The sequence below is a fragment of the Antedon mediterranea genome, chromosome 9 (genome assembly GCF_964355755.1).
Source record: "Antedon mediterranea chromosome 9, ecAntMedi1.1, whole genome shotgun sequence".
In the NCBI taxonomy this organism is placed as follows: Eukaryota; Metazoa; Echinodermata; class Crinoidea; order Comatulida; family Antedonidae; genus Antedon; species Antedon mediterranea.
In genome coordinates this window covers 20,432,235-20,493,182 of record NC_092678.1, presented here as the reverse complement: position 1 = coordinate 20,493,182, position 60,948 = coordinate 20,432,235, and the positions used below count along the sequence as shown (strand labels likewise).

The 60,948-nt window shown below is 33.7% G+C and overlaps 5 protein-coding genes and 2 long non-coding RNA genes across 9 annotated transcripts; 4 read left to right on the top strand and 3 right to left on the bottom strand.

The window, feature by feature from the left end:
• Positions 1-6,263: 6,263 nt before the first annotated feature.
• On the bottom strand, positions 6,264-13,706 carry LOC140058586 (protein transport protein Sec61 subunit alpha-like 1). Its single transcript, XM_072104268.1, has 13 exons — positions 13,574-13,706; positions 12,598-12,665; positions 12,223-12,288; positions 11,767-11,845; positions 11,521-11,652; positions 10,928-11,037; positions 10,508-10,661; positions 9,857-10,017; positions 9,256-9,396; positions 9,012-9,068; positions 8,362-8,553; positions 7,814-7,890; positions 6,264-7,449 (listed from the first exon to the last, which is right to left on the bottom strand). The coding sequence occupies exons 1-13, from the start codon at positions 13,575-13,577 to the stop codon at positions 7,263-7,265; spliced, it is 1,428 nt and encodes a 475-aa protein (XP_071960369.1). The 5' UTR covers positions 13,578-13,706; the 3' UTR covers positions 6,264-7,262.
• Positions 13,707-13,819: 113 nt separating this feature from the next.
• LOC140058585 (uncharacterized) lies at positions 13,820-23,097 on the top strand. Its single transcript, XM_072104267.1, has 11 exons — positions 13,820-13,952; positions 14,752-14,971; positions 15,207-15,412; positions 16,556-16,834; positions 17,004-17,708; positions 17,846-17,979; positions 18,488-18,640; positions 19,116-19,200; positions 19,690-19,818; positions 20,136-20,444; positions 21,139-23,097. The coding sequence occupies exons 2-11, from the start codon at positions 14,764-14,766 to the stop codon at positions 21,223-21,225; spliced, it is 2,295 nt and encodes a 764-aa protein (XP_071960368.1). The 5' UTR covers positions 13,820-13,952; positions 14,752-14,763; the 3' UTR covers positions 21,226-23,097.
• Positions 23,098-23,510: 413 nt separating this feature from the next.
• On the bottom strand, positions 23,511-26,667 carry LOC140058589 (mitochondrial inner membrane protease ATP23 homolog). The gene is made up of 6 exons (XM_072104270.1): positions 26,572-26,667; positions 26,057-26,194; positions 25,712-25,757; positions 24,954-25,176; positions 24,542-24,628; positions 23,511-24,166 (listed from the first exon to the last, which is right to left on the bottom strand). The coding sequence occupies exons 2-6, from the start codon at positions 26,154-26,156 to the stop codon at positions 23,978-23,980; spliced, it is 645 nt and encodes a 214-aa protein (XP_071960371.1). The 5' UTR covers positions 26,157-26,194; positions 26,572-26,667; the 3' UTR covers positions 23,511-23,977.
• A 745-nt stretch (positions 26,668-27,412) lies between these two features.
• On the top strand, positions 27,413-37,851 carry LOC140058588 (pleckstrin-like). The gene is made up of 9 exons (XM_072104269.1): positions 27,413-27,598; positions 29,927-30,082; positions 31,286-31,440; positions 32,765-32,856; positions 33,331-33,506; positions 33,996-34,166; positions 34,883-34,966; positions 35,676-35,751; positions 36,811-37,851. The coding sequence occupies exons 1-9, from the start codon at positions 27,554-27,556 to the stop codon at positions 36,951-36,953; spliced, it is 1,098 nt and encodes a 365-aa protein (XP_071960370.1). The 5' UTR covers positions 27,413-27,553; the 3' UTR covers positions 36,954-37,851.
• On the bottom strand, positions 32,778-39,341 carry LOC140058590 (uncharacterized). Its single transcript, XR_011847023.1, has 3 exons — positions 39,319-39,341; positions 35,024-35,098; positions 32,778-32,829 (listed from the first exon to the last, which is right to left on the bottom strand). It is a non-coding gene; the product is annotated as an uncharacterized lncRNA (long non-coding RNA).
• LOC140058584 (amidase-like) lies at positions 38,124-54,105 on the top strand. 2 transcript variants are annotated; one of them, XM_072104265.1, is made up of 18 exons: positions 38,125-38,347; positions 38,941-39,178; positions 40,094-40,266; positions 40,819-40,958; positions 41,304-41,579; positions 41,813-41,978; positions 42,399-42,461; positions 42,859-42,959; positions 43,043-43,229; positions 49,160-49,397; positions 49,623-49,795; positions 49,882-50,021; positions 50,351-50,626; positions 50,835-51,003; positions 51,392-51,454; positions 51,778-51,878; positions 53,094-53,280; positions 53,621-54,104. In XM_072104265.1, the coding sequence occupies exons 1-18, from the start codon at positions 38,341-38,343 to the stop codon at positions 53,821-53,823; spliced, it is 2,901 nt and encodes a 966-aa protein (XP_071960366.1). In that variant the 5' UTR covers positions 38,125-38,340; the 3' UTR covers positions 53,824-54,104. The 2 variants fall into 2 exon arrangements, with proteins under 2 accessions (XP_071960367.1, XP_071960366.1); XM_072104266.1 differs by lacking the exon at positions 42,399-42,461 and having other exon boundaries at positions 38,124-38,347; positions 53,621-54,105.
• Positions 46,264-47,274, top strand: LOC140059098 (uncharacterized). 2 transcript variants are annotated; one of them, XR_011847110.1, is made up of 3 exons: positions 46,264-46,497; positions 46,861-46,979; positions 47,138-47,227. It is a non-coding gene; the product is annotated as an uncharacterized lncRNA (long non-coding RNA). The 2 variants fall into 2 exon arrangements; XR_011847109.1 differs by having other exon boundaries at positions 46,267-46,497; positions 47,170-47,274.
• Positions 54,106-60,948: the final 6,843 nt, after the last annotated feature.

Here is a 60,948-nt window from a genome sequence, read left to right as displayed (position 1 = left end):
CTATATTAAAATTATTTATTTCCAAATTCATTAAAGATAATTAAATAACAACGTATATCATAAACACAATTATTAAAATAATTGTACACAATTATGATGAATATGCAAGTCGTCTCCTCTATAAGGGCATGGGGGAAAAACCCCATGTAACTATATAATAATAATGTTATACTATTAAAACACCATTATGAGAGACAACAATAGACAAAATCAATAATGCGTGTGACTTGTATAACTTGTGGATATAAATACGTTCTGGTGGTTTAACATACAATAAAACATAATTTATATTAGGCCTAGGCGTAGAAGAAAAACACTTCTAGTACTAAACTATGTTGTATAATGACCGCCCCACAGCAGTTTGTGCGGCTTCAAAAGGAGAAATGTCAAATAAATAAGATACCGTCAAAAGTAGGGTCTATAATATGCATGATTTACAACCAAAATATGGAAAGTATGGATCTTAACAGTAGTCCTCTAATAATGCACAATTTGAAATAGGCCTAATTTCCGGTATATGAGATGAATACTTATTTGGTATGAAGTGGGGAGAAGTGATAGAACTCACTTTTAGTTATGACACATATTGTATTACATTAAACAGGTAGGCCTAATACAGAACACATATTAAAGGGCATATCAATAAGCCAAACGTACTTTTCGAAAACAATAACTAAATATGACTGAAAGAGCATTACTGGTTGTCTTGTTTAAAATATAACTACAGTTGAACCTCCCGTAAGCGGCCACCCTCGGGACCGGGAAAAGTGGCATTAAAACACCATTATGAGACACAACAATAGACAAAATAAATAATGCGTGTGACATGTATAACGTGTGGATATAAATACGTTTTATTCATATAGGCCTAGGCCTAAGAATGGGTCGAAAGAATGTGCGTGACACAAGAACGAAAGAGGCGCTGCATTGCGGATAGCAGGCTTTTCGGTATACCAACGCATTATACACGTCAAGTGAGCCGTCATCGTGCACACTTTAGCTTCGCTCGCGTACCATCTAGGTCGTGCCCACAGATGGTTCTCGAATTTATTTCCAGCGAGAAAAAAATGGAGATTTCAAATGTACGTACCGCAGGACTATATTACATTGTCGTTTACAGAAACGAATAAATATACACAAGATTTATGTAGTCAACCAAAATTAGCACCCTGGGAATTACTTCCGAGAGAGAAACAAAATGAGTCAAATTTTTTTATTTGGACTCATTTAAACAAACCCAATTTGTGTTTTGTATGTAACATTAAGAGTTGAGGGATGGGGGAAGAAGATAGGTACAAAGAGGAAACATTTTAAAATATATTCTTATCCACTCAGTAACGAAATATTGTTTTTAATGTGTTATAGGCCTATAAATAATATACCACTAAATACAGTAAAACATTTACGATTTAATACGGTACTTTGTTAAAACTATCACTGTCATAGTCGATTGAAATAGTAAAGTACATGTAACGATACACCACTACGACGTTTATATATTTTTAAATTATTAATTAATACAAACGTTGAGAAGCAACTGTCAGTAATAACGTTTATTTATTTGTATATTATATGTTTATAATCTAACAGTAGGGCCTACCCACACTCACAGTAATAAAGTTTATTTGTATATATTTTTATATTACATCTAACAGTACCAACACTCACAGTAAGAAATTTGCGATTCAAATTGCGATCAAAAGTGGTTAATACCTTAACAGTATTGTACAGCATTGCAATACTATTTATGTTTATTCTCCAAGGGGGCCCATAAATCTAAATCTATACCTCTATGGTTAAACCAAATAATTTGGAATGTTTATTTGTATATTATATGTTTACAATATAACAGTAGGGCCTACCCACACTCACAGTAATAAAGTTTATTTGTATATATTTTTATATTACATCTAACAGTACCAACACTCACAGTAAGAAATTTGCGATTCAAATTGCGATCAAAAGTGGTTAATACCTTAACAGTATTGTACAGCATTGCAATACTATTTATGTTTAATCTCCAAGGGGGCCCATAAATCTAAACCTCTATGGTTAAACCAAATAATTTGGAATGTTCCATTCATCACAAATCAATACATTTGTAAAAACGTATATTAAATGTATCAAAATAGTATTTTTTAAAGAAAATCGGCCTGTCTTCAACATTATGATGCTGTACTCGAACTGTTCAACCGGTTTTCAGCTATTAAAAACAATTATCGTAGGAGGAGATAGGAAAATGCGAAGCCTCCTCGCATTTTTGTGGCGGGTATTTTTCAAGATGGACATCCATTAGACAGTGTATACCACGATCGGAAAACACCCCTATTTGGGGCAAATCGTTGAACCTAAATTCGTTTTAATCGTCAATAACTAATTATCTAACTTAATTTAATTAGTAAACAGGGTTACATCAGTTGGTTAAAATCAGTACCGAAAGTACGAACCAACTTTATATACCATCGAGTAAAAATTCTAGAAGTAAGGCGCGATTTACCGAATTTTGCCTTTACGTAAATTTATATATAGATGACTTGCGACATTTTATTTTGTGTGCATTGGCACGGAATAAAAAGTAGGCCTAAAAAAGGAATAACGTTGACGGATTCCTACAATCTTCAACTGAAAACGATCCATATTTTGATTATTAACGTAATAAGTGATTATTAGTGTAATAAATGACTCATTCCTTAATCACAGTAGGATAGTATCTATAGGAACATTCTACAATTTAAGGGAATGTTAAGAATTAAGAAACAATGTATAATTAATATAAGAACAATGAGTCATATTGCAAGTGAGCTGCACAAGTGCAGACAGAGCACTTCCAGAAGCCCAGACTTATATCACTTAAACAAATGATACAATTCCTAGCCATGGTGGAATACAGAATTTGAGTTAAAATAAATGTTATATACAGATCATTTTACCGCATACTATAAGTGTTAAACAAAATCCTACAGTTTCAGTCAAAAATCTCTTAAAAACAGAAACTCTATAATATAAAAAATTGTTTGGAAAACCAGTAAAGATAATTAAATAAAAACATACTACATAAACACAATTATTACAATTTAGTAAAACATTATGAATATGCAAAAAGTCTCCTATATATGGCATGGAAGAAAATACCGTGAGAACAATCAGAATATTCAGACATTAATTGTGCATGGGTATAGAGAACAATACGAAATAATAATCTGATATTTTTGCAAATAGGGTTGGTGAAATCTGTCCACAATTGGTTACTTTCTGTCCATAATAGGGACTAGAGGGCGCTGTTGTTTGTCCATAATTGGATAATTATATATGATTTAACACACACTGGTGTATTTCTTTGGTTTTACATGGATTGCTGTGTTTACATAAACAACCTTAAAACATCGCGTCTACCATATTGAATTCCATTACATTTATGTGGACAATTGATTATTCAAAACGATAAAAATAGAGCGACATTCAGAGATGCGGCCCTGCATAAGAAAATGTTCCGCGCTTAATAAAAAAAAAACTCTGTATTGTTTTGCAATTTTCAAATATGTTACTTATCTGGCAAACGTCATTTTACACGTTCTTTTAAATGTTTTGTGTAATAGTGTAAAATAGAGTACTACATTATGAAAAGGCTACAAGCGCATTCCCCTATAAAAGGGCATATGGAAAATCGTCTAGGCGTAGAAGAAAAACACTTCTAATACTAAACTGTTTTGTATAATTACCACCCCACAGCAGTTTGTGCGGGTTAACCACTGTGTTCCAAAAGGAGAAATGTCAAATAAATAAGGACACTGTCAAAGGTAGGCTCTATGCATGGTTTTCAAACCGAAACATGAGAACATGGAGTTTAATCCTCTAATAATGCACAATTTGAGGTAGGCCTTATTCTCGGTACATGCATGCGAACATAAGATGAAGACTTATGTGGTATGAAGTGGGGAGAAGTGATGGAACTCACTTTTAGTTATGACAAAAATTGTATTACAAAACAAGTAGGCCTAATACAAAGGGCAATAAAGAGGGTACATCAATAAGCCAAACGTGCTTTTCGAAAACAATAACTAAATATGACTGAAAGATTACATAGCATTGGTTGTCTTGTTTAACATTATAACTACAGTTGAACCTCTCGTAAAAATGTGTTTATTGCTGTGACGTTTCCATACCATTTTGGGAATAGCCAAAGTAGAATATAAAATGCTGAAATAGTATCAATAAAATCAAAGTCAATATGGAAGAAAGATTGTAACATGCTGTACCGGTTATTTTGTTTTATTCACAAAATCGTCCTGTCTAAATGGCGCGAATATATTAGCATGTTCTCATAGTAATACTCTAATAGGGCAGTGCTCTCGGAAATTTCTAATATTTGTTAATTTTCAAATCCATTTTAAAAAAAAATGGATTTTTAATTTACTAGGTATAGAAATCAAATTCTACAACCCAGTGAGGAGAAGCTCGTTGGGGAGCTCTTAGAGCTCGGCGGGGAGGACGTCCACGTCGTCGGTGACGTCGTCTGCATTGTGGACAACTACGCTTTTCGGTATACCATTTCAGTATACACTCCAAGTGAGCTGCACATGTGCAGTCAGAGCACTACCAGAAGCCTAGAATTATATCATTCATACAAATGATACAATTCCAAGGCATGATGGAATACAGAAATTGAGTTAAAATTAATTTTATATACAGATCATTTTGCCGCATACTATAAGTGTTGAATCTACTACAACGATGTCAGTCTAAGGTATCGTAAAAACAGAAACCCTATAATATAATTGTTTTTATCCAAAATCAATAAAGTTAATTGAATAATAACATTATAAAAACAAAAGAATTCAAATGTATTACAACATTATGAATATGTAAGTGTTCTTCCACAATGGGTATGGGGGAAATCCCGTGTTACTAGGGTAATAATGATTATTATAGACGAAATCAATCAATATTTGTGTATATTCATTGAAGAAGGATTGTAACATTCTGTTTAACCAGCGACTTTTTAGCATATTCTCATGAGAAATAGGCAGTGTTCTCAAACATTTCTAGTAAATATTAATTTTGAAATCATTTTTTTTTTAATGGATACGGATAAACATAACCCAGAATAGCCGTCTGGTACATTCAGAAATATAGGGTGAAGACACATGTCGTGTTGTAAGGAAGAGGAGTGGGGGGGGGGGGGGGGGGCGTAGGAATATTAATAGAAAAAGGTGAAACCGCACTAGCTAAGCATCGTCCAACTATCAAACAGGTTTTAGTTATTAAATACATACACAATTTTTTTTCACGCTGCTGCTCTAGTCCGCTACGTCACAAGAGATGACTCATTTATAAGCTGAAAGCAAGCAGCAGTTATAGTACTAGAGGCTGACGTTTTAGCTAATTTGTAAACTCAACTATAATTTATAGATCCCAGCTGCTGAACTATGGGAAAAGAGAGTTTATGGTTGAACGATTTTGGATTCTCTTTGATTGGTTGACAGACTGGAAAGAATTTTCTCACTTAAAGCAAAGAATATATATTACTCTTTGCTTGAAATCACAATGTCTCTAGAGGGTATTCAGTTGCATGCCTTTAGGTCACAAACGCAGCACATTAAAGTTCAAAATTGACCATATTTAAATGGGCATGTGATTCTTAATTAAAGAACTATCTTTGATATGTATGTATTTTTGGGATTAAGGGACATCTTTTTAATAAATTTATCTGAAGAAAGAACAATGATTAATTTTAAAATGTCGATCAGCGTTTTTTGTAAGAAATATTTCTTGTTTAATCATTTTTTTCATGGGATGTTGTTGTTTATTATTGTGTTGCTTTATTTTAATTGTTTAATTGTGTTGTTTTTGTCTTGTCATATTGTATTTTTGTGAGGGTCCCCCTATTGATTAGCTTCGGCTTTACCCTGTAAAATATTGTTGAAATAAATAAATTGCGCCTCAAAATAAAAAAATGGAAATTTAAGCACAAAATAAATATCGACACAATTCTTTAAGCTCTGTCTGTTGCACTAGCAATCGAGTTTGAAAATAAAAGTGTGATATGCCCAAATATGGTAGCGATATTGTCAAATATGGTTAGTGATATGACATCATGTCCATATACGAGCACATCACATTTTGTTGTCACACAAAGTTTGAAAGTGTAGACAGACCTTATGTGACAAAAAAGTGTGATATGTCCAAATATGGTAGCAATATTGTCACATATGGTAGTGATGACATTATCATGTCCATATATGGACGAATAAACATAAAACATATTTCAAAACTTTGTTATCAGTTTATTTCCAAACATGACTTTTGTAACCATAAATTGTTGATACATACAGCATTTACAGTACTACTATATATTACTGTCGTGAAATTAACTAGATGGCTCAACCTTCAGTAGCAGACCACCTATTATTCTTATAGTTTTTACACTGTATTTAATTTTGCAAGAAGATAGTATAAAGCATAACATTAATTCCTGTTTTTTCTTTAAAATCACTTTCATATCCAACAACTCCACAAAAAATATAACATTTTCTGTTCTTTTAATTTAATTTATAAACGCATGAATATAAATGGCGATCGTATAAGTATTGGTAGAAATATGCGTAGGGATAATTTTTTTTTTTAAGTAGCACATTTTACAATAACATAACAAATAAATTATTTATTAAATAAGGAAGTCAATTCATGTTTGAACAGAACAAAAAAATTAAAGGAAAAGAATTTAATTACTAAACAATATTTAAAATTACTCAACGCCATGAATAACACACAAGTAAAGTAGTGCTAAAATGGGCATATTAAAGTAAAATTATTATTAAATTTATTTTGATTTGTTTACAGTATTTTGGAGGGAGGACTGGCTATCCTTACGGGCGTGTCGTCGGCCACATGGCAAAACGTTTCCATAGAGAAGATTTGTTTTACCGATTAGAATGAAAATTTTACTATCTCAAATAATTATCCCGAGCAAGAAATAATATCTTAAATATTACATGTTATGTTGCAGAAACATTTTTAGCTGAGTCGGTAACGAAGAAAAGTTGACATGGTGAAAACGAAAAGATGGTAAACATTTAAAAAGAAACATCTAAAACTAAACATCAATGGGTTAGTAATGAGAGTGAAATAATAGCATAGGGAAATCCCCTAATTAGTATGTCAACACAAAACAACTCCCTAATTATGTATGCAGTACGCATACATTAATATAAGGGAAATACCCTAATTATAATAGTCTTATGAATAGTTTTTATTGGTCAATTTTAGAATAGCAACGATCCCATGCCGCCCATTTCGCTCTGTTCTTTAACAAATATTTCAAAATATTGGTATATAATCGTAACAGCTAGTAGAATACCAGTTCCGGAACCAATAGCACCGAGAAGATCAGCCATGACTGAGAGGGCGCCGATGCACAGACCTCCAAATGCGGCTGCTGTAGGTATGTATCTACATAATTAGAAACAAAAATATTAATTTTTTTAAACATTTTTATCAAATTGTTTTTATAAAATATAATTTGTATCAGAAGAAATCTTGGTTCCTACTTGGACGAAACACAACAACGTATGCGCACAACGAGTTAGTTTATTAATCAAGTGACAGTTCGGATAACCCATCACGTCATGATACGTCCTTGTGTTACGTCAAAGCGGGAACAAGTCTTTATTATTAATGATTTACTTACAAGAATTAGTAATGATCACAGAACATTGTATTAAGGGATCATGTCAAAATCCCTTTACTGCAGTAACTTCTGTAAAATAATGTTAACACGGTCCCTTGGGGATGAAATAAAGGATAAGACGCCTACCTGTTTAGTTCATGTATCATAGATTTCTCACGGTGACCACGCATCACCATTTGTTGTTCTTTGAGTTGCTTAGCAACCTAAGATAATATAAACAAAACAATAAAAATATTGTGGCAGATGATTGAATGATAGTGTTGGTACAGTATTCACTGCTTTCATGGATTTGATCATGGCTAGTAATCAGGAGGTTGTAGGTTTGAGTCCAAATCCAAATCATCCATTTTTACCACAGAATGATTTTTTTCTTCGTCGTGTTTCCGCAGCCAAAACAAAATTATCGGTTCATTTTTTAACCAATAAAGTGCGCATGATCAGTCATTACCAAACAACCAGATGCCCAATCACAACAATTTGTCCTTCTGGTCAAAGGTTTAAAATTATCACATTTATCCGATATCTATCCAAATTTTCCTTGAGTGCCACAGGCAGTTTATATGTTACTTTTTGGCTGAGGAAACACGCCCTTTATAAAAAAGATCTACAATAACAGAGAACGTCAAATATTTCATTTTTTACATGCTTAACAAAAATAAAGATTTCATACTTACATCTTTTGCGGATGACCCGGATACATCGATCCAAGTTTTAGAAAAGAAGGCACAAGAGCCCAGCATAAAGACAATATAGATGAGTGCGTGGATAGGATCCGCGATCATGTGACTGAAGTTCTCCGGCGGCGACATATAGTAACAAATGCCACCTATAGGAAAAGACCGTGCCGGACCGCCATCTCCTGAATCCTGTTGAGTAAAATAAAATTTATTATTAATTTATTTACTGTATATATTATTATTTTTATTCTTTAATTTGGTAAACAAGTCTAATGTCTAATGCAGTCAGTGTATTTAATAAAAACAAACCTAGATAAGACAATTAGAATTTTCATTTTCAATTTCGTACTGTACTTTTTTGGTTTTTATGACAATAAAAGATCTGTATCTATATCTGTTTGTATTGAGGGGTACACTTTGTCTCTATTTCCCAGGAGCAATGCAAATGATATCTTTCTAAGGCTCTGTCTACACTATCAAACTAGTTTGACAAAAAATGTGCCCACATATGGTAGTGATATGCTCAAATATGTTAGTGATATGACATCACGTCCATAAATGGGCACATCACATTTTTTTGCCAGATAAAGTATGATAGTGTAGACAGAGTTTAATAACATTTAATGTTGAATACAAATATAACTTACCGCCCATGTTCCTAGGAAATTTACAAAAATATTTCCACTGAATTTTGCCGCCAACATCTGAAAAATTGGGGAAAAAATTCAATTAATAACAATACATTATTTTGTATTTGGATTTTCTTAATATGGTGCGTCAAGAAAGACCTCTTCGATGACATAAATAATTTAGTTTAGCACATTGGGTTACATAGAAGAACATGCTTCACTTGATAGTAAAAGCAAGAAAAGAGGTAAAAAAACTCCTTACCTGCGAGATAATATAAAGATTAGAAACCAGAGCACTCTGCAGAATGATGGGAATGTTTGATGTATAAAACAATTTGATTGGATAAGAACTGTATTGTCCACGGTAACGAGAAGATTTGATTGGTAGATCGACTCTGAAGCCCTAAAAGTACAAAATACAATTTTTGATATACAAAACATAATTAAAGGGAAACAACTGTTATATACATAATATAATAAATATAATTATATGTATTTTTTTTGTGGGTAGGATGCGAGGTTGGAATGTGCCAACTGAAATAGCAGTCCAACAAGCTAATCCAACCAGTGATAATATACCTGCATTATATAGTTGTAATGGCATTGAAAAAGCCAACAAACGTAAGCGGATCTGCAGGAGAAGGGCCATATATCAATGATGTGTGTAATAAAGCTCTATCAAACTAGTTTGACAAAAAAAAAGTGTGATGTTCCCAAATATGGTAGTGATATACTCAAATATGGTAGCGATATGACATCATCATGTCTATATATGGGTACATCACATTTTTTTGGTCGCATAAAGTTTGATAATGTAGACAGAGCTTTATTACTCAACAACCCTGAATAATTGATTCACACACCTGGAAGTATATTACTATCGCAAATACAAGAATGGTTGCAGTGAGGTTCATCAGATTCGGCAAATTCTGTCGGTAGAATGCCTCTCGTAAGGCGCGTACTTTATCTGTACGTGTTGCTAATAGATGGAACAATGCAATAACTGCGCCCTCAAATTCAGTTCCTGTAAAGACAAATTCAATGATAAAATAGTTGATTAAATACATTTTATAACAGATATTTAATTAATAATAATAATTCTGCATACAAAATATGTGAAGATAATTTTTCTGTTGGTAAGATGCGAGGTTGAAATGTGCCAACTGAAATAGCAGTCCAACAAGCTAATCCAACCAGTGATAATATACCTGCATTATATAGTTGTAATGGCATTAAAAAAGCCAAAAAACGTAAGCGGATCTGCAGGAGAAAATGGCATATAGCCGTATAACAAAATATCCAATGTGTTGGTATATATTTTGTATGAGCTACCTTTTACATGTTAACTTTAAGTTAAACACACTGTCAAGTAACAACGACGAAATAATTTGAGGAATATGTTTTGACAAGGTTTCTGGTAACACAGTACACTCATTCTTGCATTAAGTATTTCCAAAAGCACAATTATTCCGTTTGTGCAATTTGAAGATCAAAACAATGTTGGATGGACTTACCTTTTCCGGTGTTAACTGTCGCTGGACTGAACGCCCTCCATACAATGGTTTCGCAAATATTAGTAGCAATGAAAAGTGAGATTCCTGAACCAAGTCCGTATCCTTTTTGTAGGAGCTCGTCGAGCAACAATACAATGAGACCAGCGACAAACAACTGTAAAGAACAAAAGATTAAATAATTATATAATAATAAATATATTAATATGTATGTTAGGCTTTATGCCAAAGAACAAAACTCAACAAAAGCAGGGACAAAGCGATTTTTATACAACCATCTTGACAGTGTTTTGGGATAGCCCTAGGCTAGGAGTTTTCTGAAATCATGCCCTCCTTTTTGTACTACAAAAGCATTGTAATATATTTTTGTAGTAACTGCTGGAGCGCATATATACATGGATCGAGAATAAGTGCGTTCCATACCTGAATCATGATGAGCATGCAGATTCCGAGACCAATATCACTTGGATCTCCATACATTCCGGTCATAACGTATACAATAGCCTGACCAATAGTAATGATCATACCAAACACTGTAAAAAATAAATAAGATATTAAATATACTCATGTTAACAACATGGTATACATGAATTACAATATAAATAAATAACATTAAGGAATCCTACAAGCAATCTACCTGTTAGAAAAAAAGTAAAGTTGAGTGAGTTTGTTACCCAGCTTTGAATTCTTACACCAGGCCTAAAGCTCTGTCTACACTATCAAACTTTATGTGACAAAAATATGTGATGTGCCCATATATGGACATGGTGATGTCATATCACTACCATATTTGGTACTAAAGTATAGTCTAAGGCTTTCTACCTGTCCGTTTCACTTAGCACACTGCCTAGGATTATAACCTCACTTACTGCTGACTGTAAGGTAAGGTTTGTACCTAAACTGGTATAGATCCTATAAAATCATACATAGCTGAAAAACTTCCCCCTTTCTTGCTTGGAATAAAAAAGGGAATCACCCTTTACTAATAGGCAATCAGTAATCTGGAAAATACTTACACTTTTGTGCACCATTGAAAAGAGCTCTATCTTTCGGGGTATCTCCTACATCAATGATTTTAGCTCCAGCCAGCAGTTGCATGATGAGACTGGATGTTACAATGGGTGATATACCCAACTCCATAAGAGTTCCTGCAAAGGTAAATCAAATCATTAGTACTGCAGAAAAGTATTCAGTTGAGGCAGTAAACTTTGTAGATAATCGAACCAGGAATAATCGTCTAATAGCCAAGCATTCTTACTTACCCCTGTTGGAAGCCATGATAACTCTAAGCCAGTAGAATGGATCAGCGGAATCCGAGGACATAATACCAAACAATGGAATCTGAAATAATAGACACATTCTTTAGTTTTTTAAGTTTACTTTTGATACAGTTCTTTTTAAAGCTCTCTCTACACTATCAAACTAGTTTGCAAAAAGAGTGTGATGTGCCCAAATATGGTAGTGATATGACATCATGTTTATATATGGGTACTTTTTTTTTTCACATAAAATGCGATAGTGTAGACAGAGCTTACATACTGTTAAACAGTAGATATAGTGGTGCATAATTCAGCCTAAATCACTTTTGAATGTTTTAAATATTCAGCCATCTACCTATTAATCTTTGGTACCCAAACCAAACTTGTAGGTTTTTGGTGGATTATACTCTATTTAATTTTTTAATTAAAATATATTTGTTGTTTGTTTATTTTTCTTACCTGGCAACAAACCAAGAAGATGAAAAGCGTAATTGCCGTCCATAATACTTTCTCTCTAAATTGAATCTGAAAAATGAAACATACATTTTAAAGTTATTTTCTTAATTAGAAACTATTTCAACATATCAATGTATGTGTTACACTGTGTATGTTATCCTCTGGACCTGGAAAAAAGGTGGGTATCGCTTCCATAACAATAAACTACACAAAAGCCTAATTAAATTTGGCTTGGCTTAAAAATGAGGGTGTGGTTAAAAAGCAGGATGCATTTTAACTCAGGATTTGGAACATAGAGCATATATAGTATAAATACAAAAAAATTATTAATAATATTAATTGAACATATTTTTAATATAAAAATTACAAGAATTATACCTTTCGTTCGGGCTTGGAAATTTCTGGCAATACAGCACAGAAAGGCTTCAGCACTTCCAAAAATTTCACTGTAAAATAAAAGTTTCACAATAAGAATTGTTACAAAAGCTGTACCTGTAGTTAGTTAGTATTCATCCAGATAATAACCCTAGCAATCTATTGTTAAATAGCTTCTTTTATATAGCCTGAAAATAAATCCTAAATTAGGATCTAAGTATATTTAAATGGATTACATAGTTCTTCATTATTATAGAATGAAACAGCTTGCCCATTTGTGTTTATTTAAGGTTTTGTTCCACCATATGTTGTTTTCAATTATCAGTTCAGGTGGTCAATTTTAAAGTAGGCCTAGCCTAGGCCTAGGTAACATTTGAATTGCCTATAAACCAATTTAAATAAATAAATATACACATATATGGGTTTTAAAGCCCTGTTAATTGGCATACGGTTATAAAAAAAAATGTAATAATAATTAATATTAGGCTAATAAAAATAAGATAAGTTTTTTAAACAAGACAATAACTTAGGCCCTAGAGAGGCTAGGCCTAATTCTAAATTAAATGTCAGTTAAATAGAAAAAAAATATGTAGTAAATATAACATTTCTTTTCAAAATAGAAAATGTGTTAAACAAAAATTGTTCCTTCAACAACATCAAAGTTTGATAATTAAATTATTATAAATAGAACTTTTAAAAATGCATGGAATCACATACATTACAAAGCCTAGGCCTAGTAATGTATTATTGATGAACAGTTAAATTGGTCATTTTAATTGAATCTAACTTAGCCTAGGCCTTTAAACCACTAAGCCTAGACTACCGGCAGTGAACGGTCAAAACTGCGTTTGTGCGACGTGTCACTTTTGAACGCCACCAGAAGTTACCACAAACGAGAAAATCAACTGATAAAAACTAAAAAAACACAACTATAAATTGAAAAAAATCATAAAATATTAACATCAATAGAGGTACTTACCCATATTTAACACCACCAATTATAAAAAGTATGAAGAAAATGCCTGTATTTTGTTAAATTTTGACTTCTAATTACGAAGAAAACCAGAACCTTCTGCTACCCATCAGTAGCCGACAGAAAAGAGAGTCACGTGATATGCTCAACACGTTTACTAATAGGACGCCACCTTTAGTTTTTAAAAGCAAAATCATTGATGCCTGACGTTATTATTATTATCATCAAAATCATCGTCACACACGTACACAGATTACTCAATTAGATTCTGGAATTTCCAATTGTGTATTTTAGAAATCCAGAAATTACCAAATCGTATTTCTGTAGCGGAGAGCAATAAAGAAGGATGTTAAACATAATACTACATTTATAGCTTAATATACAGGTAAGAAGTAGGTAGTTTTTGCAGTGTTTTAAAGTTAGGATAGGCCTACGCCTCACGCGACGCACGGATTTACTGACCGGTGCCTGTTGCGGGAAATTCCCTGATTAATATAGGCTAGGCTAGCTAGGCCTAGCCGAAGGCCTAGGCTAGGCCTAGGAGGCCCTAGACTATTTAACACATTGTAATTCTTACTAAACGTACTAGGAAGAAGGCATATAAGTTTATACTTAGCTAACTTAATTGGTATCTATTTCATTAAGTTGTATTGATTCTAATAAGCATTTCTTATGGTACTTTTTTTTGGACAAGAAGTAATAGACTGTATATAGAATTTAATAATCCAATAACGACTAGGCCTATGTAGTCTAGGTTTAGGACAAATCATATATGAAACTTACAGTATTGTTTGTTTAATTCCAAAGATTAAAATCAAAATTTGCTGCTGTGTATATTACATCATCACCATTATTAAGCAATCAGTCAGTCTGCTTTGACCTTTTTAAATGTAAACAGAGTTTGGTGAAACTGTATTGCAACAGGCCTACTCTAAAATTTGGCATATATTAATATTCAGAAAGTTAATGATCTAATTATAGCTATATCTCTTTTACAATATTGAGGTCACTGCTCCATCCGAGAATAAATTTCTTTCAATGTTTCATTTTTACCAGTATTGATTTTTTTAACTTTCATAACTATTTCCAATGTTTGTATTGTATACAGTACGTCATAAATTAAGAAAACATTTTGAAATGAAATTATAATATATTATCAATACTACTGAATTTTTTGTTTACAGTAATAGAGAAATATGGATAACGATGGTGAAAATCAACAGATGTTTGAGGCAAATTTGTCCAGCATTCCAAATGATTTTGTTGTTTTGAATTACTCTAAGGAGCCACTAGTGGGTGATATCAATGAAGAGCACTTATCTGAGAACCATCACACGAATATAGATGAACAGAATCTGATCCAATCATGGGAAATGTTGAGAGAAGAAAATGCCAATCTTAAAGGTAAGAAAATCCCTATGACGAACTCTCCATGACGATGACACACACAAACAAAATCTCATCCAATCATTGGAAATGATTAGAGAAGGGAACAAAATCTCATCTAATCAGATAAGAAAAGAGAATGACAAGGACATTCTCTAATCGTAGGAACTGTTAGAAAAGAGAATGACTAGTAGATGTAGTTGGCTTTAAAACAAAAATAATGTATTTAAATGAAAACGCTTTTATTTTTTAGAACAACTACAGAAACTAAATCTGTGTCTCATTAAACGAATAGAAGAAACAAAGGTGATGAGAATTAATCAGGAAAAAAATGTAGAAGTGTTTGACGCAAAGTTCAAACAAGCAAAGGAGATGATTCTGAATTTAAGAAAAGAAAATGACAGCTATAAACAACGTATTGAATCAATCTTGGAACAACTCGGGCAAATTATTGAAAGGGTATATATTTTTTAATTAATTAATAATACTTATGTATTGAAAAATGGAAGATTTCTGTGTATTCATTTTCATTTTTACAAAATTGTTTTAAATAACAAGAAAATGAAAACAACCCGTTTGACCCTGAGCTTAAGTTAGGCCTTTGAAATGAATGGTTTTTTTTTTTCATTCATTTATTAAGCCATAACAATATACAATAACATACAAGATAAGAAAAGAATTTCGTCGTCGGCTATGGACGTCAAAAGTAAACTCAATTATTATAGCCAGCTTGCCTGACAATCCAAACTAAGAAATTCAAATATAAAAGTACTATAATGCTATACAAAGCGGTATAAAAATACATAATGCACGCATAAAAAACATTAAAAATATAAAAAAGTATTATTAAATTATTCGTAACAAAAAATCACAAATAATTGGTTGGCAGATCCATGTCATGTTACTGCAGTAACTACCTGTATGCTGGTGTTCTGCCAATTAATTATGCCTCAAGGACCAACAAGTATGGTTTAATATACAAAAACACGCCATTGAATTCTTGCGCAATATTTAAAGAGTTACAAACGGATGTAGTCACCTCCTGTACAGATTATTAAATGACAACCACAATTAATTTTTTTTTTGTTCAAACGTAACATTAAATTTCAACAATCTTTTATAAAACTCAAGTATGTCCTTGACTAGTTTTAGATCTTAAATTATTTTCGTTTAAAAAAAATTCTCATTTTTGGCAGATTGCCAAGGAAAGCTTGCGATTTGTGAGTTATTTCACTGCCTTCCTTAAAGTGGCAAGTCTGTGGTTCGAGTGGAGTTGTTGTCATGAGAAAAAATCCTGTCATCTGACAGAATTTGAACCCATGACCCTGTGATCGGTAGCTAAGCATCTTAACCACCAAATAAAGAAAATTCAAAATATTGTTTATAATTCATTGATTGGTTGAATTCTATTTTAGAATGTTATTCACCAGAACTATGTTCCCTTCCTATGAAACCTCTTAACTGTAGGTGGATGCTAATAGTAAAACATAGTCATATACAGTTTGTTTCTGTGTTAATAACCTTTAACTAATTTCGAACAATTGTATGTTAACATGAATTTCCTTTAGGGCAAATAATTTGAACTATCAAACATTTTTTTAGGAAAAAGATCCAAAATATAAAAAAGTCCTTGAGCATATCTCATTACAAATCAAAGACGAAATAGAGACAGATAAGCTAGACACAAGCAATACAGAAACTGTTGAAGAGGTCGGAACACAGAAGGAGAGAAAAGAAACAAGCACAACTGACGAAGAAATGACCAAGTTAAACGCATTGGTTGCGGAGATGAGCGAACAGTTAAAATGTAAAGATGAACAGATCGACTTGATAGCCAAACAGTTATCGGAAATGAAATTAGCTCAACATTCTCCAAACATGGTAGGACAAAACTCATTTAAATTAATTATTCTTTAATGCGGCATGGGTCGTAGTTGAATGTTAACTCGTCGAAAGAAATAAAAATGATTTATTTTAATTGGACATTTACAATTATTTATTTATTTATTATTTGTACTACAAGTATTACTATTTTACTTTGCTATTGCAGATCTCAGAATCAACAGAAACATCAAATGGAACATCAGAAAGTGCATTGCCAGAAAGCTCCCTAGACAATGTTGCATCGATGAAAAATGAACTCGGCAAAATGACATCGCTGAATACTCAGTTGACAGAAGATCTTGCAAGCATGAAAAATATGCATTCAAAGAACCAGACAGAGATCGATGCTCTGAAGGCTTCTGTTCTTAGGTATCAACACATCCAGGAAGAGAAGTCAAAAGAGTTTGAAAGACTCCGTGCAAACTATGACAAAGTTCAGATGGATAAGGATGAACTGGTGAAGAGTCAGACTTCTCACCAGCAACAATCTGCAAACATACCAGAAGTAACTGTGAAGTCACCGCCATCATCTAAAACTTTAACTCAGTCTACAGAAGTCTTGGTTGGCAGTGCTCCAAGTACTGGTGTTAAGAGTTACAAGAAGGAATCAAATGATGAAACAGTACAGAATTTGATGATGCTCTTCAAAACGGAAAGAGAAAAATGTTCTAGTCTACAGGAAAAACTGAGAAACGAATCCAAGAAATGCCACGATCTTGAGATGGAAATGATTAGAAATCAAAGTAGACTGGAATACAAAAGCAGTAATCTTGACAAAGAAATGACCAAGAGAGAAAGAGAACATGAGCTAACTGTGGAAGAACTGAATAAGAAACTAGACAACCTTTCTAGAGAACTAGAAGAGGCTAAGGTCAGTATTACTTTAAGGAAAGTCTTGAACCTGTGCCGATGTTATGGCTATACTGTATGTTGAGGTACCTATACCTCTTTATTCAGTATACAACTAAGAATTGTGTGGTAATCCAGGGTCTATTTCTCATAATATAGGAACCACGATATCAAAGTACTGGAGAGAACATGCGTGCCTTAAGAGGACAGGTGATGCATCTAATGAGGGAACTCTCAGAAATGAATGCTCAAGTAGCCAACGCTAACAAACAGGTGGAGAAGAAAAATGAAAGGTATGCACTAGATATCTTTTTAAATCTCTTTTTTAAGGCTCGCCCATCACAAGATGTGTTTCCTCATCTTTCTGGGCATTTATCTTCAAACTCTGACCTTTTATCAGCGTCTTCTGACATTGATTGTATTCTTTCTTTGTCAGTGAGGTCATGGGGAGGTCATGGGTGTGTCATAGGGATAATGAGTCAGGTATCAATGCACTGTTGTCAGGGAAGAAAGAAGGCAGTTACAGGAATTGGACTGTATGTCTAAAGAAGACTTTCCTTATACCAGACACTCTTTGGCTTGTATATGTCTGGTTTTCCATACTGTAGTCTAGTATTCCAAATGTGGTTGCAACGGTAAACAAGAATTTGGGACTTTTTGGTTTTGGGAGAGTTTCCATTTTTCAGAGTCCTGTATAAGGAGAGTCAACTACTAGTAGTAAAGATGAGTTATATTGCTGTATTAAACCAAGTTTGTCGCATTGAATTTAAAAATAAAATGATTTTTGTAATTGAAACACAGAATTAAAAGTCTGGAGATGAAGAATTCTGTTTTAGATAGTGAACATTACAACCAAAGTATGCAAGACACAGCTATCATTGATCGTCTTAACAATGAAGTTAAGCGTCTTAATAACGAAGTTAAACGTCTCGAAAAAGACCTATACTTGGTTATGTAAGTAGACATGGTTTTTTTGTTAATTGAAGTTGGCCGTCAGTACTAATAATTGGCTGGCTGTGTTTAAAAAGAGAACTTGCACTTGTAGGCAAATATAAGCCAATTTTATACCAATATGTTTGCAGCTAATGAGATATTTCTATACTATGTGGAAGTAACAGTTTGTAATAAAGAAAAAACTCACCCAGAATATCCTACCATATCAAATGAAAACTTGTCAAAAACCAGATTTTCTATTAGGAAAAAAAAAGAACATTTTTTATCAGAATAGTGTCCAGTGTTTCACCATACTTCTTCATTAGTACTGTACCTTGAGCTCTGTCTACGCTATCAAACTAGTTTGACAAAAAAGTGTGATGTGCCCAAATATGTCCATATATGAGCACATCACATAATTTTTTTTTAACATAACGTTTGATGTAGATAAAGCTTTAGATGTAAATTAATATTAAATGTGTAAATATTATTTTAGCGATGAAAGAAACAACCTTCTAAGTAAATGCCAAGAATTTCAAGAATTATATCAAGATGTAAAACAGAATGCAGTTGACGAGCAGGTATTAAGATTTTTTTTACTGGCATATACGTTTAGTACTTAAACATTCAAATAATCTGAACACTTATTACTGCAGTAACTAGGTATTTTTACTGCAGTAATGTACCTGTATGAGGCAATTTTAATAACTGCAATTAACAATACAATATATATACTAAAAAAAAGGATTGCTAAATAATTAGAGAGGAAACAGTTACTGCAGTAACTGCAGTAAAATAATTTTTAGAAGCTCTTTTACGAGTTGGTCTTCACAACATTTATGTCAGGAGGTAGCCATTTCAAAAACATCTTATACCAAAAGTCATTTGGTGATAATTCTTGCCTGTCTTTGAGGACAAACTTGTAGGAAACTAGGCGTAAAATTAACCACACCTAGCTAACGACAACAAATGCAATTAATTTGTTTATATTATCCCAAATGTGTGTTGTTATTTATGTAGGCAATTACTTTGTTTATTTTAACCCCAAATTATTTTTATTATTTGTGTAGGCATTAAACGACATAACAATAAGGTTGGTGCAAAGCCAAGAAGCCCACGAGAGGAAAGACACTCACATCAAAGAGTTGCAAGGAATGAAAAACCAATTAGAAGACAAGTGTTCTGCATTGGCTGCCCAGGTAAATAAATTAAATATATGGCGGGAGGACGTACTGTAAAGCTCTGTCTATACTATCAAACCAAAAAAATTGGCTCAAATATGGTAGTGATTTGCCCAAATATGGTAGTAATATGCCCCAAATATGGTAGTGATATGACATCATCTTTTCCATACAGTATGGCCACATTGAATTTTTTTTGTCATAAAGTTTGATAGTGTAGACAGAGCTTAAGTTTGGTCAAGGCGAGGTTGTTATGAAAATGTTGGGTTAATTAAATGTTACTGTTTCCAGTTTTTCTACCAATTCTCTACTAATTCTTGTTATTTGTTTTAAAGGCAGAGGTGTACAAGGCCGATTTTGAAGCCGAGCGACAAGCCAGAGAGACAGCACACAGCGAAAGAGAAAATCTTTTGGAAGTTATTAAAATGAAAGAGAGAGAAATGGAACAGTTGACGGAAGACCAAAGTCCGGCTAATATGCAAGCCTTAGAGGATCTACAGCGTAAATATGGAGGAGTGCAAACCGCGCATGGTTACCCCCAGCATACAATCGCACCTGCTTCTGGTCAGACTTATGGAAGACAGGAAGACTATTATCCACACCCTGTTGGTGGTAATTACCACATGGGAACAGCCCAACCACTGGTAAAACAACCATCTTAATATCATAACATAAGATTTACCCGACCACTGGTAAAACAACCACTCTGTTTATCAGTACATAAGAAGTACCCAACCACTGGTTCTATAGAAATTCAATACAATTAGATTTTCTATAGAAAAGAAAAAAGACATTCTATAGACACAATAATTTCTATAGAAATTGAAATATATTTCTATAGAAATGTTCTATAGAATAGCAAAGAGCTCTATAAAATGTTCTATAGAACATTTTTGCAAGGGTGATTAGACACAACACCACTTTTCACAGGTTGTAAGAGCTGCTATTTAACATAAAAATGCATGTATTTGTCAAGAAAATACAACCGCCTATTATAGAAATAATAATAATAAAGGCAAATTACTGGAAAAAATGACAATGCTGTTGGTATCAGTGGCTGGATCTCAATGGAGATACAAAATAAAAGCAAAATCAAAACGATAAGGCAAAACAGCCAGAAAAATTAGCAGAGCTTTTGGGCAACATTAGTAAATGAAATAGAAATAAGTTATATAGAAAAGGTACAGTACTCTACAGTACTTTGCGAAAGTTTGTAATTATGGTGTCTAAGAATCATAACTTCAGAAAGATAAGATAAAATCAATTTATGAAAATGTTAATGATAACCAGGATTGTTAGGAAAACATTTGAACAGCCATTTTTGTTTTTCTTTGACAGGCGCAAGAATTCAAGTGTCCTGTTTGCCAAAACTTGTTTCCAGATATAGACACACTGCAGATTCATGTGATCGATTGCATCCAATAGAAGTCCTGCAAATATCGAAACGGTTGAACGATCCTCTGACTCAAGAAGTTTTCATTCACTAGCAAAAATTATATTTTATTTATTTATTTTTTAAAATGTTTAGACACATCCAGAAAGCAAATAAAAACGCGCCTTGTAAATATAAACAAGCAAAGGTATAATAAAATTATTAAATATCAAATAATTGCATAATTACTATTAAAGTACAGTTATGTTTAATTTGCTGCAAACATTAAAAATTGACAATTGAAAACAAAAAAACCGGGGATATAAATTTTAAAACATGATTGTAATTGTTTACTAACAATTAATTACTAATAATAATGTCTTTATTTATGTATACTTTAATTTTAAAGACATTTATATTTAAGTTGTATTAACAAAATAAAACACAATATGGAAAAGGGTTATTATTATTTGTTTATTAAATTTTGTGTAGGAAAAGAAAATTGATCGATTTACTGTAGAAATTAAAATGATCAAATAGAATAACTAAAAGATATTTAAGGGGTAATTTAGTTTATAACATATTCTTTTCCTAGAAAATAAATTACTATTTAATTATGTTCATTTATAGATCTTTACAGTATGTCATCTTCTGTAATACTTGATCAATATGATTGAAAACTTGCCAGATTGATAAAAAAAAAATTATTTAGCATTATCTAACCCTGGTTGTATGCAAGAATTAATAAGTTGGTGTAGATAAAAATTAACTAAAGTACTGTGTAGTTACTGTAATAATGTGTAATGGTATCTTTCAGTATGTATTAGTCATTGTTTAGTGGCACAACGACTAAGCCCAGGAGCTTTGGGGGCCCCTGAGAGGGAACAAGGCTAAAAACACCGAAGTCCTCCAGTGTTGGAGGGCCACCTAGAATCCCTAAACCACAGGCCTCAGTGTTACGCCACTCTCAGTGCTGAACTACTGTAATTCACTGGTTAAAAATATACAATAAATAGATTCAGCATTATTTTGAAGCGCATAGAGGCTTTATGTATGATCATAAAAGTCCAAATGTATTATTATTGTTAATATATTGACCATGTTAAGGTAGTATTATTATGTCATTTGCAGTTTAGTCTTTCCCTATGATCGAAGTGTTTTGTTAAAACAGAAATGTTAAATTGTAAAAATAAAGAATCCTATAAATACTACAGTGTAAGAAATAAAAACTATATAGGAAATAAAAATCACTTGGAAATGTAGAAGTATATTAAAAACATAAAAAATATGTTTATTGAATTAATATGAGTATGGTAGTGTGTGGCGTTTAAGATAACTGTCCATATTTTCAAAAAAAATATATTGATAATTTTATGGACTGTCACACATGATTAAACCCCACCAATTAGAACTCCCAAAGTTGTGTTACGCAACATTTTGTGAATAGACCGACTTCAATATCAAATTGATTTTTTAAAATTGCGCCTTTTATTCAAAAGTGGGGAGACCGCATCTTACAGAAGTTGCATTACTTAAATCAAAATATTGTGTTATATAATAATTGTATTATTAGTAGTAGTACTTACTACATTCTGTATATATATATATGGTCGGTGAATAATGAAGGAAAAACCATATAACCATACATTAATTATATTAATTAATACATTATAATTGATTTCAAATTTATAAGTTTTAATAATTGAAATATTAAAAACTTTTTTTTGTAAAACTCCAAAAATTATTTAGAATTAGCATATTGTGTATATTCTGTTAGACTTATGATTTATGTAAAAAAGAAAACGTTTCATTTGTGTAATTTAATTGTATATACTTAGTACTTACTGAAGTAGTCCATAGAAAAAAGTTTTCAGCATCGAAAATTTACTTTAATGAATGTCATAGCACAATTAAAAATATAATTAAATCAAATGATTACAGATTTTGTATTTTTAAACTGGTGGCCATTTTTCAAAATGGCTGCCATTTTAATACGAGGCCAAAACTGAAATGTCAACAAGGCCTAATGGATTCCGTGTCTGAAGTACATGTGTTTAGACACCAAGATTGTGTATCTACCTTATTTAGATCTGATTTTATCCACATTTTATATAAAAATGGCCGCCATTTCAATACGAGGCAAAAAATTAAGTGTCAACAGGGCTTAGAGTGATCAGAACGGTTTAATTAGGATATCTGGCTATGTTGACAGCCTCTAACATTCCGCTCCCCCTAACTTGATTTCTAAGCATCTTTTCAGATTTTTGTCCTAGACTATAAACCAGTGTACACATCTAGCTCGTGTGCACTTTAAAAGACCTAGTTCGAGTTGAGTAGGGGGTTACCCCGGTGTATTAGTACATCACAGCCACTGATCATAACTGGGCCCTCTGGGAGACCAGTCTTTGACTTTAGAGGTTACCCAGTATAAATATATATTTCAATCAATCATCAATCATATTAAATATACATAGAAATTTTGTTTGCTCTAAGATATAGAAAAACAGATAAATGAAAAACTAACAAAAACAATTATTACGAAACCTATTTGTACAAGAGATGATGGACCGTTAACATCTACCGCTACGTAACACCTCAAATACATTATGCATGGGATGAGTAGAATCTTGCAATATTGAATATGTTTTCTTCAATTCTTTAATTTAAAAAAACGGATTCAATAGAAATCTTCTCAATTTAACTGTTTAACATATAAAACAAGACACAACACAAATTGTCGACAAACATTCTTTGTATAAATCAGAATTTATTCATAAATTAACAATATTTCTAAGTAACTATATGTCATAAATCATAATTGTATTTTTGACGTGACATACGTTTAACTTCTTCTTTGTTTCTTGGTATTTTGTCAAACGGTTCAAAATCGTTGAAGCATATATCCCACACGTCGTCCATCGCTTTGTCAATGTCTTCTTTAGATATATTCCGCACCGACATAACCGATTTCATTGCACGTTCCCGAACGCAATTCTAAAGAAAGAAACGAAAGATAATCACACATATGGTTTTCCTTTTGTTTGTGAATTGTTTGTGTATAGCCTATCGAATATGAATAATTGCAACATATATGTAAATATTTAAAGAAATTTATATAAAAAAATTCATAGTCACACAATATTCTATACAATTCTTTATCTCCACATCTGTCTAGTATCATAGGCAGATTTTAAAATAAAGTGTCACATATGCATCATACAGTATGGCGACTGTAGTATGTTAAACTAGGTTTAGGCTTAATAGCTTATGATACAGGTGTCACATGTGATACATATGTGACGCTCTATTACAGTATTTGTTTGAGATACTGAGTTACAGTATTTTAAAATCTAAAAATTATAAAAGCACCTGATGATGTTTCTTGAAACCAAATTTGTGACTATAGACATTCTGGCTAACAAACGAACAATCTCCACTAAGACTAGCAGCACGAATCTGCAAATAGATCAGAGGTTAAAGGTCAAAAACAAGTACAACTGAAAATTCACAAATGAAATAATCTATTAATAAATGGCCTTTAAAAAAATCAACCCGATTATCTGTACTATATACTGTATCTTCACATATGCCATCATGAGTCCAGTATATACAGTAGGCACATTCTGTAATAGTGTCACCAAATGTAGTGCTTGTTAGGGTTAAGCTTATGATACAGGCATCCCATGTGACACATACTGTATCACATAATTTGGCTGTGATACTGTGATATAGATACAGTATAAGCATATTTTTTTACACAAAAGATTTAAAAAAAACTTACCTCTGTGCAGGCAACATGCTTTAAGTTGTCCCACTCTACGTGAGCACGACAGAAATCAAATGCGTGAATGAGTTCGTGAGTGAGTAATGTGCTAACAACACGCTGTGATGGCGCCCTGTTTTCGCAGAGTACAATCTGTCCATTTGAAGGATCAAATCCGCCATTGATAATACTGTCCTCGGGGCATTTTTCGCAGGAAATGTGCCGAGATATGTTCACAGGACTGAAAAGACAAAAATTAAATTAATCATTCGTACAACTTGGTAAGCATTATGCACTTAAATTGTATGACCCACTATACGACTCCGGGAGAGGTGCGTCATTTACAAACAATTATTGACGCAGGGTTGCATCAAAAAACCCAACCTATGGTAGAGTACTTCACATCTATGAACAATGGTGTGTACCACCACAATACCATGAACAAGTCACAATGCGTCTAAATTGGTGCGTCATGGTCAACTAAAGGTAAGTCACTTTTGACACAGGGGTGCGTCATTGTATTTATAAGGTATGACGCACATCGGACAAATGAGGCAACTCTCCCGGGGGTCGTATAGTGACAAGTGCATTATACTGTTTACAGTACTTGAGGATAATGTCAAAATGATTCTACTGTGCAGTTACTGCAGTAACCACATTTTTTAGTTTATGTTTACAAAAAAAAGTTAGTTACATAATTGCATATTACTAAAACAGGTTATCTACAGCAATATAGTTACTGCAGTAACTGCAGTGAAGTAAATTACAGTACTTACCATCCGTGTGCTTCCATAGATTTCAGCATGAACTTTACAAAAGGACCTGAAACAATTTAAAACATTTTTGTTAAATGTAAAGAAAAAAGTTACTTGCTATTGAAGTTAATGTGTCATGACTTTGCGTGCTGCTGTAGCATGGTGCATGATGGGATATTATAGGCATGTTTCTGTAGCATGCTGCATGATGGGATGGATATTTACAGTATTTTAAGTGTACCTACTGTCAGTACTATAATTAATATACTGTGATAATAATGAAATTCTTACTGTGTTATTTCATTAGGAAAACAACACAAATATATAGATTAGATATGAATCAAATTAAAATGTTCCAAAACTTACTTTCTTTGCAAGCAAATTCTAATCTTCTAAGACAAGATCTATGTTCAAGACTTCCTTTTTTAGAAGCAGGGGAGGGTGAATCATTTTCCTTTGCTGCCATCCTTACTTAGCCTACAGATACTAAATTTGTAATAATCTCTGAAAAATAAAGTAACACATGTTATATATTGATAACTTTACAATTAATCATGTTTTTAAATCAATATTTTCGATCATATAGGCATAGAATAGTTTATCAATATATAAATTAGCCATCTAATTCGTTAAGATCTAGGCCCAAAGATAATAACACGTAATCATAATATGGATACTCATAGTAGGTCGAAACGACTTCGAGCACATCACATAACTATATGATACAGCTATCGCTGTGTCGCGTGTGGAAATAGGTATAAACAAACTATGCCTAGCCTAGAATGTAGGCATGGCTGGGCTAGCCTAACCCAGGCTATAAAATGCATAAAGTTGGGCTTTTAATAACGGTGTGAACGGTAAATAATATAATAGAAACTTACGTGTTCTTATTGCTGATCTTCTATACGTGAAAATTCGTACTTTAAACCATAGCTAGGCCTCCCCCCCACGTTCAGAACCATCGCGTGACGGAGATTTACAAACACCACCAATCTATGGCACGCCCATGGTGCCGTTATACAAAGAACGCCGTAAGACACGCGAAATATCAAGGTAAAATTCACCAGGAAATGCACTGTGATCTAAATACTTGTATACATTTTATGCTAATTAATACTTTGTCAATGCATTATACTGTTAGAACAGAGAGTTTTTTCTATGGTTTTTATTGGCAATAAACGTCGTTAGATGGTACCGCATTTTGTGTACCATAAAATACTGACTTAAAAACATTTACAAAACCCTACAAACGCTAGAACTATGGCATTATTCATTGTTTTGATACGAACAAAAAGATAATATAGTGGTCCCCTGTAGCTTAACCTGCTTTTCTTCCAATCCCAAGGTCCAAGGTTCAATCCTGACCTAGTGCCAGGGTTATAACTCATGACTCTTTCAACTCCACGTCCTAATTATGCCTCAAAATAGACTTTGTTTATAGACCTATAAAGCACGATCAATTATAAAATATATATCCATTTTCAAGTTTGTGTGTGTGTGATCGGATGCGTATGAAATAAATAAACAAATAAATAAATGCACTTTTGTAGTTACTGTACGTTTTATTAGAATATAGCCTACTATAAGACAATTTTTTTTTCAATTTCTGCAAGTGACAACAGTACACTACACAGCGCCTCCATTTGAAATATAAGCCTATGATTAATACTGACAATAATAATTGTTGTTACAACCAGGAACCGAATAGAGCGTAAAATGATATCAATAGTATAGTAACTTCCCATTACAATGCAATACCAATATCCGTGCCAGGCATAACTTAATCTGATCAAGACCCGGTGAGTTGATTTTCTAAAGGACGGGCTACTGATTTAAAATAGGTCCTACATCGTCGGTGGCTAAATGACACAACGCGCCAAGTTAAAAGAAGGGTTTCTCGTCAAAAAGGTAAGCTTAACGTTGTTTTTGATATACACATAGAGGATACCTCTATGATATACATAACACAGAATGGATGTTGACATAAGCTTGATTTTATTTGAATAGGAAATCAGCGGGGTTGTAAAATTGCGATATGAAACACTATAGTAAGCCCACGGTACTATGATTCTTTTGATTGTATAATAAAAGAATTGTAAGCCTATACTGTTTAGGCATTACGGTAATGTTAACATTCGTTTACTGTCTATCGGGTCTGAGTTCCGTTTTTCTAAATGTATATAATAATAAACAAAGTGAAGAAAATTAGCATAAAACCAAAAATACAATTGTTAGGCCTAATTAAATGTTTTAATACCATACCATATGAGGGAACCCACACACTCTCTTTTGATAAAAATCGGAGATATTCTATGAGTACAATATTGTTGAAATTTTAATGGGGAAAACCTTAGGAGAAGGAACTCATACAAACTTCTAAAATATAAAGTTAGTAATTTATCTTAACTTCTATAATTTAATTTTTTTTTTTTTTTTTTGATTTTATGTACTTTCACTATTATATATTCATATTTTAGTCTACTCTGTAGCAATGTTAGTATACTTATAGGCATACGGGAGTCACGACTTAAAGTTCAGTGAACTTACTGTGACTTCCATCCATCCACATTTAATATATGTTATGTAAATGTAAATGATATATATATATATAAGTGAGTGGAAAAAAAAATAAATAAACGAAAAAACGAAACGAAGTGATATTCAGTAAAGCCCTATCTACACTATCAATTAGTTTGAAAAATGATGTGCCTAAATATAGTAGTGATATGACATCATCATGGGCACATCACATTTTTTGTCACATAAAGTTTCATAGTGAAGACAGAGTTTCATAGTGGGTTCACGATAATAACTTCAGTAGTGTAGGTCCGATATAAAAGGCAATCAGGTCACATAGAGAAGTGTCAAATTAGTTTTTTTAATTGTATTGTAGGCTATTTTTACCAATATCAAGTGTATAAATTAATCTGTTCTGTCACACTTGTCTGAGTTTACTTAAGTTTCCGACCTACATGCGGTTCGCAATTATTGCTATTGTTCCCACGAAAATGTCAAAGTTAAATTGTTACGGCAGAACCAATAGTTATAACGAGTATTTGTTTGACATTCAATTGTTGAAATTTCAACGTTGATTTAAGAGTAAACAAAATGCAATACTATAGTATTTGTTATTGTAATGAATTTGTATGAATGAATGGCCAATGATTAAATCTATTAATTCCTACAACCACTCCAGCAGAAAAGAATCACCTCCGGAATGCAATGATTAAGCACTGTATAAGTATGTATAATTTTAAAATTTTTTTTTCTGTTTTTTTGTGTTGTGAAGATAGATTAATTCTAACGACCTGTATAATCCCAGCATTTTATAACAATAAGCTTAATTAAAATCATTTCTGTATATTTCTATATATTTTTATATAATCATCACTATTTTGTTTTGTCATAACACATCTGCAAACACAACATTGAATGCACTTGTTAAGCCAAATTTACACAGACGAGCGGTAAGGGTAAGCGGAAAACCGCGTAGCTTGTCCGATCCCACGTAGAATCTGTATCTATTCTGAGCGGAACTCAATATTCATTACTGTTATTGTTCGTCTGTGTAAATAGGCCTTTAGCCATTGTTTTAATCAAAGGTGTCCCTGTGTGAACGGGCATTTCTGGACTCACAACCAACAATTTGCGGCTTAATGGTATCGGGAGGTTTTGTATAGATATAGGTCGGATGGGACGGTGGTCAGAGAGAGACCTTTTAACACAACAGGCCTAACACAAAATTCAATTTAGCTTGAACGTGTTCAAAGTTTATCAGAATCCTATATCAATTGCCAATTGTAGATATTGTTTCCGTAAGTTATAAGCTGACGTTTTTGCATCACCGGAAGCAAGCAGATGTCGGTTAACCGCTCCAAAAAAAAATTATAAAATTAATAAAATACTTTAACCGGGAGTAATCTCGCTATATCTTTATGGCTTCATCAACACGTTTCCATTTCTAGATCGCCAACATTGGTATAATAATAAATGCATTTTTCCATTATTTCTCTTCAAAGAAATAGTACGGAATAACGCATAGGAAGGGAAGTTATTAACCATTTAAATCATAAATGTAATGTATGGGTTATGATATTACGGATACAAAAGATCCTCTCCGAGCAGAGTGGTATACAATTGCATCACATCACCATTCGGAATCACGTACATCCGTTCCTATTTATTTTATTAAGATCACACACTGTTTTACATTGAATTTAAACCTTTTACTCGTAGGGTCATGTTCGTACCAACTGGAGAACCCGGTGGTTTGTATTGTTCCCGGAGGAACTACGATATTATAAAAAGAAGGAAGACGAGGCGGCGGCTGGTGTCGTCATATTAAAAGGAAGCTCTGTTATCTCACCCGTTCCGCAATACACTAAGAAAACGGTTTGTACATTTATTGTAAATATTGGTGACGAAAACATCGACGACGATGATGGTGATGACAACGACGATGACGCATACAAATACAATGATGACGAAGATGACAATGGCGACCACTACGACGAGGACGCCGACGATATGACGAACGCAAAGAGGATGATGATGACGAAGATGACAATGGTGACCACTACAACGAGGACGACGACGACGACGAATACAATAGACGACAATGACGAATACGACAATGACGACCACAACAATTACAACCGCTACGACGACGACTATGACGAACACAAGACAAAGATGACGAAGATAAAAATGACGACCACAACCATGACAACCACTACGAAAAGGACGACGACTATGACGAATACAAAACAATGATAACGAAGGCGACAATGACGACCACAATTATAACCACTACGACGAGGACGGCGGCGACTGCGACGACAATAATGAATGTAACCGTAGACGACGTCTTAAAGCAATAATTCCAACACGCTATATATTTGCGCATTGTTTTCCTGCTCGCTTGAACTTTCTTTTTAAAATATTTATTTTTTTAAATTATAAATATAGTCAGAGTACTTCCTATGAGGTGCAGTAACCTGTAATTAGAAAGCTTCCCACTGAGTTGAAAATATTTCTATAATTCTAGAACAACGCATTGTTAGTATCAATGTTATAATTTACTACTTGGAAAAATGACCAGTGCGTTTACTTGTATATCTTTCTGTTGTGTGCCTGTCCAAGTTGTAATAATTTACTATCCTATATAGCCTATCATGCCTATTGACGTTGCAATATATTTGATGACGTCACAAATCTTTTTGAAATCTCGAATTAACTGTATCTTAAAATATGGTGGTCCGCAATAATAAAGTATTTTGCTCACTTTCAAGTGCTTAAATATCTTAAGGCTTGTCTAAACCATTAATATGTGACAAAAAATGTGATGTGTCCATATATGACATGATGATGCACTATCATATTTGGGCATATCACTACCATTATTTGGGCACATCACTTTTTTTGTCAAACTAGTTTATTAGTGTAGGCATCGCCAGTAATTTGGTGTATGTTACAATTTTAACATTTCTAAATCACTTGTTTTAAACAAGAATTCTAGTTGGGAATATATTAACTTAATAATCACAAAGTCGTTTTAAATGTACCGTTTTTATATGTAACATCTTTTAAATTTAGGACGTATTTCAAATATCATCCATGGCTGGTCAAGATCTTCTGGTTCAAGCATCTGGTGACGCTGAAAGAGAAGAATGGGTAGCTGCCATCAGTGAGGCTATCAGAGGAGTTGATGCCGTTCGAGTAGACGGTAAAGAACACGACAAGTCTTTAAAGTAAGTCAACCAATGGGATGGTTTGTAGCCGAATGTAATCCTAACGCTATTGGCTGTCATTAGTTGGGCCACACCTAAGTCCCAAAGTAAACAAGCTATTTTTAGATAGGCCTACATCACATTATTTCCCTTAGTTTCCCTTGGACAAAACCATTGGTTTTATTTTTCAAATCTGACCTCTGCGCTCAACTTAAAGAAATTAAATTACCAATGGATGACTTTATTTTCCCTAAATACTGTGATTAGTAAGGAACCAAAACAAAACGCTATGAAAAAAGGGAATTTAACTTCTATTGAATCATATGAACATGCATTGTTATTATTAGGCTTAATGCCATTCATAACATCTGATGTAATCTTTTAATCCATCTAATCCTCTTCACCAATGATGGGGAATATAATTATACCATGGAGGTATACCACCTCTATGATTACATCATGAACAAAGTTCAAAGTCTTAATGTCTAACCACACCTGTAATTTCCTGGTTATGATGTTTCTTGAGATAAAAAATAGTTCATTTAAGAAACTGTAAATAATATTATTCGATTGTTAGGCCTATACTGAAATTATATTATACTTTTAATAGAAACTAATAACCACACAAGAATTGATCACTGTAAAACAAAATCATAAATATTTAACACATATTTAATATTTTCGAAGATTTGATTAATGGATTTCAGTATGATTCAACCGTAATTTATACAATACCTAATCATGGAGGTATAAAAATAGAAAAAAAAAATCTATTTTTATACCTCCATGACCTAATGTAGGCCTACTGAAAAATCAGGCGAAGTGTGCCAGGAAGCGTGAAATTTGGCCACCGGCCGGGCGGGGTAACACTTACACCATGGAGAATGCTTACACTAAACAAGCGTTTGGGCTTAAAGGGTTATCCCCCTGCTTTGCATGTTTGATTTCTTAAGTGTAATGTTTTTCTATGTATTTATTTTCATTCACATTTTATGCTATTTTATAAATGGTAACTGTTCTTGGAAAGCAATAGATATTAATTTCTTCCGTATATTCCATTATGAAATAGCCTAAAATGTAGTATGCTATCAATGCAATAGGTACATGCACCCGTCATGACATTGCGTATACATTCAATTATGCAATAGCCTACAATGTCAGTATGCTATACAATAGTCACATCACATAGGCCTACAACACGAGCCTAACCCAACTAATTTCATAAAATATTATAGGTTTGATATCTCCCATGTCCATGCTCCTAAACATCTCGATTGTATCCTCATCCCTCTCCATGTAGGCGTATTATTGATTTAATATTCACTTCCTTCTTTTTTTATATAAGTGATCTTGTATCAGCGATGCAAGATTCTGGAGGTGGTATTCAACTGGACACGCACGTTGTCGGTACTAAAAAATACAATCACTGTTTTACAGGTAAGGCGGCCGGGTATCCAACTACTATACTGTTTCCAATCAAAAGCAACACAAAACAACTATCAATATAATAATAATATGCTTTTGTGACGTCATCGATATACCGATTTTATTGAAAATCAAAAGACATAATCTATTGATATAAAGCTATTTACAATCAGGAACAAATCAGAAAAATAAGTTAAAAATTGTGTTCCGTGCTAACAAGTAAAATTCTTTGGGATTTTGCCAAGTAATAATTATGCCGTAATTCATCAATGTTGGCGATGAGTTCCATCACACCCGGAAGAACAATTTATTTACGTGACACAAACACCATTGATCCTAATTCTAAAGCTCTGTCTACACTATCAAATGTTATGTGACAACATATGGGATGTGCCCATATATGGACATGATGATGTCAAATCACTACCATGGGTATAGTACTACCATATTTGGGCACATCACGCTTTTTTAATGTACCTTTAACAGGAGTGGCTTTGGTAGACTGGCTCTTAGAATGGTCGTTTGTCTCAAATCGAGAGGACGGAGTTCAGCAATGCAATAGGCTACTTGGGCGGGCTTATCTACAAGCACTAGAGGGTGACACTAACGGGATGAAAGACGCAAAAACATTCCAAGACGAACGACATGCATTATATCGATTTGTAAGTGACATTTTGATGGCTGCTGTGTGTCTATTGTTCCTCAAATTCTACCTTTGAAATCATTAAACTAATCTCATTTTGCGTAAAGCTTATTTCCAACTAGAAAGCGATGAAGGGAGGTTGCGCATTATTAATTTGACCAATTACGACGCACGGGGGATAATCATCCATCCATTGTGATTGGTCAGTGTTGTTACGCGTACATTCTTGCGCTGTGTCCTCTAGTGTCCACCAACTCCGAAAGACCACTGTCATAATTACATTAAAGTCGTTACATTACCATTGTTGAATTTGTAGTTTTCTATAGGCCTAGTGACCCTTTAAGTAACAATAACGAAATATTACATGGCTGCAGTGGGTCTATTTCATTTCATATCAACAACAATAGCTGATTATACGTTTGCAAACTGTATGTATTTATAATCATGATAAATTATTCGTTAATTCCCTTTCTCGTAAATTATGAATTCTTTCTTTTATTTTATCCAGTCAGCCTTCACATCTAACAACAAAGATACATTCACTAGTAGTAGCGATGAATCCGATTCAGACGACGAAAAACAATTGAAAAGGGCAAAAGAGAAGGTAGTGATACCTTCAAAATTATTAAATGGACCGGAAGGTGGAAAATTGATTAAACAAGGATTTCTATTAAAAAGGGTAAGTTCAAAGGTTAATGTTTGTCTTTGGACTGTGTGAAATATTGAACCAGTTACCTGATGGTTTACCAAATAATGGTAGTGATATGCTTAAAAAATGGTAGTGAGATGACATCATCGTTTCCACATATGGGCATATCACATTTTTTTTGTCACATAAAGTGATAGTGTAGACAGACCATTAAGCTTGGTTCCCTCTCCTCTCCCTCCCTTTTCTTACGTTGCGTATGTTGTGTTACGTTGTGTCGCTAGTGGGAACCAAGATTTAACATGAATCAAGCATTAACTGCTTTGAACTTTGTTACAAACTTTTAAATGTATATTATATCTTTTGGGTTTGAATTACAATCACGGTTACCAATAAGCCTAGAGCGCTATTGCGTTGAGTTAGATCACTGAGTGCCAATGAAAATCTATACATAATTTATACGCGATGAAATGTAATTTCCCTATTTGCATTGTTTGTTATCATGCCCCACAAGTGGCATTATGTTTGTTAAGAGGTCCAATTTTAAACAGCATTGTGTTTGTATAGTAGAGCCCACTATACATACCGTACATTGTGTTAAATATTTGCTTACTTAACAGCATGAAAAGACAGTAAAATGTTGATGTTTTTACAGCAAGACAAGCTATCACAATTAAGTTTATTCGTGTATTCATCACCCATTCATGATTCATCCAAACTATTCATGTTCTGTCTGTTATATTTTACAGGGTCACGTGCGCCGAACGTGGAAAGCTAGATTATTCCTATTATGGGATAAGCCACAATTATTACAGTATTATCGGGGGTCAAAGGTGAATATCTACAGGATATTGCTAATCTGGAATTACCAATTGTTAATATAGACATACCTTACATGAACATAGACAGTTTTCGGAACCACAATCCCTATTGGTTGTTCTGCAGGGTTAATCCCACGGTTACAACTATAAATAAATATATAATTATTAGATGTATAATAAACACTACTGGCATAGAACACATTCTGAATTCGCCCCAACAAAGATTCGAACCGGGGACCTTCTCCATGATATGCAGATGTTCTAACTATTAGACCACTGGGGCTTTTTATGGTAGTGTTCAAACTTGATTGGATAGCGATTCTTTAACATTCTCGGCGTGGTACTTCAGAACAGCGCTAGTCCCTCAATTGTACGCAAGCGCACCAGAGATCAAATTGATACGCCGCTCATCTTTAAGTATCTTATTTAAGAAGCAATCAGATTTCCTAACCATTATACCACTGGGGCTTTCATGGTATTGTTCAAATCCGATCTGATAGCGACTCTTTAACACTCTCGGCGTGGTACAGAAGAGCACTATAGTCCCTCAATTGTACGCAAGCGCACCAGAGATCAAATTGATACGCCGCTCATCTTTAAGTATCTTATTTAATTAAAAAGCAGGATCTCCTAAGATCTCAGATTTCCTAACCATTACACCACATTACACTCTCGGATTAATCCAACCAGTCTAATTTAATCTAATCTAATCCTATTTCAGATTGATGAGGAAAAACCACTCGGAGAAGTAGATATAAACTATTGTTCGGTTGAAATATTAAATACAGATTCATCAGGTAAGTGTACCAACACTCGTGTGGACACAGATTAATATGAATCGAAAAATATACGAAACAGAGAAAGGCACGCGTACGCAATCGTGGTTATCGTGTAAATTTGACATAATGCAGTTTATAGCGTGAGCGATGCATGACGGGACGGAATGGAGAGCAATAGCGCCACCATTATTTAGTATATAAAGTTTTTATTATGCTGGTGGCGCTATTGCTCTCAATTCCTTCCAATCATGCATCACTCACGCTATTTGTGATAAATCATAATGGTCGCTTATTAAAGACATTAATAAAAACCAGAAACTAAATAAAAATATGATATTCACGTCGACGAAAGGAAAATTAAAAATTATGTTTTTCAAACATTAGGCTAGACGGTAATTTTCGTTTCGTGTATTTTCCACTTATTTAAAATGCATTTAAACAAACATACGTATACAGTGTATGGATGGAAGGAGGTCACAGTAAGTCATTGAAGTTTAAGTCGTGACCGTCAAAACAGTATAATAATAAAAATGCTATGGAGTAGACTAAAATGTTGGCACACATGGCATTTCATACCCGTACCGACGCTGATTGGAGGTTGAAGGAAAGATATCCCTCTGTTTACTAAGATTAAACACGATTTAGTATAAGGCTGACGCTTAGTTCCCACTAGACATAAGGCAAGTGATCTGACCTATCGCAATGGATTAATCGATTTGTTGCTTGTCATTGGTCAATTCACACTTGCGTTGCGTCTTTGCGTTACGTCCCAGTGTGAACGAAGCTTAAATAATTATAATTTGTGTCGGTGTTTGTTCAAAACCATGACTTCAGGAAAATGTAGGCTAGCAAAATGAGAAGATAAACCGACGCAATGCACAATTCCACTTTACTGAGCGGGGCAAAACACGCGGGTGGATATTTGATGCAAATCAGATGCCTATCCACAATTGTGTGCACGTAGCCTAAAGATGACATTGTATTTTCTTTATGTTTCTAGGAACATATAATAATGTTAATAAATTTTAATTACCACTAACTAATAAATGTTTATTACCATGCTTGTTTGGATTTCAGACTCGAAAGTGAAAAATAAATCTCGTTCCAATCTGTTTAGAGTGAAAACAAGGAAGGGAAAACAATACATATTTCAGGCATCCAGTACAGAAGAGAGAGAATCCTGGATAAGGGCTATAATGAGCCCGGGCGACTTTAAGTGATACAAATGGGATTGTAGGCCTACACTTAGGCCTATTTTTTTTTCGTTTTTGACGTCATGTCCATACGACAAAGTTATTTTATTCATGTATATTTTAAACATTAAAAGGATGAATTAGTAGGCCTGAGGAACTCGCTTGCGTTGCGTCTCTAGCTAAATCTTGGTTCCCATTAGAGACGCAAAACAATGACGTAAACCCAACGCAAGCTTGTAGACCAAAGACAAGCAACAGATCGAATAATCCATCGCTTGTGATTGGTCAATTCACTTACGTCTCTAGAGGGAACCACGCTTTAAGCTTGGTTCCCACTAGATACGCAAGATTAAAGCGGAATGAATATATATATTTATTCTAGCTTGTCATTGGTCAACTCGCTTGCGTTGCGTCTCCGTCATTGTTTTGCGTCTCTAGTGGGAACCAAGCCTGGATAACGGAAGGTTTGGTTAAGTGTTAGGGTAGGCTCAGTGAATTTAGAAGAAACACTGCACTTCTGAAAAAAATACGCCTGCCTAGCCGAAAGCTTTCATGACCGCCTTATACAAATAAGATAATAAATGAAATAATAGTAGGCCTATAACATTTTAAATGCCACTTTTAGAGAGAAAGAAGGCTAATGCATTTTTACAAGGCCATATAGGCTACATGGCTGCACATAGTCGCGTGCTCAAGTGTTTACCGACCAACCGACCGGCCAACCGACCGACATAGTGAGCTTTAGAGTCGCGTTGCAAGCGACTAAAAACCAGCAACTAATGAAAAAACAATTAATCTAGTTTGAAGTGTTTTAATTCAGGTTTTAAATGTTTTAAAAATTAAACTACAGTAGTTAGGCCTGTAAAAAATGTTATATAATATATTTTCCTAATTCTTGAATACTGTGTATGTAATAATAGTTGATTTTTAATAAATAAATTGTATTTAACGAAATTGTGTATAACTGCTGTTTGATTTCCTATCACTACCGGCATAATGTTAACCATAATATTAAATTGGCTTATTAAACTATTTAACCACAAACAATATACTATATCCTTTCTATCCTAATTTTTTTTAATGGAGACACTTTCTTTATTTATTGAACCAAAACGCCTACTAATAATACGTAATAGCCATTTAAGAGAGTTTATTATGTGTGCAAATGAAATTCGTCAAACGTACATAAATGCTACTCACTTGTTATGAGATCAAACAATCAAACTAAACCAAGTCAAGATATTAATACAATTAAGTTTATTTATAAATTTACTCAATTAAGTAAATTTAAAGGCAGTAACAAATTGGAAAAAGAAAACCTATGCCAACCTCTATACCAGGCACGTTCAAGGATTTTCAGTATTAGTTGATTTGATATTTTGTTCACCGAGAAACCGAACATCGAACAGATAAAATGGCACGTAAGTGTAGCCTACAATTTATATTTTCTTTGTATTCACTGCCTTAATGTTAGAATTATTCCAATAATTGTTCTTTCGTACTGCAGTAAACTGCGGTAGATTCATATATTTAATTAATTCATTAACATTATGTAAGAATCCATCCATTATTGAAAAAAAAAATGCTAAAAAAAAGAAGGCCTTGTCAATTGTTAATTTTAATTTTTTACATTATTCACCCTATTCTGCAGTTGTCAGTAGATAGAGTCTGACTGACTATCGCAAGTCATCTATAAACAGTCTAGCTGTATTAAAATACTTTTAATAAACGATATATCTGTCGGAAAGTATGTACGCATAAAGTGAATTGTGCATTTCTTCTAGTGACAGAGAGTATCTTATTTAATGCAGCTAAACTTGTTTTTATATGACTTGCAAGAGTTAGTTAGACACAATCAACTGACAGATGTAAAATCAAGTGTATTACTAGTGTCAATACACAGTAAATCAACGAATTTTCTTAAAAATCTAAAACGTTCCATGTTCATCAAAAGGATAAAACAAAAGTCCATTCGAAAAATTATTAACAGTCGAACACATATCATCTGTTTCAGATGTACCCTACAGTTCACCTCCAGTTCGCTTACCTAGTATAAAAAAGACGAAAGAACTTTCCCAGAGAATCGGAATTGATCTAAGTGAAGAAGAAGTAGCCGAATACAGGGATCTAATGAAGGATATCATTGGCTGTTATAACGAAATAGAAAAGCTGCCGGAGATTACGCTTCCAGTGAAGTACCCGAGACTACCGGGTTACAGACCTACGGCGGAGGAAAATCCACTAAATGCGTGGTAGGTATAAATAGATAGGCCTATAATATGACACCAAATATAACATCGAGCGAGTGTCATAGCTATTGTTGACATTTAGTTAGACAATACAAAGACCGACAACTAGCAACATCCTATGTTCTAAGAGAAAAGTATCTTACCAAAGAATAATAATTGAGAAACATGGCATCTCCTAAGAACGATCACCAATAAAGTTGAATGAAATAAAATAAGGAAGAACAAGACATAGATTCAGAGATGACCTCATACAGATATATGACATCATACAGCCGGATGACATTAGGAGATCATACAGATATGATACCATACAGAGATGACATCATGCAGAGAGGGCATCATGCAGAGATGACACCATACAGATAGGACATCGTACAGAGATGACATCATACAGAGATGAAATCATACAGAGATAATACCATACAGAGTTGACAACACATACAGAGATGACATTTATACAGAGATGACATCATACAGACATGACATCATACAGAGATAATACCATACAGAGATGACATCACACAGAGATGACATCACATGGAGATGACATCACACAGAGATGACATCATACAGAGATAATAACATTCAGAGATGACATCGTACAGAGATGGCATCACACAGAGCTGACACCATACAAAGATGACATCATACATAGATAATAACATACAGAGATGACATCTTACAGAGATGGCATCACACAGAGCTGACACCATACAAAGATGACATCATACAGAGATAATAACATACAGAGATGACATCTTACAGAGAAGATGACATCATACAGAGATGGCATTATACAGATATAAGAAACATAAAAAGAAACATAAAAGATTCAGCACTGTTTGATTTTTTGCTATTATTCGGGTAGTTAATGGTACCTACCAAACAAATTGTCTAATTAGGTTGGTTTACTTGCAGGTATTGGAAAACTAATATTTCTGGAGCGCCAAAGGGAATACTAAGAGGTAAACGCATTGTAATGAAAGACACCATCGCCGTCTCTGGGGTACCTATGATGGGAGGATCATGGGTAATGGAAGGATATGTACCAGAGTTTGATGCCACGGTGGTCACAAGAGTTCTAGATGCAGGTTTGTGACTACTGATGCATTTTTTGGTATGACATTTTAACCCAGAATACGGTAGAAGTGTAAGATGTAAAAGGATATTGTTCATCTGGTTTGTGAAAAGAAATTTCGAAATCCTTGTTTGAAACTCTTATATTATGATTTGATAATACAACACAGAAATACAATACAGTAGTAAAGAGGTAACATATTACCCGACCCGACCCGAATAGTGTAAGGCTTGGTTCCCACTAGGACGTAACGTAAGTTGACCAATCACAAGCGACAGTTCGGATAATCCATCGCGCCGTCATTGGTCAAATCGATTACGTTACGCTTACGAACTTGTATATGGGAATCAAACCTAAATTCCATTTCCTCTGATATAAAGATACGTAAGAAGATAAATTATTAGGCTTACCTTAAAACTTGGCGTGTTATTTTACAAGATTAACGTGAGCTGAAAAGAGACAAATAATAGTGGAAAATCTTGTGCTATTATCTTAATTATTATTGTTGTTGAAAAGTTAAAGAAAAGTGAAATATGATTGATTTTTATGTTGTATTGACGCAAAGGTGGAACAGTCGCAGGCAAAGCATTGTGTGAGGACTGGTGTGTTTCTGGAGTAAGTTTTCTGGCAGCGAAAGGACCGACACTGAACCCTCACAACAACAGGCACAGTGCGGGTGGTTCAAGCTCAGGCTGTGCTGTATTGGTAAGTCTAGAGACGTCTGTCATTAAAAGCTTTCGATTTGCGAAGACCGACAACCTACCTAGGTCAGGTCAATCGAATATCGTTGGTCTCGTATGGGGCCTAGAAACCATCAAACTTGTGTCTCGCATGGGGCCTAAAAACCATCAACCAATGTGTTGAGGTGGGGCACAAGGACACACGTCCCAGTATCCCCGTATTCGCACACTTAATGAACATGACCAGGAAGAGTGAACATGATCTTCCATGACATGACGTAGTTTGATCATCGGTACGTCACAAATTGAAGCTTTCTAATTATTGCAGTGAATTGAGAATTATAAATGGATGTCTTTTATAATTTGTTAGGTTGCAAAAGGTGAGGTGGACATGGCGATTGGAGGTGACCAAGGCGGGTCAGTTCGACTACCTGCCAGTTGCTGTGGAATCATAGGCTTAAAGCCTACCCATGGTCTTGTACCTTACACAGGTGCTCAAGCCCTGGACCCGACAGTCGATCATTTAGGACCAATGGCAAGGAACGTAAAGGATTGTGCTCTTCTTTTGGAGGCAATAGCAGGGTACGATGATGGACTCGATCAGCGACAAAGCCCAACAATCGTTGAAGAAAAATACACAGACGCAGTAAGTATGATTGTTCTTCATTTATAAGCGGAAAACATGCTGTTCATTATCAGTTGGATATGTACAGCTCTGACTAAAATATTAAACTTTATGTGACAAAAATGTGATGTGCCCATGTATGGACATGATGATGTCATATCACATTTTTTTGTCGAACTAGTTTGATTGTGTAGACACAGCTTTAGTCGTACAGTACACTATCAATATCTTATTTAAATCCATTCTATTTATAGTTGAAGTTTAAAACGCTCGATAATATTACCATTGGATTGTTGAAAGAAGGTTTTGAGCAGGATAACTCCGAACAAGTAGTAAATGAGTTGGTTCGAACAGCTCTTCAAAAAATTACAAAAATGAAAGCAACGGTTACTGACGTTTCGGTACCATTACACAAGCAAGGTAAGATTTATGTTACATTTCAACTCATAGAAAAGAAGTCGTAGTGCCAGTGCAATGTTTATTGAACTTTTCTTTAATAAGTAAAATCTACCTATGTTTTAGCAACGTATGTTGAATAGTGGTAACATCCTTGTTGCTTGTGTTTGCAAACATAATAATATGCTCCATAACTCCAAAATGTATTGTAGATGGAGAAGCATTCTATATACTTAAGTTTAGAGTTTACGATTTTTCTTTTTATAAGTTAATTATTATTGATGATATTTCCGAAATAAAAATAAATTGAATTGAATTGAAAAAAAACACGTACAATGAACAACATTTTAGGTAACACAACACTAAATGGTAGTTATTCAATAAGAAAATGTTGCAGAAGGATTTTTGAAAATGAAATGTATATCGTTGAAAATAATTGTATAGGTCCAAATATGTGGCTATGTATGGGACATCAAGCGATAGCAGATACAATGCTACGAGGAGGGTGTAAGTAACATTTTAACCGTATAGATTTTCGTCATTCTACCTTTGTAAAATGCCAACTCTCGTAACTACGGTAACTTATATTATCTTAGATAACTAATAGGCCTAGCATACTTTCAAATGTAATTTTTCTAAGACTCATTATATTCTAGAAATGTAATTTCCAGGCACCGAAATCATTTCAAATTATCCCATGACACATTTTCTCAAAATTCTTGAATTCTGCCTTAACACATTGTTAAAACAGGGCCATAATGGATGCAGTCGCGTGCTCAAATTTGAGTTAGTGTTTATACCGACCATCCGACCGACCGACCAACCTACATAGTGAGCTGTAGGGTCGTGTTGCACGCGACTAAAAATAATACTACTGGGAACGAATATCATCATTTCTTTGTAGGTTTTGGAAGTGGCCACAAAGGATTCTACTCCATCAGTATGATGGACGCTGTCGGTAGAGGTATTCAATCCCAAGCAGATGATCTACCTCCTCCAGTTAAGGTAGGCATCCAACATATCAATAACTTCAACCAGAGTTTGTTTTTTTGGTGAATAATTCTTGTAACATGTATATTATGTTTTAGAGTGCATGGATGTTGGGAGAATATATGAAACACGAATATCGAGGAAGATTTTACGGCAAGGCTCAAAATCTTAGAAGATTGTTGAGAGCAGAGTTTGATAAAGTTTTTCAAGAGGTTGATGTCATTGCTATGCCAACGATTCCGTTTCGAACTCCAGAACTGCAGAGAAAGGGCGCTTCAATCTCAGGTAATGATATTTTCTAAAAAATTGACATTTTTAATGTTATTTAAACTAGATTCTACTAACAATACGGCAGTTAAGGATAAGTTATTTATCCAGGTACATTTGTGGGCACAGTTATCGCTAACTTTAGTGGTAGTTCACCAACTTATCCGGGTATATAACTAAGCCTGAACTGGCCAATAATCACATATAGAATCTCATATACAAAAGATATCGGTCACTAACAAACAATTTATTATCGTTGTAATTTAGAATTGGTCAATAATGGTGGAAATAACTTGACAAATACATTTACATTTAACCTAACTGGTCACCCGGCGCTGACCATCAACGCAGGCTTCATAGATGGCCTACCAGTCGGGATGATGTTAGTTGGACGAATGTTTGACGAGAAAACACTTCTGAAAGTAGCGCACGGTTACGAACAACTTGGCCAATAGGACCACTATGATATTCAACGTAGGCAAACAAGTTGACCAATGGGAAACGACAGTTAAAATTATCCATCGTAATTGGCTGAATTACTTCCAAACTAGACCACGCATGTTATAACTCAATGTGAAAAAATACAATTTCGAATTTCCTTATAAAAAAAATATATATCTTAAAATAAGATCAATCAAGTTTTAAACAACAAAATGTCTCGTAGGCCTACGTACGTATGATATTAGAGTTTGTTACTGTTATTGATTAATTAAGAGAATAAGCTGTCTAATAAAGTTCTAAACATATATAAAGAATCATTGTGAAATGAAAAGATGACATCGTAGGTCCGAAATGATGTTTTTTAAATAATAATAATAATGTATTTTTTTGGTTTCATTTATTGGATATAAGTTATCATTTTGCTTTCTGTATTTTTTCCTTAAATGTTTTACTTTTGTAAACTTTAGAATAAACAAATCAAATAAATAAATACTATATGTACAGTATTATTATGCATAATATGTTAATAACATATTTAATAAATACATATTAAAGGTTACAGAATTATTAAGCGTGCAATGCATGTTAATACCATATTCAATAAATAGTTATGTGCACAATTGCAAAATGATACCGGTAGGTCTATTATAAAGATATACAGTATTAAAGCTGAAATCATCATTTATAAAAGGTATTTTCATTTCATATTCCTGCTATGAAGATTTCAGATATACAGTATCATAATTATCTCCCCTATAATAAAAATGGATTGGCCTAATTCTTATATTTGAATCTGGATATGACATCACAATCACATCAATTTTACACATTTACGTAGTTTTTCCATACGGTGTATGTAAGTCCTTGAACATTGAACTGATTTGCCTTATTGCCGGTCGTCAAATTTTATGTAAGGTAGGCTTACACGTTGTCTGCTAGGAGAGGTTACAGGGGAAATTAAGGCTCGGTCCCTAGGAAATTAAGGCTCAGTCCTTGGGAAATTAAGGCTTGGTCTCTGAGAAATTACAGCTCGGCACCTGGGGGAATGAAAGCTCGGTCCCTGCGGGAATGACAAATTGGTCTTTGGGGGTGGAATAAGGGGAAAGTATAATATGTGGTTGGAATAAACGTTTCTGATTTTGGATAATACCGAGAGTAAGCCAATTCTCGGTACTGTATGTATCTATGTGGAGGGAGATATAGCATTTGGAATCAGGAGTAAAGACGCATACTGCCTGAATTTCATAGCCTCAATTTCATAGGCCTATATTATTTCAGCATTGTCGAGTTGGCTTATAGTGCTATACGCTATGTTTCTCCAGCGCAACTTCCCACTAGTTAACGCAAGTACGTAAGCGCAAGTATCATCATCTATCGCGCCGTGATTGGTCAACAATTGCATTTCGTCCTTGCGTTGTCTACTAGTGGGAATAATGAATGTTAAACATTTGCGCATGCGTCATTTCAAGTATACCTCGTAAGATTATAACAGCCTAATAAACGGTACGATACACACGTATACGCTCCAAATTAAATAATAAATAAAAGTTTATTGTAGGCCTTCATATTAATAAAATCATGATATTTATAATAAGGCCATTTTAAGAAGACAATCAGAAAAAAGGCGATAAAGTTAGCAGCATATTAATAATATGTTTTGCCTATAATTGGTAGGCCTACTTCTGGTCGGAAGAGAAGCTGACTGATCAAACACAATATTTAGCAATGGCTTCATGTAAGTATATCACGATAAAGGTTGGTTTTAACTACAGACAGAACGCAAGTACGTAACGCAACGTAAGTGATTTTACCAATCACAAGAGATGGATTATTTGATCAATCGCTTGTGAATGCTCGACTAAGTAATATGAAGCTAACAAACAGTTCACACCTTTGGGCGTAAGCGTAAGTACCTTTGACCAATCACACGTGACAGTTCGGATGATTCTCGTCTCTTGTAATTGATCAAATGACTGTCGTTTCTGCTTATGCATTTTGTGAACACACCTTAGTTAACGCGTGTATTTATAATGTACGTAAAGTTTGTTGTGAGGTTGGCAACAAAAAGGTAGGCACATACAGTATTAGTTACCGTACTGATTACTGTTTAAATTTTTGCTATTTTTCCTATTTATGTACCTGTTAAAGGGTAAGTCCGGGTATAACATGTATACTGTTTACAATATTATACAATTATACAATCACCTTTGTTACAACATTTGAATAATGACCTCAATTATTTTTTTCGTCAATAATAATAATAATGTCCTGGATTTATATAGCGCCTAATGTTGTGAAACCTCTAAGCGCTAAACATTATTAACCCAGTAATTTTTTTTTTTATCAAACACCTATGGAAACCGTACTTCCATAATGCAGCTAGTAATTGTGTGTCTTGATCTAACCGAGATCAGTGTGGCCAGCGAGCGAAATGAAATTATGCTAGGTGGCAGCACAAAATTATGCCAGATTATGCCAGACACAATTAAAGATGTATTGTCCCCCAAAAAATGAAAAATAAAGATGAAAAAAATCAAATTTTGAATAGACCGTTTTGTAGTTAATATAAAGTTATTCACTTCCACCGAAAAAAATATTGATTTCGCTTATAAAAAAATCAAAATAAGTTTACCATTTTTTCGAACTCATCGGCTCAGAAATTAGGCCGGTAGAGCTAACTCATACATATGCATGATATGTTAATGAGCATCCACACAGCAGAGATCTGATCTAACAATGGACGATGCACGTTGTATACAACAACAACACCACCAGAGATCGACGCGACTGTGGGTTTCCCTGGCCTGATCGTATAAATATGTAAAGCTGAGCTGTTAATTTGTCGGTAAGTAGGCCTAGACGGTTATTTTAAATATACTGTAATAATATATATAACGCAATAATAACAGGAAGGTAAATTAATTAACTTAGCCTGGGATTTTTTCAGTTCAGGGCTAGACCTAGGCCTAGAATAATTAATACATGCTGCTGCATATTACTAGGCTAGTAGCAAGCAGACTGTGACAATCGGGTCCCTGCAGAAGATGCCCAGCTAGGCCCTATACATTGTACTCTTCATAGACTGGCCTAGGCTATATGCCATCAATCTTAGCTACATTCCGAAAATACAGCCAGCTTGCTGTACCATATATATTTACAGTTGAAGCTTGTTTAACTAATTTTTATGATAAAAACAAACATTTTTCAGGGAAAATGGTTGCAATACAAGCCTGAAATTGAGAACCTTCCAGCAGCACTGTACAAGTAGACAGAGGGGAAAAGCCAGCTTAGCCATTTTACAACACAAACAATGTTCTCTGTACTGTAGTAAGTCAAATATTTATTTTCTCTTTTTATAAGTTATAACATTATAAGTAATGTGTTTTAATTACCATAGAAAGGTAGTATACCTATTTGACTATGCTAAAGTAAGCAATTTCACTAGCCCAATTTTGCACTAAATATGCATGATCTATTTTTTCCAGATTTTCATACTTTGCTTTTACTTTTTTTAAAGACGTTGAGCTGATGAAGACTGGAACAGAGGTCACCCAAAGACAACAATGATAGACTCGGTATTGGAATGTGATTGGATATTGCAGGAAAAATATTTCTGACTCTCCTGCTGCATTTCGCCAATATGTCCTTGTCCAGCTTGTAAAATATTGTATAATTTTTTTTTGTAAACATAACATTCAATAAATAAAAAAAAACTACTACAACAGTACACAGGATAAATTCTTCAAATTTACTTACACTTTATAATTTTACTGTAAATATTACAGTGCAAAAGGAGTTAATAAAATATATATATACAGTATATCTTATTGAATTCCTGTATTGTTTTTTGTGTCAATTTGTCTACTAATTATCAATGTGTTGATTGTGGCAGTAATTATGACAGCTATAGTCTTCTAAGATCGCTCACATCCATTACAAAGTGTCATTTTAATACAGTAGTAAGAAACGTTTCAATAAATTGTGAATGTTGCCACTGTACGATACATTTTATGTTTCTCACTACTTGCTCTTATTGTTCAATCAATCAACCTAAAAAAAAAAAGAAATTTGTGTCAAAATATCTGCATAAAATGTTTATTTGCGGAATGTTAATTTGAACCTATTGCATTTGATACAGAAAATATTTTTAAAATATTGCATCAGTAAAACATCCAAAAAAATATTTAGATTTTCTTTTTTTTTTTAATTTTCACTGCCGAATAGATAGTTAAAATCTTTAAAAATTAAACCAATTCATCATGATTAAAACAAAAATACGTCCCTTCTGGTGGTGGTCTACTCATGGAAGTATTTTTATACCTCCATGGTCTACTGTAGCCCTAGCTAGCAGTGTACTGCCTAGGCCTACTAGTACTACACTCTACTTCTTTCTAGGCAGCAGTTAGGCTACTCGAGACTGTCAGTGCTACTAGGCCCTAGTAGTAGTAGTAGTAGTAGTACTAGTAGTACAGTAGCAGCAAATTCGGGCCCAGGCCTAGCTAGGCCTCTCCTGTTAGCGAAAACAAACTCACCTAAATGAATAAGATTCAACATCAAAGTTACCAACTGTAATTCTAACTTAGCATTCTGCTAGCTATAGTTTTCGTGTTTTCTTCAAGATTCGTCTCGCATCACTACTCGACTCTCTCGCACGCATGCATTGCTATCGTTGTTGGCTGTTGATTTGGAAAGCATCATCATCCACACGATGTATCCATACAATATGAATATTTATGAGCTAACTCAGGTCAAGGGTTAAATTAAACCGGAACACATTTGTCTTCCAGACAAATAGCTTCCGGTTGGTAAATTTTTGCATTAAATTTCGATTTTCCCGTGTAAAAAATTATTTTTTTCGATCCAAATTGAGGTCAAAGTGAATAACTTTTATGTGCAATTAAAATGGCCTATTCAACAAAAATATTGAAAAAAAAAATTTTTTCAGGGGGACAATACATCTTTAAGGCTAAAAGTGCACCAAAACAGTGAATAAGAGGGCGGTTTATGTGTATGTTTTATGTACCACAAAGGTGGGAAGCAAAAAAAAAAAAAAAAAGCTCTTCGGGTTTTCAGCCAAATTATGCTAGATTGTGTACAAATTATGCCAGATAATTATGCCAGATTTGGCCACTATCCGAGTTCCCATATACACCTGGGTAACAATGAAAGCACTCAGACACTGAGTGAAGTACTTAGCAAAATATATGGGATAGAGAGGGCGCACAACTTGATATTTCGGCCCATGTTAAAAAAATATATATATTTCTCTTTTATTTGTGAAGTTATTAATCGGCCAATGTTCTTAAAATACAATAGGAATGTTCTGTAAGTATATACCTATTCACACCAAAATATTCAGGATGATAACTTGAAAATTGTGGACGCTATCATCCAAAAAAACAAACATGTACTACAGTATACTCCGCAAAATTATAGTTTGCCAAACAGTAACAAACGGAAGCCTAATAACAAAATATGAACGTTTAGTAAATTACTTTTTTTTAAAGATGGAACATACAGTTCACCACCAGTTCGCTTACCTAGTCTAAAAAAGACGAAAGAACTTGCCCAGAGAATCGGAATTGATCTTAGTCAAGAAGAAGTGGCTGAATACAGGGATCTAATGAAGGATATCATTGGCTGTTATAACGAAATAGAAAAGCTGCCGGAGATTACGCTTCCAGTGAAGTATCCGCGACTACCGGGTTACAGACCGACGGCGGCGGAAAATCCGTTTAATGCGTGGTAAGGCATTATGTTTGTAAGATCTGAGCCTAACCAGAAGGATGGATTACTGTATCCATATTGATGACGTCACAAAATATTAATGTAAAGACAAATATCGAATTTCTGTATCTTTTTATATGAACAAAAACATTGCATAGGACGCACTCTTTCGTTCTCTGCATTTTGTATTTAGCTTAGTTTCTGATCGCTTAATTAATTACATTTCCAATGTGGATTTCGTAGGTATTGGAAGACTGACATTAAAGGGGCTTCAGAAGGATTACTGCAGGGAAAACGTATAGCAATGAAAGACACTATCGCCGTCTCTGGAGTACCTATGATGGGAGGATCATGGGTAATGGAAGGATATGTACCAGAGTTTGATGCCACGGTGGTCACCCGGGTTCTAGATGCAGGTTTGTTGTTTTTGTCTAAAGATGTACAGATAAATTATACGTACAATTTTGCTAGGCCTAATTTAGTTATTTGTATTCTTCCGAAGGTGGAACAGTTGCGGGTAAAGCGGTGTGTGAGGACTGGTGCGTTTCTGGAGTAAGTTATATGGCAGCCAAAGGGCCGACGCTGAATCCTTGCGCTTACACGCACAGTGCAGGAGGGTCAAGCTCAGGCTGTGCGGTACTGGTAAGTAAATTGACATTTCGATGAATACTATATATATATATATATATATATATATATATATATATATATATATATATATATATATATATATATATATATATATATATATATACATATATATATGGCCTAGGAAGAGACCCATATTCCTCAGAATGACAGTTTCAACCAGGTACGGGATTCTTAGACTGAGAGAGTTGAACCAGGTTTCCGAGACAATTTTCCTGAATACGCGGTTATACACACTCCTAGCTATAAGGTGTGCTTATTAGATTTTCATAATCTAAGATTATTTTTTTTCTTGGACATGCATGATTGACTTATTTTCACAGGTAGCAAAAGGTGAAGTGGACATGGCGATTGGAGGTGACCAGGGCGGGTCGATACGACTACCTGCTAGTTGCTGTGGCATCATTGGCTTAAAGCCTACCCATGGTCTTGTACCTTACACAGGTGCTCAAGCCATGGAACCAACTAACGATCATTTAGGACCTATGGCAAAGAACGTAAAGGATTGTGCTCTTCTATTGGAGTCAATCGCAGGATATGATGATGGACTCGATCAACGACAAAACCCAACAATCGTGGGAGAAAAATATTCAGATTCTGTGAGTACAGTTAGTTAATTTTACTCAATATTATAAACTATTTGGCACACATGGCGTATATTAACTATAATAAAGAGAAACAAACAACTGACTGAAGATAAACAAAAACAAACATGCAATACTGGCTATATATTCAATTATATTTTTTATTAATTTTTGTGTTCACTTGTACAGTTTTTTGTTATCCTAAACCATTCGTATTTTGCAGGTGGAGTGTGAAAATCTCAAGAACATTACAATAGGATTGCTTAAGGAGGGTTTTGAGCAGCAAGATTGTGACGACAGGGTGAACAGTATTGTAAAGTCGGCTGTTTCCAAAATGTCAACATTATTATTGGCGAAGATCGTAGATGTTTCGGTTCCTTTACACAATCAGGGTAAACCATATTTTCTAATACATTGAAAAATACAACAGCCAAACAATAACAACAATTACCGTTTTCAGCTTAGATAAGAAGAAACTGTATCAATTTGATTCATTTTGGTCAAAACACCCGATTAGGCAGCTGTCATTAGATAGTATCTAACAGATTATTGACAGTCAGTCAGATACAATTCTAAGTGTATTTAACAAAATACACCTAGAATAAAAAACAAAAGTATGAATAATACAAAACAGGTAGCACAGAGAGAGTTTCATAGAATATTCCAGAAAAACATATAGTTAGGTTTGCGCTTGGTTTGTAAAGATTTTCTGTCATGAAACATACATACAACATTGGCAAAGCCAGTAATATGCTGATCAATTTTGAAACGATATTTCAGGTAAAAATATAAGGTGGTGTATGGCACATCAAGGAATAAGTGACACAATGCTACGAGGAGGTTGTAAGTAAAAACATTAATTTCATATTTTGAAACTTTCTTGAGACTTCAAAGACATGTTATGGTATAGGGTTATCATTTATTCGGGAGTTTAAACTGTTATTTCTAACTGTTATCTCTCATCTATCCAGTAGTCCTACTCGTCTCGAAAGGTGTAATATTGATCACACGCAATTTGTGTACACTGGATCTTACGATGATAAAGACCGTTATCCGAGAAGAATCTTTCCCACCTAAGGGCGATATTATGGTTATGCATGGTTCCACTGAACCACTCGGCTACTCACTAAAATATGTTGTGTGCGCTGCTTTGTTTTTCATTTTAGGTGTTGGAAGCGGTCACAAAGGGTTCTACTCAACAAGTATGATGGACGCTGTTGGCAGAGGGCTCCAGTCACAACCAGATGATCTTTCACCTGCAGTTAAGGTAATAGCAATGTTTGTGGTGATAAACATTTGATCTAATTCAGGCGTAGCTGATATCCTAATAATACTTCTCATCATGCAAATGTTTGTTCTAGTCTTTATTTTCATTATTACTAAGTCTTTATGGGTTTGACAACAATATCAATATCCAATTCAAACTATATGAACACCTCGTCATTTCATATCTCAATTAACTAGACTAATTCCAAATGTATTACATTTTAACAAATTAGACCATTCATTGATTTTCAATACGTCACGAAATTGGAAACGTCAATCAATCACCGCAACTGTACTCCAAAGCGCATATAAATTTTAAATAACAAACATCGTTTATTTTCTTAAATAACATAGTATAGTATGTTTTACTTGGAGCCGACAATATTTATTAATTAGTTGTTTAGTGAATGCCTATAACGACAATGACATGTTTGTTAATAGATAGATTGGATGTTGTCTTGACTAACTAAGCTCTGTCTACACTATCAAACTAGTTTGACAAAAAAGGTGTGATGTTGCCAAATATGGTAGTAATATTGACACACACATTTTGTTGTCACATAAAGTTTGATAGTACACAGAGCTTTAGATTGAGACAGAATAGAAAAGTACCAAGCGCACAACTAAACTCATCAATGTATTGTTTTTATCATCGCCCAGTTTAGTATGAGAAAACAACATTGTGAAAACACTAGTTTTAATAAATCAGCTAATTAGGCCTAAACCGATTTTTCTGTGAATTTGTTAAACCATTGCATTATATTAATTGTTTTGTTAAACATGTATTTAGATAATGATAAAAATAATACATACTAAGACAAAACAGATACCGTTATTCCTAACCTTAAAGTGGACGTTACATATATTTAATCTATAACTTAGGCGTCACACTTGTCATATTATTGGCTGTTGCCTACATTCCTTGTTGTTTTATTATGCTAATTCCCTATTCATTTACATACACATGTCCTATTGGTATATAAGCACTCAGACTAGGCGTTGTTTACTGTTCTGATGATGAGAATAGTTTCTCGAAACATGTCACATTTACATTTTAAGGCAGTTTGCCTTTTTATTAAATGCCTCGCTATAGTTATCTTAACACCGTGTTCTTTTTTACTCATAGTCTATTATAGATTATTATCCTTTATGTATCTATTAGCTCTTTCTAGTGATTCATTACATTATACATTCAATTATACTCCAATATTATTAGCGTGTTTGGATGTTGGGAGAATATATGAAACATGAATATCGAGGGAGATTTTACGGCAAGGCTCAGAATCTTAGGCGATTGTTGACTGCAGAATATGATAAAGTTTTCCAGAAGGTTGATGTCATTGCTATGCCAACTATTCCATTCAAAACGCCAAAACTACCAGCAAAAAACACATCAGTTTCAGGTACGATTTGAACACATAATGCTCTACAGCAGTTACTGCAGTAACTACATTTGTAACTATTTAGCAAGCGTTAGGGTAATCATATTAATTGATGATTACAATGACTGCTTAGCATACGTTACTGCAGTTACTGCAACCACTATTCTACTCAATTATATTTGAATAAACTATGTTCTACATAGAACTTATCAAACTAAAGCTCTGTCTACACTATCAAACTTTATGTGACAACAAAATGTGCCCATATATGAACGCGATGAGGCCATATCACCACCATATTTGGGCATATCACATTTATTTTCACATAATGTTTGAAATACAATATTTCTGTGTTTTATAGCTCTGTTGAAAGAGGCTGGACGAAATCTGGCCAACACATCACCCTTTAACGCAACTGGTCATCCAGCGCTGACCATCAACGCTGGCTTCATAGATGGCCTACCAGTGGGGATGATGTTAGTTGGACGAATGTTTGACGAGAAAACTCTTCTAAAAGTCGCTTATGCCTACGAACAACTTCAACAATACACTGTGTTTCCTTAAAGGGTAAATTAACTGCTGACTTTTACGTCACCGATTCAATTACTGGTCTTCTAACTGGGATTTGAAACAAACCATTACTATTGAACGCTAATAATGCGCTGGGCGACAGTGCACAGAGGTAATATGTTAGTACAAGAAGATAGGCCTACCTCTATATTGTACTTTAACACGTTTCAATCTTTAATACTTTTCTACACTGTATTAGGCCTATATTCATATGTATTTCTGTAATAAATAGCCACAGACTATTGATCGTTTTCATAACATTTGTGAGAATCACAATCATAGTCAATAAACTGCCTTCATATTTTAAGATTATTCAACCTTTCTTCATCAAAGAACGAAAAAAATGAATAAATTGCTCATTCCTAAAGGAATATACGATGGGATTCATTCCACAGTTTACATATGTAATTGTTAATAGTACAACTATCACATGAACATTGTACGAATATTTACCATCGATGATTTCCACTAAAGAACAATACAGGAAATATACCACAAGTGGGGAAACACATACAACATATGTTCCCACAATGATTAGTGTAGTTTTCGTTGCCTTGTAGTCCTTTGTGCGTTTTGATCTGATCACAAGATTCTCAATTGCGGCAATTTTAAGTTGTTGCTTTCTTGCTTTGAAATAAATAACAACATTAAAAATGCATATTAAGATGAGAATTATTAGACGTATTGTATCGAACATTATGAAGAAGGCACCTATGTTAATATACGTTATAATGAACGCGCCTCCAATTACAATGAATATTCCTATTACAATCATAGTTACAATTCCAATATTTACAACTCGTGACGTCATCAGTTGATGGTGACGAAAGGGGTAGACTATTGCTATGTATCTTTCGATTGCTAACAAGCCCATCAGTAACTGTGATGTGAACACCAAACACAAAAGAATAATGTCCAATAAAAATCTAAATCTTGATTCGGCCTTTAAGAAGTTCTGAAAAGCCCAAGCACTACCAATTATCCCAGAAGTAAAATCATTTATGCTTAAACTGAACTGGATACGTTTGGTCATGTTATTGTGGTAAAGCTTTTTCCAGAAAATAAATGCAATCACGAATGAATTACTTAACATTATCCAAATAGAAATACATCCCCATATTGGTCCATATATTAAAGCAAAATAATCTATTTCGGTTTCTTTCTCACCCGAGTAATTCATGTTTTCTTCAGTAACTACAAATTATAACTCGAAACTGCAGAATATTTGGAGATATCAACCAATCAAACATACATTCACAATCGGTTCAGTTCATCAATGGTGTAGCGCACTCCAGTGAATGTTCGCCACCAATGCCCATTTAATGTAAACTTCTGCCGAGACTGATGAAGCTGTAACCGTGGTAACCGTGGAGAATTTTCTTCTCTTCTTCAATCTACCGATATACTTCTACCGATATTTTATGTAAGAAAAAGAGGGCGCTTTCGTTTACCGATTTTTCCATTCTCACTCATGAAGACGATCAAAGCATATTGATCGAAACGTCGAGAAACTCAACAGTTGTTTTCAGAACTAATATACGTGGTGTACCGTACATTTGATTTCGCCATGTAAACATTAATAATAATAATAATAAATAATATATTTATACAGGATAAAACAATCAGATAACAGTGTATCTGTTTTACATTGTGGTCCTGTCTTAATCAAAATATACAAAAGAGAAACTTAATTAAATATAATACATGTCAGTTTTTTATGAAAAGAAATGAGATTTGTATCTAGCCTTAAAGGACGTAATTGTTGGTGCCGATTTAATATTAATTGGTAAATTGTTCCATATTTTTGCGCCTGCAACTTTAAAGGACGAATTCATTTTACTAAGGGTGTATTTAGGTATTGTTACATTCAAATTTTCTACTCCACGTGTTAAGAGCCATTGTCTGTAAGAATCAAAGAAATATCAAAAAGAGTGGCAGACTCAAAAAAATGGATTTATTTCAAATTTTGCACATGGCTATATATGTGTTGAGAGAAATCAAATATGAAGTATTTTTTATTTCACACGTATATTTCCATGGCAACGGCCAAATTTGTGTTTTTGACAAATTTTGTCCTTTTTTAAGGTTTTTTAAAATGGATATTGGTACTACTTTGATGAACGATATTTTTGTGTTGTTCATTTAATTATAAAAAATAATTAGTGTATGCATAATAACAATGCATTGTATACCTGTTTCAAATTTTTTTATTTTTTTTATTTCATACCTTGGGAGATACCATTTATTTAAAAAGGGGTGTTTTTCACTTTTTTTAAATTGTTCAATGCAACTAAACTTTACTTCACCATAACGCCCAAAGTGGTGTTTTTTTTTAGCTGATTTATTACAAATAGGTAGTTCTAATGTTTAATAATTGATTTCTAAAATAAAATACTGGGGTAAATTTAAAATCTACAAGCAGTGTTGCGAGAAACATAGGCATTTTTATAAAAAAAAAATATATGGTATATTAGTAAAAACATTTTATTTTCTTTAATTATTTGATTTGAAACTCATTGGTCAGAAAAATTCTTAATGTTTTATATAGTTCTAGTTGTGTTGTGAGAAAAAAAAAAAATTTTAATTATAGATTCTGTAATTCCCAGTTTTAATGTCATTTTATAGGTTATATCCTCTGAAAATTTGAATAAATTATCAGATCGTTGTGAATTTTAATCTTTGCAACAGATTACTCCACTCTTATTTTGAAGCTCCTCTTTCATTTGTTTACTTCTTTTATTTGCTAACCTAAGCAGATCCCACATGCCCATCCACCACCACTTTCGACTACCCCCCACCCCACCCCGACCAACTATAACCACAAAAAGATAAACTGCAACACTTTGGTCGATCATCCACTATAGAGTGTCAAATGCATGCATTCAAGCACCACCCACACTGCCGCTACTATCGCCCCAATGAATAGACGGATTCAAACTCCTCCATCCCATCCCCTCCTCATTTCTCCAAGCCCCCACCCACCCCAAGTTAAAAATTGAAATGCAAAAGATAGGACATAAAGTTAAGTTTTTAGACCCTCGCCTTCAACCCCCTAACTATTTAAAAGTCCTGGATCCACCACTTTCCCCTCCCCAAAATAGAACCAATCAAAAGTCAATGATATACTCAGGTATGTTAATGCTACATAACAAATATTGAAGCCCTGATTTTTTGAAATTTCATTTCATTTAAGGTCAGCATGTAAAATATCACACTTTATTATTAAATATTGGTTTTAAATTCTATATTTTTTTTTACTGTGATGGTTGGATTCAGTATTAATTATTAATTAATAATTATCTGATAATTATTTAATTTCCCTTAGTTATGCATAGCAACAGTTACTATGGTAACTAAAAATGAGATATTCTTTAGATTTTGCATATTTATCTCATACAAATTTAAATTTATAGATTATTAGCAGGCATGCCTTATTTGCATTTTCAAATTACCGTTTCACAAGGTCATATTCGTAAGCACTTTCTTCTGTGATTATTTTTATTCATGAAAACCCCATATTTTATTTACAGCGGCCACCTCCCTTAACGGACGCACTTTGAAAAGCCTGTTTGTTCTTCCTATCCAATTAGTGCATTTGGTGCTTACCGTAAGCAACTGCGGGCACCTTTTTATACTCAAAATGAGATTTTTTGTAAGCGGCCAATCGAAAAATGCGATACTTATTGCATGGACCTATGAATTAGAGGTGCATGTTTATTGTATTTCTTTATATATTAGCTTTATTTTGAAGAGGTTTTAAAAACATTACTGTGAAGAGATGAGAAAACTACACAGATTTTGACCGACCATTTTTCATATAATAAAAGTTTTTAAAATTTGTCTGAAAATGCTAAAAAATACTAAACCACCTGATTATAAATAATAATAGGCCTACAATTAGCTGGAAAATTGAGAGGCTCGTTTCGTTAAGAATATCGTATATAGCCATAATAAGTGATTTTGGCCCTTTATCGGCAGAACCTCCCGTAAGGGGTCACCGCCCGTAAGCGGCCACTTTTCCAGGTCCCGAGGGTGGCCACTTACGGGAGGTTCAACTGTATTTAAAAAAACAATTATCCTTAGTTATACATAGAAACAGGTTCTAAGATAACATAAATAATACATTTTGACATAACTTGACCCAAAAAATGACCCTTTCACAAGGTCACACATTTTCTGGGATTCAGTAGATAAGTAAATTTGGGAAAAGGTAGTATAAGCTATGTAATCAATTGTTTGTAGTCATGAAACCCCATATTAAAAATATTGTACTTAGTTACGTATAGAAACAGTTGCTACAATACACTATAGGTAAAATGTTGATGTCATTTGACCTCAATATGTAAACAATTTTTTTTTTCATGAAACTCCATATTTAATTTTTTTTTTAAATATCATTTGTTACGTAAACAGGTTTAAGATAACACTAAAGGTCATTTTTTTACCTTTATTCAGATTCGTCAAGACTTTATTTCTGAGATTATTAGGATTCAGTATTTAAAGTAAAATGTTGACCTCAAAATGAATGAATTTACAAGGTCAAGTTTGTCATTAATGGAATGCAGTAGAAGTAAAATTGAGAAAAATGAAAAATGCAATCAATTCTTTGTATTTATAAAAACGCCATTTTTTACGTTTAAAAAAAAATTACTTTCCTTAGTTACACATAGAAATGGTTGCTAAGGTAACACTATAGGTAAAATAAGAAAATTGTTGAGAATTGTTATGAACTATCTTGTAAATTTTGATCAAACATTAATAGTTGTAGTAAAGTGGGGACCTGTCCTGTTTTGCATTCTGACCCCTTTTGACCTCAAATGACCTATTTACAAGGTCAGATTTTTTGGGAAGTCTTTCTGTATCTCTTTACACAAAATAGATTTAAAAATTTATAAAAACCATTGACGCAATTATTTCCAAGTTTAACATTATTTTCCATCAACTACATATTTCAATGCAAAATACTGTTTTTCTGGCAATTAATTGAAATAAACCTGGCAACACATTCTCCTATTTTATATAAAATATTCGTATGACTCTAGTAGCATTATGACAAGCCACATATACATTTTATTATTGGATTAGCCATATTTAAATTGTGTTTCATGTGTTTTGTTTGTTGATATTTTGTTATATTTTTTGTATTTTTCGTATTTTCCTGGCAACACAAAACCTATGTACAAAATTTACCCCAGTGTTTTTTTCGTGATTATTGTTGACAAACCTATTGACTATCAAATTAAAAAACCTCATTGATTTAAAAACACCACTTTGGAAGTTATAGGTACGTTTATGAGGTATACTTTTATAAAAAAAATATTTTTTAAAAACACCCCTTTTTAAAATAATGGTATCAACCAAACTCCATTTTGTAATTTATTTTTTTTCTACATTAAATGGAACTCAATACATGTTGTTTACACTGCTATAAACTAAAACTGTATACTGTAAGTATTTTTGGTTAAAATAAGTATACAAGTTTGTACTTTTTCACTATAGAAAATCTGTGAAAAATGGCAAAAACATCAAAATTTGGATAATTGACCGTTGTCATGGCAACGGAGGCTAAAAATTGAAATGAATGTTGTAGATATGCTTTTTATTGCTTTTTATGGTAAAAATTTGAGAGAAATCCATTTTTTTACATCTGCCACCAAATCTTTGATTTTTACAGACAATGGCTCTTAAGTGGGTGTGAATATCGCGAATCAATTCAATTTCATTTACTAATCTAATTGGTGCAAGGCCGTAAACACATTTATACATTAGACATGCTAGGGAGAAATCTCGTTTCTCTTCAAGAGTTTGCCACGATAGGTTCTGGATGATGTTGTCACCCCTTACATTAATATAATCGAAGTTGTTAGTTACAATTCGAGCAGCTCTTTTTTTTTCAAACAACATATTTTACCGATTTAATTATTCTAATAATTGTTCATAGCAAAACGATAGAAAACGCGATAAGGTTATTTGAGACTTGTTAGTTAGTGTTAATTATTTTTTAGAAAGTTAATAAATAGGCCTATGTTTTAATTAAGATGTACCAAACAATTTTTTTTTTCATTTATTGTTTAATACGTTCTACCATCTGGATATGATACAGTTAGTCAAATTGTTTGTAAGTTAAGTTTAAATTCGAGTTAAAGATGTATTGTCCATCAAAATATTTTGAATAGGCCATTTTGTATTGTTAATAAATAGGCCTAATCATGCTAATAGTAAAAGCATTCATATTGTACCAATCACAAAATATGTGAATGACACCCACATGTTCAACATTCGTTAGCCTTTCCTTATCAATGAACAAAAATAGTGAATAAATTGCTCATTCCTAAAGGAATACACAATAGGATTCATACCAGAGTTTAAATACGTAACTGTCAATAGAACAAGGGTAATTGTTTCATCGTATAATAATTTACCATGGATAATATATAATATAGAGTGAGACAAAAAGTAGACGCAAAAAGGGAAAATACATACGAAATATGTACCGATAATGATGAGAGTTGTTTTCGTAGCTTTGTAGTCTTTCGCGCGTTTCGATCTGATGACAGCATTCTCTATTGCGGCGATTTTTTGTTGTTGTTTTCTAGCTTTAAAATAAATGATAATATTGAATACGCACACTAACAGTAGAATTATTACACGAATCGTATCAAAGATTATGAAGAAACTAGACAGGTTGATATAAAATGCTATGAATCCTCCTGCAATGAACATGAACATTGCTGTTACTATTGTAGCCGCAATTCCAGTGTTGACAACACGTGACGTCATCAGTTGATGATGACGAAACGGATAGACTATTGCTACGTATCTTTCAATTGATAATAAACACAGATGTAGCTGCGATATAAACACTGTAAACAACAAAACACAATCCTGAAAAAAATTGAATCTTGATTTTTTCAGTAAAAGTCCCTGAACTGCCCACACACTTCCAATTACACCAGAGCTGAAGTCAATTATACCTAAACTTAACTGGATTCGCTTTGTCATGTTGGCGTGGTAAAGTCTTGTCTTGATAATAAAAACAATAACGAACGAATTACTTATAATTATCCAGAGAGATAAAAATATCCATACAGATCCACATACTGTCAGGCTAGTATAACG

Bases quoted from the DNA above. Each gene is read 5' to 3' on its own strand.
- LOC140058586 (XM_072104268.1), bottom strand. The intron at 11,846-12,222 runs GTAAGAAAAATA...CTATTATTTCAG, and splicing joins TCTTCTTGGTTTGTTGCCAG to ATTCCATTGTTTGGTATTAT. The intron at 10,018-10,507 runs GTAAGTCCATCC...TTGTCTTTACAG, and splicing joins GACAGTTAACACCGGAAAAG to GAACTGAATTTGAGGGCGCA.
- LOC140058585 (XM_072104267.1), top strand. From the start codon at position 14,764: ATGGATAACGATGGTGAAAATCAACAGATGTTTGAGGCAAATTTGTCC. The intron at 17,709-17,845 runs GTCAGTATTACT...CTCATAATATAG, and splicing joins GAGAACTAGAAGAGGCTAAG to GAACCACGATATCAAAGTAC. The intron at 17,980-18,487 runs GTATGCACTAGA...ATTGAAACACAG, and splicing joins GTGGAGAAGAAAAATGAAAG to AATTAAAAGTCTGGAGATGA.
- LOC140058589 (XM_072104270.1), bottom strand. From the start codon at position 26,156: ATGGCAGCAAAGGAAAATGATTCACCCTCCCCTGCTTCTAAAAAAGGA. The intron at 25,177-25,711 runs GTAAGTACTGTA...TTGTCTTTTCAG, and splicing joins TCTATGGAAGCACACGGATG to TCCTGTGAACATATCTCGGC. The intron at 24,167-24,541 runs GTGCTTTTATAA...TTCTTTCTTTAG, and splicing joins GTTTCAAGAAACATCATCAG to AATTGCGTTCGGGAACGTGC.
- LOC140058588 (XM_072104269.1), top strand. From the start codon at position 27,554: ATGACACAACGCGCCAAGTTAAAAGAAGGGTTTCTCGTCAAAAAG. The intron at 34,167-34,882 runs GTAAGTTCAAAG...TATATTTTACAG, and splicing joins AAGGATTTCTATTAAAAAGG to GGTCACGTGCGCCGAACGTG. The intron at 35,752-36,810 runs GTAAGTGTACCA...TTTGGATTTCAG, and splicing joins ATTAAATACAGATTCATCAG to ACTCGAAAGTGAAAAATAAA.
- LOC140058584 (XM_072104265.1), top strand. The intron at 49,796-49,881 runs GTTTGTTGTTTT...ATTCTTCCGAAG, and splicing joins CACCCGGGTTCTAGATGCAG to GTGGAACAGTTGCGGGTAAA. The intron at 51,455-51,777 runs GTAAGTAAAAAC...TTTTCATTTTAG, and splicing joins CACAATGCTACGAGGAGGTT to GTGTTGGAAGCGGTCACAAA.